Source organism: Humulus lupulus, chromosome 3 (genome assembly GCF_963169125.1).
Source record: "Humulus lupulus chromosome 3, drHumLupu1.1, whole genome shotgun sequence".
Taxonomy (NCBI): domain Eukaryota; kingdom Viridiplantae; phylum Streptophyta; class Magnoliopsida; order Rosales; family Cannabaceae; genus Humulus; species Humulus lupulus.
Window position 1 is genome coordinate 193,973,751 of NC_084795.1, and position 72,089 is coordinate 194,045,839.

The window sequence follows — 72,089 nt, forward strand, 5'->3', positions numbered from 1 at the left end:
AAGAGTGGCAGCACTGAACCGATTCATTTCCAAATCGACCGACAAGTGTTTACCCTTCTACAACCTGCTCCGGGGAAACAAGAAGTTCGAATGGATAGTAGAGTGTGAAAGCGCATTCCTCGACCTAAAAACGCACCTGGCTGAGCCACCTGTGCTGTCAAAGCCCAAGGTAGGAGAACCTCTTTTCCTCTACATGGCCGTCACTGAGGACGCAGCTAGTGCTCTTCTGGTGCGAGAAGAGGACCAAGCTCAGAAACCGGTTTATTACATCAGCAAGAGACTCCTCGGAGCTGAGTCGAGGTACCCATTGATGGAAAAACTGGCGTTCTGCCTAATCACGGCCTCGCGAAAACTCAGGCCATACTTCCAGTCCCACTCTGACGTGACCGATCAGCCTCTAAGGCAGGTTTTGCAAAAGCCTGAAGCCTCGGGACGCTTGCTTAAGTGGGCGGTCGAACTCAGTCAGTTCGAGATTTTCTATACTCCCCGAACTACCATAAAAAGTCAAGCCTTGGCCGACTTCGTGGCAGAATGCGCGGGATTCCATGAGATCCCATCAGAAGACTCACCTCAGGTCGCCTCCTCAAGTTCATCGTGGAAGATCTTCGTTGATGGCTCATCTAACGAGAACGGCTCCGGGGCCGGAATCATTCTGATATCCCCAGAGGGGCATAGATTCCACTTGGCGCTGAGGTTCGGGTTCAAGGCGTCTAACAACGAGGCAGAGTACGAGGCCTTGTTAGCTGGACTTAGGATAGCTAGCGAGCTAAAGGCAAGCTCTGTCCAATGCTTCAGCGACTCCCAGCTCGTGGTGAATCAGGTTCTAGGCGAGTATCAGGCGCGGGGTCCCAAGATGGCCTCCTATTTGGCTAAGGTAAAGTCTGAACTGTCTACGTTTGGGCAAGGCTTGATCGAACAGATACGTCGGGAGCAGAACGCCAACGCAGATGCTCTCGCCAAGCTCGCCACCTCGGGAGAGACAGAAACCCTGGGGTTGGTGCCAGTTGAGTTCTTGGAGAAACCCAGCATAGACAGAGATCGAGCAGATATTGAAATGATTGACATCAGGCCGACCTGGATGACTCCCATTGTTGAGTACCTCGTCGAGGGCAAGTTACCCGAAGGGCGCAACGACGCACGACGAGTCCTTTATCAAGCTCTGAGGTATACGCTAGTCGAGGGGGTGTTGTACCGACGTGGGCATTCCTTACCTCTCCTCCGGTGCGTTCTTCCAAGTGAAGCGAAGGCCATCCTGCAAGAAGTTCATGACGGATTCTGCGGAGATCACACTGGGGGGCAAAACCTGGCCTTGAAGATCCTTCGGCAGGGTTATTACTGGCCGACTCTGTCCAAAGACTCGATCTCATATGTAAAAAAGTGCGACAAGTGTCAGCGGTTCGCCGCGGTTGCACGAGCTCCTCCGACCGAGCTAAAAATGATTTCGTCTCCCTGGCCCTTCGCCATTTGGGGGATAGATCTAATAGGCGCCCTGCCCCCCGGAAAAGTCGGGGTCCGTTACGCCGTGGTAGCCATTGACTACTTCACCAAGTGGGCCGAAGCAGAGCCGTTGGCGACAATAACATCGAAAAAGGTGCTAGACTTCGTGGTTAAAAGCATCATATGTCGATTTGGCCTACCCAAAAAGATCGTCTCCGACAATGGCACTCAATTTGACAGCGACCTGTTCACCGAATTTTGCGAAAGGCACGAAATTGTGAAAAGCTTCTCGTCCGTGGCCTATCCCCAGGCGAACGGCTAGGTCGAGGCTGTCAATAAAACTCTGAAGGCAAGCCTCAAGAAGAGGCTAGATGAGGCAAAGGGGATATGGCCAGAACAGCTCCCCCAAGTTCTGTGGGCCTGTAAGACCTCACATCGGACTCCCACGGGTCACACTCCTTTCTCCCTAACCTTTGGAAGTGAAGCAGTCCTCCCCGTGGAGGTGAAGGTCCTGTCGCACAGGGTCCGGTCCTACGACCAAGACGGGAACCACGAGCTCCTATGCCACTCCTTAGACTTAGTGGATGAAAGGCGAGAGGATTCACAACTCCAGCTCGCCTGTTATCAACAGAAAATCACTCGCTACTTCAACACTAAGGTCATCGAAGTCATCAAAGAGGGAACTTATAAGTTAGCTCGACTTGGTGGAGGGGCGGTCCCGCGGACTTGAAATGCTATCCACCTAAAGAAATATTATCAATGAGCCATTTGTAAGGCCTAGAAGGTCACCTTCCATGTATAAATAAAAATCAAATGTTTCTCGTTATTTGCAAGTGTAATTTTAAAGTAACAACGAAAGACCCTTTCCCAGTTACTTGGGGGGCATATGGTACCTGGATATATCCAGGTCTCCTTAACGACTTAGGTGTTAATTTTTATCTACGGATAAGAGTTATCACAAACTAAGTCCTATCCTGGTCTTAACCAGGTCATAAAACTTAGAAGTTAACTAAAATTTGTTGACCGTGGTTCTTCTTTAAAGAGCCCGGGATACGGATAAAAGTTGACGCGAACTAAGTTTTTTCAAAATAAGTTCCTGGTCTTAACCAGGTCATAAAACTTAGAAGTTAACTAAAATTTGTTGACCGTGGTTCTTCTTTAAAGAGCCCGGGATACGGATAAAAGTTGACGCGAACTAAGTTTTTTCAAAATAAGTTCCTGGTCTTAACCAGGTCATAAAACTTAGAAGTTAACTAAAATTTGTTGACCGTGGTTCTTCTTTAAAGAGCCCGGGATACGGATAAAAGTTGACGCGAACTAAGTTTTTTCAAAATAAGTTCCTGGTCTTAACCAGGTCACAAAACTTAGAAGTTAACTAAAATTTGTTGACCGTGGTTCTTCTTTAAAGAGCCCGGGATACGGATAAAAGTTGACGCGAACTAAGTTTTTTCAAAATAAGTTCCTGGTCTTAACCAGGTCAGAAAACTTAGAAGTGAACTAAAATTTGTTGAACGCGGATCTTCTTTAAAGAGCCCGGGATACGGATAAAGTTAACTCGAACTAAGTTCATAAAAATAAAGAGATGAATTGTGACCAAATGCATAAAAATATATATGTAAAACTGGCTGAGCAAATTGTCTCGAGGCGGAAACGCCTCACATAAAAAAGAGAATTACAATAGAAAGAGTTCAAAATATTTAAACGAGAAGTGTCCTAAGCCCCATCAGTTGGCCCTTTGGAGGTCGCGGTCTCATCCTGCTCCGCCGCGGCAGAGGCCTCTCCAGTCTCCGATGGAGGAACCTCCTTATTCAGGCGGGCTTGAAGCTGCGGCAACAAGAATGCCCAGAGGTCCGGCGGCATGAAAGAAAAGTCCGCGTCCGGATTGTGGGACCAGCAGTGATAGAACAGGTCTTGTAAGGACTGCTCCGATACGACCCGCTCGTCTTCCAGGGTGGCCTGGGAGGCCTGGGCTTCGGCCTTCGCCGCCTCAAGATTTGTCCGCGATGCGGCCAGGGAGTTTTTAAGCTCTTGGTTCTCGGAGCGGATCTTCTCTAACTCGGATGCGGCCAGGGAGTTTTTAAGCTCTTGGTTCTCGGAGCGAATCTTCTCTAGCTCGGCTTTAGAGGCCGCTAGAGCATCTCTCGCCTCCTGAGACTCCTGGAGGGCGGTCTGGCGATCAACTTCCAAACCCTCGAGCTGGGCCTTGGTCCTAACAATGCCTCTGTAGGCGGCAGTAATGCCTTGCAAGAAAAGATTGATAAATTAACAAACTGGAAGGAAAAAGGCGGCGTGTGAGTGTTAAAGCCTTAAAAGAAGGGGGAACTTTACCGTTAAGGTCATGTCCATTGCAGACTCTATAACTCGGACCGGGCTCGTTGTTTCGATGGCCCAGAGCTCCTTCTCCCTGATATTGTAGAAATGGCTGACGGCGTAGCTAGCCGACTCATACACCGTACCCCGGAATGCTTCGGGCATCTTCTCCAGAGCCCGGGGGTCGACCGGGATACGCACGTCCGGGGCTGCCGCGGCCAGATTCCCGACCTCTATTACCCCGTCCTGGGCGGCCAGTGGAGATCGTTGGGGTGGCGGGTGCATGAGCCCTGTCCTGGCGACAGGGAGGTTCACCCCCGCGACCTGGGATGGCAGGGCTTTCTCCTTCTCCTTAGCCGGGGATTTGGTGGAGGCCCCAGCCGAGCTCTTGGACTCGCGAAGCCTCTTTAACCTCGGCCCTGCTGGGGGATTCCAACCGAACACAACGCCCCGCAGACTATTCCCGGGCTGAGACATCTCTTCTGCCAAGAACAAAAAACATGGTTATTACAAGGTAGCAATCATGCAGAAATAAAGACAAAAGGTCCAAAGGCAATAAGAAAGCAAATACTAAGGGAGCCCTACCCCCCGAGCTGGAAGAGCCTAGGACGATTATCTCGCGAACTGGCGAAGGTTCTAGGTCCGGTTCTGACTCGGGGCTGGACTCTTCTACGTACTGCCTAATCCCCGGAGCATAGATGCCCCTCTGGAGCCCAGGCCACGTGCGTAAGTTGGTCCCGTACTCCTCAAAAATGACCGACCTAAAGGCTAGGGTATTATCTACTACTACGGTACCCTTAGGCCGACTCTCTTGGTTGTCCAGCACAAGCTGGTCAACGCAATGGAGCAAGAGCGTGTCCAGGTCCGGATTCCTTGAGTGACGATGGACGAGCTGCCTAGGGTTGAACCTAACCAGCTGGGGGTCTGCAGTGGCCCTATCTACGTTCTTAAATAAGTAAGAGTTACCTTGACCGGAAAGACCCGCGGCTGCTCCGGATTGGGCCCTCTCCTCGCTCATCCCCTGGGCGACTTCCAAGGTCCTCTTCCTGTTCATCACCAGAGGAACTTCCTCACCTTCTTCCTCGCCTTCGTCGTCTGCGACCTCCTCCGCGACGATCGGTCTGTTGTCGCGAGCTGGGGGAGGCCCCCGGGGCCTTTTCAAATTCAAAGTCTGATTTGGGAAAATCAGCTTGCAGAATACCATCGTCTCGTCCGTTACGAGCGCGCGGTAGTCTTTCTCACTGGGGGGCAAGTTCGCCAGTGTATCGTATTGACCCCCGAGGGTCACAGACTTTTCGGTCCTCGCGTAGATGGCTGCAAGGTTGGTTGAAATCAGAAGTGGAATAAGGGACGAGCTAAAATAAGACAACCGTTAAAAGGCGAGCTAAATCAAGGATCACTTACGAGGACGGTTGAAATAGTGATGATCGCAGTTTCGGAGCCCAGTTGACATAAAAAACTGGTCTTTGAAGTCGTTTGGATGGCTCGACAGCTCGATCACTGCTGCTGTGTTAGGGAAGCGGGTTAAGTAATAGAACCCGTCGCCTCGCCCCCGCTGGTCCGGGCTGGCTTTGAGGCAAAAGAAATATAGAATATCAGCAGGAGTGGGGACCTCCCACTCATGCTTTTGGAACAAATACCTCAATCCCGCCAGCAGACGGTATGAGTTGGGGGGGAGCTGAAATGGGGCCAACCCCACATAGTTCAGAAAATCAACAAAATACTGGTCCAGGGGGAGGAAGGCCCCTCCCTTGAAGTGTTCACCGCTCCAGGCCGCGAACGACTCGTCGAGCGGCGTGCAGCTCCGCTCCCCATCCGCAGCAGGTCGGGTGATCACGGAGGTCATCCCCAGAGGAATGTTGTGGTTGAGGAAGATTTTGGTGATCTTTGCCTGGCTGGTTATCTTCGAGACGATTCTCTCCGCCTCGAAAAACGCGTCAGGGGCCACCTCGGCTTGCTTCTCCACCGCCGGCCCAAAGTGAGGAATTGGCGAGCTGGTCACCACCGCCTTTCCTTTATCCTGCTGGGAGGACGAACTTCCCACATTCTTCTGTGGCAGATTTCTCTTTGGAGCCATCTGGTCGCCTATCGAACAAAAGAAAACACTTTAGAAAAGGCGACCCAAGCAGGAGAGTGAAGCAAGTATTAAGTACACGAGCTGGGGTAAGCCCAGCCCGTGGAGAGTGGTGCCACGCGTTCCAAGTAACACGCGCCTATGCCCTCAACAGATCCCAGATTACTCGGAATTCGTGTGTCAGAGGACTCAGAGTAAAAAATTGCCTTGGGGGGAAAGTTTCAACAGGCAAGGCGTGGCAAAACCGCTTTTAAGGCGTATTCCCTAAGCTACCCGGTTTTTGCACCCAAAATTCCTAAGGATCCTACCCAGAAATTGTTCCTAAGAAAGAACCATGGAACCCATATTCTAAGACGATGTCCCATGGCAAGTGTGCCCTAATCTAAGAAGGGTTGTCACCCTCCATATCCGCACGACCCAGAAAACCTCTACATGTGGCTACAGTAAATTTTTTTACCTAAGCTACAGTGGCATGCTTTCAAAAATAAATAGGAACAGAAGACTTACAGTATATGGTTAGATGGTGAGCGAGGTTGCTGCGCTGGTAGGAGCTTCGTTGGCACAGTGGTCTCCAAGGTTTTGAAGGAACTCGTACGCTTAAGCTTCGTGAACGAAGAAGGTGAGAGCAATGGAAATGAGGGTTTTGTTCTTCGGAAGGTCAGAGAAAAGAAGGAAATTTGAGAGGTTTTGAATGGTAAGGTGGCCCGTGCGTGGGATGACCACCCCTTTTTATACACGGGAAGGATCACGTTTAAAAGGCCCTTGGGAGACCCTCCACTCGAAATGTGAAACGACGGCTGGACAGTAGGCTAGGCCATTTAATGCGGTTCTCGTAGAGTGTACCGTCGCCACCCACGGCGTTCCACGTATCAGACGCCTGCGAAAAGCATGGAATGCGAAGGGTTGTGGGAGAAGTCTAAAAGCCCCTACTGTGGTCTCCCATATCTGACGTCATGGACCACGAGCAGGAGCTTGGGGGGCAGATGTACGCCCTGGTTTTCCCACGGGCTGTTTAGCATGACGAGCCTCGGACTAAACATGATTTAGTCCGAGGTTCCCACAGGCCAGAGGCTCTATTTCCAGGACGGGCCCTTTCTAGCTCGAGGGGGTCCTGTTTTCAGCTCGCACTTGTTGCACCAGGAGCTGGGAATAATATCTGGCGTCCACGGACGGATAAGCTCGGGTTATGAATTGCTCCAGTAACGAGCTTCTCAGGAAGCTCTGACCCTATGGGAAGTCAACACGCAAGATAAACGTGCATATTCCTGCCATCACGTGTCCGATATCCCCCTGACTTCTCGGACACGCAGCAGGAACGTGCGTATTCAGACACCCACGGACGAGTTGGGCCGTGCGGCCCATTATCTCCTTCCATACTGATTAGACCACACTTGTGTGTCAGGTTTAGGAATTAATCATGAATATCACAGACTTGATATGACAAATGGTAAGGTCACGGGATGACCTCCCTACCAACTTCCAGGTGCCTTCTCCTATAAATATGGAGACCCTGGGAGTTGATAGGGGTTGGAAAAATAGTCTTTTAAGAACTATATACTTTGTAAACCAATTACCCAGAGAATATCAATAATATTGACTAGTGGAGTAGAAGGATTTTAACCTTCGAACCACTTAAAAACGGGTCTGGAGTCACCTAGTTCTTTCCACAAAGATTTCATATCTGTGACGGTTCTACTTTTAAGTATTAATCTCTTTCTCTTCTTATCTTAATTATCTGTTGCTGAAGAACCGCGTCAACAAGCTCGGTCTAAAAATTCTTGGGTAGTTCTCACTCCTTCCTTTCGGAGACTTTTCCAGAGGGGAGTACGACGTTTCACCCCTGCGGTACTGGCCATCATTTTGCCTTCGTCCCCCACCATTTTTGCTCCAGCCGCCGCTCGCATAAAGCGCTGGATGTAGTCCTTTACTGACTCCCCATCTTGCTGGCGAATTTCGACCAGCTGGTTTGCTTCGGTTGGATGCACACGACCTGCATAGAACTGTCCTTAAAATTCCCTTACGAACATTTCCCAGGAAACTATGCTTGCAGGAGGTAACTTAAAAAACCATTCCTGCGCAGCTTCAGAAAGTGTTGCAGGGAAGATCCTGCACTGAGCGTCTTCGGACACTTTCTGAATGTCCATTTGAATTTCAAACTTGTTGACTTGAGACACTGGGTCTCCATACCCATCAAAGTTCGGGAGTGTAGGCATTTTGAACTTGCTTGGGGTCTCGGCATTAGCTATCCTCTGTACGAAAGGAGTGCCTTTCCTCCTATTGTGGTCGATGTAAGACGTCCTTCCCCCGACCAGCTATTGCACTGCCTGGTTGAGGGCGTCTATCTGGGCCTGTACAGCGGCAGGAATCGCTGTGGCCTCTGTTGCTGGGGGGACATTCTTGCCATGCCGCTCGCGGCGATCGTTGAGTACGTCACGCAAATCCTCATCTCTTCTCCGCTGCTCGCTACCCCCGAGCCTGTTGAAGACATTATTTTCTTTGGGTTGCCCCCCGGCATCCCATCTATTAGGTTGGTCATCTTGAGGTACCTGGCTCCTGCCTTTACCTCTTTCTTCATTCCTTTGGCCAGCGTTCCCCTTGCCTGAGTCAGCCTCATTGTATCCATGGCCATCTCTGAACCTCGACTGGCTATGATGGGATCGACTGTTCCCTCGATTTCCATTCCTGGCTGAAACGTCCCGAGCGTTAGAGGGTGGCCTGCGCTGGTCGTGGTATCCCCGTGCATCATTGTGCCGTGGGGGACCTCGGACCGCAGAGCCTAACTCTGAGTCCCTCATGTTGCCAGGGGGATATTGACCTCTGTTCGGTAGGTTTTGCTCATCACCCCTACAGAGTCTAGGACTGCGAGGCTGATGCTCGGCCCTATTCTACCTTTGTTGCGGGGGATTACCGCAACCAGCCTGGGATGGTGGCTGCGCCTCAGGGTCCAGCGGGACGTCGTCATGGGGCGCTTGAGGCTGCTCGGGCCTTTGTGGACTTGAAGGCTGGATCGGTGGGCTTGGATTAGGACCCCTCTAGGGTGGCCCATTGCCAGGTTGGTCAGGTTGCGACACAGGTGCGGCTTGATTCCTTGCAAGCTCCAAGGCCGCCTCAAGGGCTGCCATGGCTTCGCTCTGGCAGTGGTCCATCTCCGCCTGCCTTTCGCTTAGTTCCGCGCGCTACCGTTCAATCTCCTGCTGCTGCCGTGCCACAACTCTGGCAGCAGTCTCCTGACTAGCTCTCAGATTAGCCAGCTCTTCCTGTAACGCGCCCAGGGTACTCTTCAGTGTTGCATCATCCATTTCTTCCTCCTCAAAGTCCAGATGTGGCTCATCCTCCGCCACGCTTGCAGGGGGAGGAGGAGGTGGATTTGATGGCGCAACAGCGGCCGTCTGTCCAGCTTTCCTTCCAATTTTCGCCATTAGTTTTCTCAGCAATGATTAATCAAGCTCTCAATGAAAGCACCAGAATGTTGACCCAAGATTTGTCCAACTGACACGGAGTCAAAATATGCTTGATATGAATATATATGTAGAGAAGAACGTAATGACAAAAAGTAGTAACAACACGATATTTTTATAGTGGTTCGGCCCCAGGATCTGGTAATAACCTACGTCCACTTAGATTGTTATTGATATGAGAATCAATGGAGTGATCAAAGAACAAGGGTTCAATGAGTTTCACTAACCTCTCAGGAACAATACAATATCACTAGGAGAATTACTATAGTCTCAAATGATTCAAAAGCCAAAAGTCCCTTCCTTGAGCTAACTCTTGCTATTTATAGGCTCAAGGGGGATTACAAAAGATTGTTACAGATATTCTTTCCTGAATTATCGGATACTCAGGAGATTGTGTGAGTTAAATTCGGGATTTACAAAGATCTTCTCATTAATGTTGCTTTGTATGCGGAACTATCGACCAGACTGGTCACAGGTAAGACCAGGCCGCTTACTGCTCCTAATGCATCTTCTGGTCGATACTCTAGCAGAACTTTTCCAGGTGTCAGCAACGTGTCCATGGACCACTTGCCACGTCATTAATGCTAATTTTTTGGATAACACTCATAAAGACATGATTAGTCCATTTTTAATACGAGACTATAAGGGACTGTGCACAGCCAGTCATTCTTGCCAAACCTTTGTAAATTTATATTTACAAGTATTTCTTCATTACGTGTGTTGTTTTGCTGTATTGTGTTATGTTTACTATCGAGCAGGCATGTTCGCACAGGTCGTGGTCAAGGCAAGTGACCAAGGACCTAAAGCTCCTCGATCACTTGGGGGGTACATAAGGTACATCGATAGCAAAGCATACCAAAGGGTATGTAAACACATGAACAAGATGAGTGAAAGCATGTTACAGTACTTAGAGTATTTTTCAAAATTTATGTTTTGCTAAATCAAACCAAAGTACTATGCTAAGTTCGGTCATGCGAACAAATATTATAATAAAAGAAATTATAATATCAATAAAGCAATCTTTTACACCGCGAGCAGTATCGCTCGGATGTAATTGTTCAATTAAAAGTAAAAAGCTTTTGCACCGCGAGCAGTATTGCTCGGATGCAATTGTTCAGTTATAAGTAAAAAAGTTGCCCTTGCAGCAATAAAAATAAATTGTTTTTACAAACAGACCCGCGGGCCATAAAAGCAAAATAAAAGAAATTTTTTACTGGGCAGGAGGGTCTTGAGGATTTGGGGGAGTGCCCTAGTCGGCAGGAGGACCAGCTTCAACATTGGCAGTAGGAGCCTTAGCCTTCTCCTCTGCCTCCAACCAGGTGCGCACTGCGCCATCAAAGTTCTCTTCAACCGCTCGAAAAGATAGTTGAAGTTGGCCTCCCGGTTGTGCTTCCAGAAGTCATAAAAGCAGAGGTGGGTGGCCTCCTTATACTTCTTCAAGTTCGCGACCCCTTCCTCCTCAATCTCCTGCACTCACCCCTCGAGCTCTCGCACCCGCTCTTCAAGCTTCTTCGCCTCATCCCTGCTGGCGGTTAGATCGAGTTTGAGCTGTTTACACTCTTGGGTGATAAGTACAGAACTTTCCCTCCATTTGTGCCGCTCCTCGTTGGCTTTCTTCAAGGTCCCTTGTGTAACGCCCTACTTCCTTAGAGCCGTTACTAAGTGAGTTTTTTTTTTTTTAAGACGAAATAGTGTGCAATGAACTCGCTAACCGAGGTTTTGAGCAAAAGTGTGACTAATTAAAAGTTAAGGCTGTAATCTTTGAAAATGCATCGTTTCATTAAAACTTCTATCATTAAACGTTTGGGATCCCAAAATAAGGTTTGAAAACTAATTACATCTTAAAGTAAGGTTACAGTTAAGAAATCATAAAAATCATAGATTATTACAGCCATTTTCGAATAAACCCCCAACCAAAGCAGTCGGGCAGACCAAACATGTACGCGTCGCTTCACGCTTTCCGTACTCATGGTTGGTTGACTCAGTCATTGCCCTTACCTGCAACACAGAGCACCCGTGAGCCGAAGCCCAGCAAGAAAACTCATGCAGAACATAACATATGCAATGTATACAGTTTATCATAACAGATAATCCACAAATAAACAAGTCAACCATTAGACTAAGCAAACACGGCCATGCCGCCCCAGAGCCTTACCGAAGCCTGGGGTAACGGTTCTCACCGCGAGGATAACTCATGTATCCCTTGGGTCCCACCCTGAATATAGCATCCCATGTGCTAGGTGTTACTTTCGGCCCACGGCCGCCCCGGCCTATGCCGTACCCGGCCTCTGCCGTTCATTTCATCATAATCACACATATAGTACATTCGAAATAATCATTCACACACATCACGATTCATTTAAGGTTAAACATTTGCACACAACACAATCTGGGGCCATGCCCTGCAATCATCTCATCATGCAACATGCAATATAGGGCCATGCCCGGCAATCACACTATGGGCCCACGCCCTATCCTACGGGTGTTATAGTTTTCTTACCTTTCCAATCAATAGCTTAGATCACCTGACTCCTTGAGCACGATCCCACTCGAGCCTTAGCGCACACCTAGGCACAAACATAGGTCAAAGTCAACACCGAACCCCAAGTCCGAATACCTAGCCTCGGGACCAATCCCGAGCCCCCGGGAAGTCCCAAATTCCCAAAACAAAGTGGCGGAAACAAGCCCCGAACCCTAGGTCAAAATCCATCATCAAAACTCAAAAATTCCCCTCTGTGAACAGTGCAGCGCTACAGCGATCTAAAGAGGGCGCTGTAGCGCTACAAGCAGAATGCACTCCCCAGAAACAGGGACTAGCGCTACAGCGCCCACTGACTAGCGCTGTAGCGCTAGTTGCAGCCCAGAAAACCCAATATCGCATTTCTGCGATTTCTTTCACCCAATCTCAAACCAAACTTCCCCAAATCTTTACCAAACTCAAAATCAAGCTTATGAACACTCTCCATTCATCCCAAGCATCCCAAATCCTCAAATCCCAAGATCATTTATCCCAAATCTCAAAATCTACCATGAACAACCCTAAACCAGAAATTCATGCAAACCACAAAGATAGAGTCTTAGAAGTCATACCATTGCTGCAAATTTCGAACTTGATTCAACCCTAGGCCTCCTTAGCTTGCTCTCCCTCAAAGCTTGCCCAGAAATCCCCTGAGATTCCCATCAATCCAGCTCAAAACACAACTCAAACCATCAAAACCCTTAAAACCGAAAATCTCTAAAACTTACCTCAAACATTGATGTGTTCTTGCCAAATCTTCAATTCTAACCCAAGATCCTTGATGCTCAGCCTATCCTTGCTCTCCACTAAGCGTTGCTCCAAGAAAAATGGAGCGGAAAGGTGCAAAAATGCACAAACCGACCCTTGTGAAAACCCCTCTGTTTTCCCTCTTTTCTTTCTTTCCTTTTTCTTTCTTTTCTTTCTTTCTCTCCACAGCCAACACTCTCTATAAATCCCACTAAGTGCATAAAGCCTCATTTAACCCATCTCAAAGCCAAATGACAAAAATGCCCTTCCCATTAATTCTAAATCCTTTTGTCCAAGTAGGGCCATTTTAGTCATTTTACCCAATTCCCGCTAATCCTCAAGCGTCTCTAATATTTTCCCACTGCTTCCCAATACCTGATAAATCACCAAATAATTATCCCCCATCATCAAAATAAATCTCAATCCATTTCTCTGAATTCCTGTTCATACCCCCAGGCTCGCCCCGAGCTGGGTATAAATTCCTGTCAACACTTTCCGCTAGCCTGCTCACTGGGATCGCCTCGAGTCACAAAGCACAGATACATCCACATACCACTGTGGCCTCAACAATCAACACATATCAATACAGTTACGCCCAATCATGGCCAAAATTACAATTATGCCCTTCTAACACGATCCGGGCCTACATGCACACTAACTTACATAGTCATGCATCTCAGATAAACAAATAGTCATATAACATGCTTTAAATCATAACCATGCATTTAAATCATTAAAATTACACATAAATCCCATCATGCCCTCCTGGCACGCTAATCAAGGCCCTTAAGCCTTATTAGCGAATTTGGGTCGTTACAACTATCCCCTCCTCATAAAAATTTCGTCCTCGAAATTTATCCAACATATCAGTCAATAAACCCGCAGCTTTTGACCATAACTTCCAAGGTCCACCGCCTTTACTTTACTTTTCAACAACAGTCTTACAGGAGTAACAATCTTGCCTCTCAAGATCTTGTCTAACGGCCATACTCTCGATAGCCTTTCGCTTACACAGCAACCCTGCTGAAGCCTCAGGGCCTGCCTAGATTACAATGACCAATTCACTATCTTATTCCTGATTCCAGAGATACTCAAAAGTCATCACCTCTACTAGGTGGGATCAGCTTGTAGGCCCCGCCGGCCTAACCCTTAGTACAACTTCCGAATTTTATGCCGAATTAAGAATCAGAACTCTCCCTTCTTTCTCTGAACACCTTACAGATCTTCATCTATTATTACGCAGAGACGCAACTCTTTCTTCCCGGAACTTTATTTCCTCATAACTTAGCAATTTACCAGCTCTTTATTCTTTCGAATATGCATACACTCCTGCCTTAAGGATTCCAACAACCTCTCTGGCTTTCCCTCTGAACCAATGCCAACTAGTAGTATTCATTATCCTTCGTCTCTTACCATGTCCTATGTCGTGTTACTTTAACAAGACGCCAACATTTGCCACCACGGCTAACTCACCAGGGATTACACTTCCCTTAATACCTCAAGTATTCGCCTACTCAGCGCTTAATTCTTTAAGATCTTTGATAACTTTCAGACTGCCATTCCACTTGCAATCAACTGATAATTCCAGGTTCCCACCCTGTTCTCTTTTCGTTCTCTAGACCCATTCCAAAATTTAAAATACCATAAGGCCTTAATTCAGTATCATCGACGTTCTATCTCGAACCCAGTTCACTTGACCCAACAACGTTAACTCCCTCAACTGAGTTAAAACTTTTCATGTCCAAACAATTTACTCAAGGTCTAAAGTGGTCTATTCCCATGATACACTACCACATCACCTAACCCCTCAGGGTCCAAAGGAAAACGCTATATTCCGGCACCCGCTCGACCCTCCCGGTACGACGTACCCTAGGAGGTGGAATAATGTCCATTCAGAATTTTCATTCATAAACCAAATCTAATTGGATCCTTCATCCATTCCTGGTATCCTAACTTGTACCACCTTAGCAGGGTTCTTCCCTGCTTCGACCCAAGCCGACACTTCGGATTCCATAGCTCAGTGACCCTCACCAGCTAATCAAACCTACTAACGTTACGCCAATCTCAGTCGTTGGCTTATATCCTCCATCACAATCTATGGCGTTATTCGCCGACTGACACACGCCTCCCAGCTAGGAGTTCCGTCTCCAATTAAATCTCCCCTCGCTCAATCGAGGATTCAAACACTGATCATCCGTCTATTACTTTTCACCACATCTGTGTCTCACGATAACCTTTCTTACTAATACCCTAGACTTAAGAACCTTATGCCATGCACAACAGTCGACTTAACCATAACACGCACGCATTACAGCATTACCAGATACTAATCAATTCTTACCTTGCCTTCTGAATTTCCTTCTGATTTGACACCACTCAGTCCATCTAACCTCAAGTTTTACTATTCTCCTCATCTCTGATGTAGTTGTCTCCGGAGGTGCTTGCAATAGATGTCGCGCTTACCAATCTTGTTATGCTTTCAATTCTTCAGACGCTCTTCATTAGCTTCTTTGCGGCTTCAGATCAATTCTTCTCTTACCTGTCCTTTCTTCTTACAGCCGTAATCTGAGAACTCCTGACGACATCCAAACTAACACTCCGTAGAACCTTACCTGTGACTTCGCCTTCTGGGTACAAACGTCTTCCGCATAGTCACTTGCTCACCATTTCTGTCTGGGAGTAATCCATATGTACTGCTCGTGAACTTGAAGGGAACTTGCCCACACCGTTCATGCATTCTCTATCTAAAGAACTTACCTGTGCTGCTGCAGCTTGAACCGTTCTAGAATCCTTGTTACCAATTCCTCACACCCTGTTCGGTGCAACCTAATCAATTCACGAAAAGTCTTTATCCTTGGTTTCCATCTGGCAATAACCAGGTCGTAGATCAACTCTTGGGGACATCGTCCCATCTTGTATCCAACATTGTACTTTTCGTCCTAACCCAACGATATTAGCAATCCTCGCAGTACAACACACTAGCTACACCAGGCTCATATTCCATCGATTGCTCCAATAGACTTTCTGTCGGCCAAACCGTCTTTTACAACATTCCTTATACCAATCCTATCTGTAGTCTGACCTTGAAGTATCCCCTAAATCTTTCTTTACATACCCACGTAATTTTCCCACTGATCAGCTCCGTCTCCTTTACGTACTCCAGATGATATCCTCAACAATCCATCTGCCAGAATTTCTAATTCCTTCTCAATAAGTATCACTGTCCTCAGCCTCTCGAATGGCACCATAGAGGCACCCTCTCTATGTCCATCACCCTCTCAGAGCATTCGCAACACCGAATCCTTCCAGTTCGCTACATGACCAAAGCATAAGCTCGTCAGATAAATACTCATCCTTGAGGACTCAGCCTCGAACCTCGAATGTATCGGTGCATTTCCAGTTCTCCGTTTCCCGCACCATGGGAAATCCATCCTAACATCTCGAGTCATTCTACGTAGAAGTCATGCCCTCACCTGACCTCCTCTCAGGTGGCATCCTCTTCCTCATGTGCATATCAATTAACCTCCTGGTTCCTGTCGCCATCTCGATAACTACCTTTTCGATCAGGCTTCTTTCCAATCTCAATCTAGGTGCCCAAGCACTGTCTGGAGTCCTTTTACCTCAAAATTGAGAATCCGACCTCGCTGCGTTCTATCAACAAAAGTACCGTCTTATCAGTCAGACTTTTCCCCTTTTTCTTGGCAATCCAAAAGCCACAACACTATCCGGGGTTCTTTCAACTTGATTATCACGAATCTATCTTTACTAATTCCATCAAAGGAAGCACCGCCCTTGCGGCTCTAGCACTCATGCTCTATACATCAACCATCAGTTCCTCAAACAATATGGCCCTCTCCGCCATCCACATGCAGACAAAAACTCTTTCCTCAAAGCAGCCCAAATGCCTTAGGTTATTCCAGATCTCATGCCCTTAAATGGGTCGCCACAAATCCCAGATACATCCATCTGTATAAATTTCCGAAATGAACTATCCAATTCACCAAACCCATTGATCTACGCTGTCGTTACCCCTAACAGTCCAAACCAGACTTAAACATTTGCCCGTCTCCACGGTTCTAATCATGTCTTTAAAATCTCTTCTAACCATTCATCATCTAGGTTCTTTCCAACCCATTAAGCCAGTACCTCATCCCGAGTACCAATTCCAGGCATCCCTCTGCCTCAACATTTAACGCAGCCCTCTAATCGGGATTTCTCATCCACTTAACCAAGGGTGGAATTAACTCTGCCCGTCAATTGATAATTTCCTTGTCAACTCGTACCTTCCTCAACTCTAGAGGATAACACCCTAAACGCCTTTCATATAGTACCCTTATCTGTCCATACTTCACAATAAACCATCACCGGTAACCTTACTGTTAAAACATCTAATTCAACCATCTCCCCAGAGAATCCGCTGTTCTTCTATCCCATCTCAACTAACAAACCCCACAGCTAACTCACACACTAGTGACCCCTTTGTTGCTGCTCTCAGGGATAACTGGAGATCTCAACTCCAACTTACATCTAGAAACCCCCTTTTCAACACAATATCAGGTCCCCAAACCCTTCTAGGAACCGACAACTCGAGTTCACCTGTCAAAGCTGACCAACTCCCGAGCTCCGTGGTTCATACTCCGAACCAAACCACAACTAGATTCCAACGACCACAGATATCATGCACCCAAAAAGCATAAATAGGCCAAAATCACAATGATCAACATTTAGCTACCAGATTCTATCATCACTAAGTATACCCAGATCTCAACATGCTTGACACAAGCAAATAAACAGATATAACTAATGAATATATTCAGAAAATTAACCACATACACTCAATATGCGAACCATTATGCCAATATTCATCCATATGCCTAATAGTATTATTCAGCATGCATCAATCTCAACATGCAATAGTCAAGGGCCAGGCCCTATCAGTATCTCACGCATATGTCACTTCATTCCTCATGCTCCATATAAATAAGCAGGCAAACAGGGCATTCAAACATATATTCAGACATGTCAATTAATCATACCAACCAACCCTGAGTCGAGCTTGTCACTGACAGCGAGCGTACATGTTCGGTCGATCTCCAGAACCAATAAACCTGGCTCTGATACCAAGTTGTAACGCCCTACTTCCTTAGAGCCGTTACTAAGTGAGTTTTTTTTTTAAGACGAAATAGTGTGCAATGAACTCGCTAACCGAGGTTTTGAGCAAAAGTGTGACTAATTAAAAGTTAAGGCTGTAATCTTTGAAAATGCGTCGTTTCATTAAAACTTCTATCATTAAACGTTTGGGATCCCAAAATAAGGTTTGAAAACTTATTACATCTTGAAGTAAGGTTACAGTTAAGAAATCATAAAAATCATAGATTATTACAGCCATTTTCGAATAAACCCCCAACCAAAGCAGTCGGGCAGGCCAAACATGTACGCGTCACTTCATGCTCTCCGTACTCATGGTTGGTTGACTCAGTCATTGCCCTTACCTGCAACACAGAGCACCCGTGAGCCGAAGCCCAGCAAGAAAACTCATGCAGAACATAACATATGCAATGTATACAGTTTATCATAACAGATAATCCACAAATAAACAAGTCAACCATTAGACTAAGCAAACACGGCCATGCCGCCCCAGAGCCTTACCGAAGCCTGGGGTAACGGTTCTCACCGCGAGGATAACTCATGTATCCCTTGGGTCCCACCCTAAATATAGCATCCCATGTGCTAGGTGTTACTTTCGGCCCACGGCCGCCCCGGCCTATGCCGTACCCGGCCTCTGCCGTTCATTTCATCATAATCACACATATAGTACATTCGAAATAATCATTCACACACATCACGATTCATTTAAGGTTAAACATTTGCACACAACACAATCTGGGGCCATGCCCTGCAATCATCTCATCATGCAACATGCAATATAGGGCCATGCCCGGCAATCACACTATGGGCCCACGCCCTATCCTACGGGTGTTATAGTTTTCTTACCTTTCCAATCAATAGCTTAGATCACCTGACTCCTTGAGCACGATCCCACTCGAGCCTTAGCGCACACCTAGGCACAAACATAGGTCAAAGTCAACACCGAACCCCAAGTCCGAATACCTAGCCTCGGGACCAATCCCGAGCCCCCGGGAAGTCCCAAATTCCCAAAACAAAGTGGCGGAAACAAGCCCCGAACCCTAGGTCAAAATCCATCATCAAAACTCAAAAATTCCCCTCTGTGAACAGTGCAGCGCTACAGCGATCTAAAGAGGGCGCTGTAGCGCTACAAGCAGAATGCACTCCCCAGAAACAGGGACTAGCGCTACAGCGCCCACTGACTAGCGCTGTAGCGCTAGTTGCAGCCCAGAAAACCCAATATCGCATTTCTGCGATTTCTTTCACCCAATCTCAAACCAAACTTCCCCAAATCTTTACCAAACTCAAAATCAAGCTTATGAACACTCTCCATTCATCCCAAGCATCCCAAATCCTCAAATCCCAAGATCATTTATCCCAAATCTCAAAATCTACCATGAACAACCCTAAACCAGAAATTCATGCAAACCACAAAGATAGAGTCTTAGAAGTCATACCATTGCTGCAAATTTCGACCTTGATTCAACCCTAGGCCTCCTTAGCTTGCTCTCCCTCAAAGCTTGCCCAGAAATCCCCTGAGATTCCCATCAATCCAGCTCAAAACACAACTCAAACCATCAAAACCCTTAAAACCGAAAATCTCTAAAACTTACCTCAAACATTGATGTGTTCTTGCCAAATCTTCAAGTCTAACCCAAGATCCTTGATGCTCAGCCTATCCTTGCTCTCCACTAAGCGTTGCTCCAAGAAAAATGGAGCGGAAAGGTGCAAAAATGCACAAACCGACCCTTGTGAAAACCCCTCTGTTTTCCCTCTTTTCTTTCTTTCCTTTTTCTTTCTTTTCTTTCTTTCTCTCCACAGCCAACACTCTCTATAAATCCCACTAAGTGCATAAAGCCTCATTTAACCCATCTCAAAGCCAAATGACAAAAATGCCCTTCCCATTAATTCTAAATCCTTTTGTCCAAGTAGGGCCATTTTAGTCATTTTACCCAATTCCCGCTAATCCTCAAGCGTCTCTAATATTTTCCCATTGCTTCCCAATACCTGATAAATCACCAAATAATTATCCCCCATCATCAAAATAAATCTCAATCCATTTCTCTGAATTCCTGTTCATACCCCCAGGCTCGCCCCGAGCTGGGTATAAATTCCTGTCAACACTTTCTGCTAGCCTGCTCACTGGGATCGCCTCGAGTCACAAAGCACAGATACATACACATACCACTGTGGCCTCAACAATCAATACATATCAATACAGTTACGCCCAATCATGGCCAAAATTACAATTATGCCCTTCTAACACGATCCGGGCCTACATGCACACTAACTTACATAGTCATGCATCTCAGATAAACAAATAGTCATATAACATGCTTTAAATCATAACCATGCATTTAAATCATTAAAATCACACATAAATCCCATCATGCCCTCCTGGCACGCTAATCAAGGCCCTTAAGCCTTATTAGCGAATTTGGGTCGTTACACCTTGGCTGTCCTGAAGCACCTAAGTGAGAGTGGCTTGGTCCTCGCACAACTGTTCATTCAGCTTGGACAGCTCCTTGTTCTCCTCGAGCCGCTTTTTGTTGTCATCCTCATGTGGTTGCTTAGCCTGAGCAAGCCGGGAGTCGAAGTTCTGCCCATGGGAAACCAACGCCCCAGCACGGCGCCAGCTAGTAGTTAAAGACAGCAGCCCTTGAAGACAAAAAATGAAAAAGTAAGGAAAAGAAGTCAGACATAAATGATGAAACAGTAGAAGAATTACGCTGACTATCTCATTCAACCCTCTGTTGATGATTTGGTCGACCTCCATTGAGGCAGTTTCGTTGATGGCGGCCTGGTTGCGTCTGTGCTTCGAGAGCATGTATATCTTCTCCCTGGCCGACCCGACCACGAGGCTGGACAGGGAGCCTTCGGACAAGTTATCCAAAGTCTCCTTGCCAGTGGCCCTAGAGGAGGGTTGTGGATTCTCAGGTGTGGGCGTCGATTGTTCGGTGGGGGGCGGAGGTGTCATGTTTTCCTTAGAAGGGACAGTGGTTGGAGTATCTTCTGTTCGAGCCTTTTTTGAGGGGGTCTTGCTGCTTTCCCCTCGAACCCTCTTGCTATCCTTCTTCGGGACAGAAGAAGTAGCGGCAGCCTCGTAATGAGCGAAGACATCTCCAGAGTCCATACCTGCACAAAAGGAAACAACTCGAGCAGTGAGATTAAGTGACCATAGGGGAAACAGAGATAAAAGTAAAAGGATTACAAGCAAAGTGCCCGAGCTACAACTACTGGTCGTAGCAATATTTACTGAACTACCTAGTTCCTGGAAGAAATCTGAGTTTAAAGAGGGAGCATTCCTATAGTTTCCGTCCCCATCAAATAGATGAGAGGGAATTGGCAAATTATTTAAAAGCAAGATTATTGTACCGTTTACATCCGACGAATCGTCAGAAAGTTCGGTAGGCTCGACGGCCTTTTGTTTTCCCTTGCCCTTGGGGACTGAAGTTCCTCTGCTCGGGGGGGCGGGGGGGGGGGGGGGGGGGGGACGGCAGGTTCCCTGATCGTAACCCTAGTTGGCCACCTCCGAGGAGGCGCCTGAGGTTGCTGCTCGGGTTCCGCGTCAGCTTGAACATCGCCCACCGAGGGTTCGTTCGTCGCAGATTGAGATCCCCAAAGGTCGACCAGTCTAAGGTTGGCCTCGTTGACTAGGTATTTTACACTCTTATCAGCATTTGGCATGCTGGCTAAGAGTGTTGCCCTTGACTCCATACCTGGAGTAGGGGTTGGACGTAGCCACGGGCCTGGAACATGATAGATGTCAAGATATTATGACAGAAAGACACTAAGTAAAGAAGCTGCTCGCATAAGAATTTTTACCTCCTCGGGTGAAATCCAGGTTGTCCGCAGCAAGGTCAGGTGTGAGGAAGTATTCGTGGTGATACTTCCCCACATTAGAAATATGGGTGGTATCGAACAAAAAAGTGTGTTCGGACTCCTGATGGCAGAAGTGAAAAAAACTCGTACCATATTGGTTGAGGTTGGATTTAAGGTCAAAGAGAAAATTGACCTCATGGGGGGAAGGTACTGGCCATTTTTTGAACTTATAAAGGATATAGAGTGTGGCCAGCATTCTATATCCGTTCAGAGTGATTTGAAAGGGGGCTACTCCGAAGTAATTAACCACCCCCTGAAAAAACGAGTGGAAAGGCAGGGTGGCACCTGTCTCAATGTGGAACCTCGACCAGGCGCGCTGGTGGATAGATGGTTTGACTAAGGTCACACCCGTCAGATTGTATCTGTTTAGATAGTTGGCAATCATCCGCAGTGTCACTGTACTTTGAGGAATGACGTGCCACGCCACGTCTGGCTGGTCGACATGGCAGGGCCGGGCATGCCTTTGGACATCGGTCTCTGGAGAAAATTCGCCTCGGCCACTAGTCGAGGGGGCATCAACAGAAGGCTGGCCTGAAGAGTTAGGGTTATTCCTTTTTCGAGCTTTTGTTTTGGTTCGAGCCATTCTTTTGTTGGGGACTGGAGGACGGTTTGAACTAGGGCGAGAAAAAGGGATTTCCTGTATCAAGGTAGATGGGTTCTCTTCGCCTTCAAGTAGTTGGGCCAAGTGTAGCGCCCTACTACCTTAGAGCCGTTACCAAGTGAGTTTTAAGACAAAATAGTGTGCAATGAACTCGCTAACCGAGGTTTTTAAAACGAAAGTGTGACTAATTAAAAGTTAAGGCTGTAATCCTTGAAAATGCGTTGTTTCATTAAAAAAACTCCTAGTATTAAACATTTGGGATCCCAAAATAAGGTTTGAAAACTGTTTACATCTTAAAATAAGTTTACAGTTGAATAGTTATAAACATCATAAATTATTACAGCCAATTTCGCAAAAACACCCAACCAAAGCAGTCGGGCAGGCCAAACATGTACGCGTCGCTTCACGCTCTCCGTACTCATGGCTGGTTGACTCAGTCTTTGCCCTTACCTGCAACACAGAGCACCCGTGAGCTGAAGCCCAGCAAGAAAACTCATGCAGTTCATAACATATGCAAAATATACAGTTAATCATATAAGATAGTCCACAGATAAATAAGTCAACCATTAGACTTAAGCAACCCGGCCATGCCGCCCCAGAAGCCTTACCAAAGCCTGGGGTCTCGGTCCTCACCGTAAGGATATCACATGTATCCACTGGGTCCTACCCTGACTACAAGCATCCCATGTGCTAAGTGATACTTCCGGCCCCACTGCCGTTCTCGGCCTTTCGCCGTTCTCGGCTCCGTTGTCGTTTCATTCCACTATAATCACATGCAGCATAGCTCAAACAATCATTCAAACAAATATCAATTCATTTAAGTCTGCACCCTAACACGTAATGCAATATAGGGCCGTGCCCCGCAATCACACTATGGGCCCATGCCCTAACCCACGGGTGCTATAGTTTTCTTGTCAATTTGATAGCTTTCAACACTTGACTCCTTGAGCACGATCCCACTCGAGCCTTAGCGCACACCTAGGCACAAACATAGGTCAAAGTCCAACACCGAACCCCAAGTCCGAATGCCTAGCCTCGGGGCCACTCCTGAGCCCCTGGGAAGTCTTAGATCCCCAAAACAAAGTGGCGGAATCGAGCCCCGAACCCTAGGTCAAAATCCCTCTCAAATAGCCCAAAAACCCCTTCTGTGAACAGTGCAGCACTACAGCGCTCTAAAGAGGGTGCTGTAGCACTACAAGTAGAACCACACCCCCCAGAACAGGGGCTAGCACTACAGCGCCCACTGACTATCGCTGTAGCGCTAGTTGCAGCCAGACCAAACCCAAAAATCGCATCAGCGATTTTCCTTCAACCATTTCAACCCCAAACTTGTCCAAACCTTTACCAAACTCAAAATCAAGCTTATAAACACTCTCCACTCATCCCAAGCATCCCAAATCCTCAAAACCCAAGCACATTCAACCCAAATCTCAAAATTCACCATGATCAACCCTAACTCAGAAATTCAGTCAAACAACAAAGTTAAAGGCTTAGAATTCATACCGTTGATGCAATTTCGACCTTGATTCATTTCCTAGACCTTCATAGCTTGCTCTTCCTCAAAGCTTGCCCAGAAATTCCCTAAAATTCCCATCATCTCAGCTCAAAACACAGCTCAAACCAGCCAAACCCTTAAAACTGAAATCTCTAAAAACTTACCTCAAAAGTTGATGTGTTCTTGCTAATCCTTGCCAAATCTTCAAGCATAACCTTAAGATCTTTGATGCTCAGCCTATCCTAGCTCTCCACTGAGCTTTGCCCCAAGAAAAATGGAGAGGAATGGTGCAAGAATGCACAAACTGCCCCTTTGGAAAACCCTCTGTTTTTCTCTCTTTTCTTTTCTTCCTTTTTCTTTCTTTTCTTTCTTTCTCTCCACAGCCAACACACTTTCTCTATAAATCCCACTAAGCATATAAAGCCTCATAAATCAATCTCTAAAAGCCAATTGACCAAAATGCCCTCCCTATTAATTCCAAACCCTTTTTGTCCAAGTAGGGCCATTTTAGTCATTTTACCCAATTCCCGCTAATCCTCAAGTGTCTCTAATATTTTCCCACTCGCTTTCCAACACCTGATAAATAACCAATTAAGTATTCCTCGATATCAAAGTAAACCCCAATATACTCACTAGCTTCCTATTTATACCCCCAGGCTCGCCCCGAGCCGGGTATAAATCTCTGCCTCGACTTTCCGCTAGTCCGCTCACTGGGATCGTCTCGAGTCACAAATCACAGATACATCCACATCATAGCGTGGTCTCAACAATCATCACATATCAATACAGTTATGCCCAACATGGCCAAAATTACAATTATGCCCTTCTAACACAATCCGGGCCTACATGCATACTAATGTACATAGTCATGCATCTCAAATAATCAAATAGTCATATAACACGCTTTAAATCATAATCATGCATTTAACTCATAAAATCACACAAAAATCCCATCATGCCCTCCTGGCACGCTAATCAAGGCCCTTAAGCCTTATTAGCGAATTTGGGTCGTTACACCAAGAGATCGTCTTCAATAGGTCTTTCTCCTCCCCAAGGGTCTTGCATAAGAACTGCAAACAGACAATGGAGGAGATAAGACACAATTTGCGAAGTAGTGTGGAAGATTGGGATAACGTTGCTCGCGTCTAAAAAACCAGCAGCATCCTACTCCTACACTAAGATTCGGCACTAATAGTTTGAAAAACAGATCAAAGAGGAAATAAACCGTTTTCTGAAAGAGAACTACTTCGACTCCTAAAGGGCGGGAAAAAACTCAGTTTTTTCACCTAGCTTAAAGGTTGAATTTTTACGTCGATCTTATGCCCTAAGCCTATGATCCTTTCTATCAAACTATGTCCTAACCTATACAAAGCACAAAGACGCCATATTACTTAGCAATGGAAGGTTTATGCAAAAGAAAAAAAAAATCCTCGTGAAACCCTATTCGAGAACACAGAAATCACAGAGCATAGAAACGGCGTGCATGGCATAAATTTAGAAAGACAGTGATTACCTGAGCAAAGATGGAGGTTCGGAAGAGGATGAAAAAGTTCGAGTCAGAAAGATCCTCAGCTAGCTGACTGTCTGGTTTCGAAACTCTGAAGGCAAAGTTCTTGAAGTTCTTGGCAAAGACGGTAAGAAAAACCTTTTTGAGAAGAAAAAGGAGGTATTTATGGAGACTGAGGTATGGCTAAAAAGTAACAATCATTATTTTTTTAATTCTCGAAACGTGGGGAAGTGCATAAGCCGTCAATTTGTTTCTTGAAAACTGAAAAGGCTTGTTTAGACATAATTATGTCACGATTTTAAAAAACGGACGGGGATGCTGACAGGCATCGTGGGGATATGAGCGGTTGCTTCCTTAAAGTTTCTTTATTGCTGGTCGCACTAAACAAACTTTGGGGGCAAATGTTATCCAAAAAAACAAGCATGGATGACATGGCAAATATTTAGTACACGTGGCTAACATCTGGCAGAATTCGTGCTCGACTATCGACCAGGAATACATCTAGTGTCACGATGTTCGTTCTCTTCATACGTTCAGCCTGGTCGTACGAACGATATACGCGGAAAAGATCTTATGCCGTTATGATGGTATCCGAAATTATCTCCCATGATTTCCTGAGTATCCGACTATTTAGGAAATCATATTTGTAACAAATTAATGTAAATCCTCCTTGAGCCTATAAATAGAGAAAGGGGGCTCAAGGGAAAAGGATCTGCTTCTTCTTTCTTGATTTCGAATCATTAGAGATTAGAGTTATCCTATTTGATATATTGTATTTATCTTCAGAGGTTGTTGAAACTCATTGAACCCTAGTTCTTTGATCACTCCTTTGAATCCTATATCAATAACAATTCAAGATGACGTAGGTTATTACCAGATTCTGGGGCCGAACCACTATAAACCCTTGTGTTCTTTATCATTTTGCCATCACATTCTTTCCAGCGTGTTTGTCCACATCAAGCAAGTTTGACTCCGTGTCAGTTGGCTAAAATCAGGGTCAACAGTTCCAAACTCAGCTTCCTTCCTTTTCTTCTCTTTTCCTCTAGGTTTCTCCCAATTTTCAACATAAACAAAACATGCCCCAAGTGAAATAACGTAAATGATCCGTTTCCTTCAGTTGAAGTGATCTAAATCCCTGCCAAATTACTATCCTATCCTCCCATAGTTATCCTCTCCTAACTAAACCTCAAGGGCACTCTTGTCCTTTCACCTATATTACAATTCTACCATTTCTTCCACCTAAACTTGTTACTCTCAGCAGTTACTAATGGTTACCCAGGTTACTCAATCACCAATAACCATTAACCACAAATCCTCAACTCAACTCACAAAATTCCCCAAAGTACCCCTAGGCTCCTCCCGAGCCGGGTATAAAATCCCGTTGTGACATTTGAGTTATCTAGCTCTCTAGGATCGTCTCGACACATGCATCACATTAATAACACCACACTCACGTGGTACAAATCACATAACACCATTAACACATTTACGCCATCAGCGGCCTAAGATTACCAATTTACCCCTAACATACAAACAGGGTCCACATGCATATTTATACCACCTAAACATGCATTCTAATCACATATTCATTCAAATTCATATATAAGCATGTTAACTCATTTATTGCCCTCCAGGCACGCTAATCAGGGTCCAAAACCTTATTAGCAAATTGGGGTGTTACAGCCTCTGTAACGACCCGAATTTGCTAATAGGGCTTGGGGCCTTGATTAACGTGCCTGGAGGGCAATAAATGTATTATTATGTTCATATATGAATTTAAATGAATATGTGATTAGAATGCATGCTTAGGTGGAATAAATATGCATGTGGGCCCCGTTTGTTTGTTAGGGGTAAATTGGTAATTTTAGCCTGCTGAGGGCATAAATGTGATAATTGTATTATATGATTAGTACCACATGTGAGTGGTGATATTGTTGTGATGCACGTGCCGAGACGGTCCTAGGGAGGTAATTAGTTTAAAAGTCACAACGGGATTAAATACCTGGCTCGGGAGGAGCCTAGGGGTATTTTGGGAATTCTATACTTTGAGTTTGTGAGTTAATGGTTAATGGTAATTGAGTAACTTGAGTGACCATTGGTGACCATTAAGAGTAACAGATTTTAGATGGGAAAATGGAATATTTGTAGGAAAGGTGAAATGGCAAAATGCCCTTGAGGTTTAGTTAGGAAAGGAATTACTTGGATGGGTAAAATGGTCTTTTGGCAGGGGCTTAGATAACTTCAGCTGGAGGAAAAGATGATTCACGTTTCTATACTTAGGCATAATCTGTTTTGGCTGAAAACTTGAGGAGAAAACTAGAAGGAAAGAAGAAAGAGGGGAGCTGAAATTGGGAAGCTTAGGAGGAGAATCAAGTGGCTTGAGGCAATTATAGTGGATCATAAATCAAGATTGTTTAGAGGTAAGAGGTTTTCCGTGTTTTATTTAAGTTTCAAGCTTGATTTCTAGAGAGTGAGAATGAAAATTGAAAGATAGTTGTGGCTGGTTTGTATGGGAATTCAGCTTGGTAATCAAGAGGGATTGACTTGAAGCTGGAATTGGAGAGAGTTCAAAGTCGAATTATTGATTGAGGTAAGAGTTCTAAGCATCTTTGAATTTTTGTTTCTGGTGTGGTTTAAGAATATTGAGGCATGGTTTAAGTTTTACAAGCTTTGGTTTAAGTTTTTGGTCTACTGGTTTAAGTTTCTGAAATCTGAAACCAAAGTGTGGATTTTGGGTGTGATTAAGTGTTTGACTGGGTTGTTGGTGTTTATAGGTTGTTAAATGGTTTATTTGGGGTTTTGAATTGATTTTTGGGTTTAGGTGTGTGTTTGGGTTGAATTGGAGGTGTTTTGGCTCGGGGAAAATGCAGGGGAAAACCCAGAATTCTGGGTTCGCGAAGGGGCGCCGCGGCCCTGTTCTTCTGCGCCTTGGCGCTAGGTTGCAGTAGGGGAGCGGACCATTCTGGGCGCCGCGGCCCTCTTTGGTGGGCGTCCTGGCGCTAGGCTATTTTCTGGGTAGGGAGATTTTGCATTTTTAGGCTTTTGCCCAGGGGGCTCGGGGGATGTTTCCGCTACATTGTTTTGGGAAATTGGAGGTCTCGAGAGTACGGGATTGGTTCCGGGAAGTGTTTTTGGATTGGTTAGAATTAAAGGGTGTTTTATGTTTGTTGTAACTAGGTTTTCGGAGAGGCTTGGGATAGAGGACCGTGCTCGTGACTCTGGTGCATTGTGAAGCTCGAGATACAGGTAAGAAAACCCTTGTTCCCATAGAGCTTGTGTGCAGGGCTGAGCCCAATGTGTTTGAATTGTAGGGTGTAGCCCTTTGATTGAATTGGTTAGTATTCAATATATGTTTGTTATGCTATGAATGCAATTATGTGAATGATCGGCAAGAGCCGGGAACGGTGTAGGCCGAGGTCGGCAAGGGCCGAGAACGGCAAAGGGCCGGGAACGGCGTTAGGCATGTTGAGTGCAAGGCCGAGTACGGTGAGGAGTCGGGAGCAGCGTTGAGCACGTGGAGTGCGAGTTACCAGGGTGAGTCCCTAAAGGATACCTGGGATATCCTCATGGTGTGGACCGCGAACCCAGGGCCTGGTAAAGCGCCTGGGACGGCTAGGCCGTATGTGTTTAGCCTATTGATGGCCAGTTTGTATACTTGGTGTATATTTTGCATATGTTATTTGTTTGTGGGTTTTCTTGCTGGGCTTCGGCTCACAGATGCTTTGTGGTGCAGGTAAGGGAAAGGAGATAGTCAACCAACCATGAGTGTAGCAGACATGAAGCGGCGTGTACATGTTTGGCCAGCCTGGCTGCCACAGCCAGTGGATTTTGGGAGATCTTTGTAAATAAACTAGATTTTGTCGTTTAGTCGACTTGGTTTAATTTATATGTTGTAAATATTTCTAAACTGTATTTTGGGATCCCAAGTGGTAAAATTTTTATGATTTTCAATAAGATGGAATTATTTCTAAGATTTCCATCTGTTTATGGCTTAATTACACTGTTTGACTGAAAACCTCGGTTAGCGAGTTGGAAGTACATTTTTAAACTCACTTAGTAACGGCTCTAAGGAAGTAGGGCGTTACAACCTCTTACTATTACGTGTAGGCCTGGAAGAAGAAGATGAGGGCTGGTGATAAAAAACAAGAGGAGTAAAACAGAAATAAGGTCAGAAGCATCAGATAAATCAGTAGAAACATCACAAAGAGGCAGCAGAGATGAAGAAAAAAAATGAGCATAATCTGAAGACAAAGAAGTGCTAGAAGCATATGGAAAAATGAGCTCATGAAATTGAACATCCCTTGAAACAAATACCCGATTAGTATCTAAATCAAGAAGTTTATACCCTTTCATGCCCATAGGATATTCAAGAAAAACACATGAAGTTGCTCTTGAGGAAAATTTAGTTCTATGACTAGGAAGAGTAGAGGCATATGCTAAACATCCAAAAGCCTTTAAAGGACTGTAAGTTGGAGTTTTGTTGTGAAGGACCTCAAAAGGAGACTTGCATTGCAAATTTGGTGTGGGAGTACAATTTATGAGGTAAGTTGCTGTAGAAATGCATTCAGCCCAAAATACTAAAGGGATATGGGATTGAAAAAGTAAAGCACGAGCTACATTGAGAAGATGTTGATGTTTACGTTCAACAACAGAATTTTGTTGGGGCCTGTCAACACATGAATGATAATGCATTATGCCTAAAGAACTAAATAATTGAGGAACTTGTAGTTCTTTAGCATTATCTGACCTGATGGTTTTGAGCTGAATGTTGTATTGAGTTTTAATGAGTGAAATAAAAGTTGGTATGACCTGTTGTGCTTCAGATTTTTGTTTAATAAAATGAACCCAAGTGTATCGAGAACAATCATCAACTAAAGTAATGAAAAATCTATGTCCTTCCACAGTAAGAGTATGAAAGGGACCCCAAATATCAACATGAACAAGATCAAAACATGCAACATAAATGTTATGATTTGAAACAAAAGGAAACCTCTTTTGTTTAGCATAATGACAAATAGAACAATGAAAATCAGAGGAGGATGAGTATTGAAAAGTCAAATCTTTTATTCAAAGAATGAGTTTTGATACAAGAAGGGTGGCCTAATCGATAGTTCTGCAATGTTTTGACAGATGGTTTAGAATTTGAAATAGAAAAAACAGAGGCATGAACATAAGAAGAATCAGCCAAGTAGTATAAATTCCCAGCTCGTTCACCCATCCCAATCTGCCGAGTCCGAGTAGTGTCCTGAATGACACAATGATTTTCAAAGAAAGAAAAAGAGCAGTGAGCAGATTTGGTCAAAGCACTAACAGATAAAAGATGGTGATTGAAAGAAGGAACATAAAGCACATTGAAAAGCGTAATATCTGAAAAAATAGAAACAGAACCAATGCAAGGAACATAAGCTGATTGACCAGTGGGCAAGATAACTGAGGTTAATGATGCATTGAAGTATGTATTGGAAAATAAAGATAAATTATGGCAGACATGATGAGTAGCACCTATATCAATGATCCATTGAGTACTAGGAACAAGGAATTCCTTACCAACAAAATTAGAAACAAGGGGTTGACCGGAAGGAGAGGGAGGTGCTGTAACGACCCAAATTCGCTATTAAGGCTTAAGGGCCTTGAGTAGGGTGCCTGGAGGGCATAATGGGATTCTGTGTGTGACTTTAATGAGTTTAATGCATGATTATGATTTAATGCACGTTATATGACTATTTGATTATTTGTGATGCATGACTATGTGAATTAGTATGCATGTAGACCTGATTGAGCATAATTGTAATTTGGTTATGTTGGGCATGACTGTGTTGATATATGTGATCTATGACTCGAGACGATCCTAGAATGAGCGGGTTAGCGGAAAAGTCAAAGCGGGAATCTATACCCGGCTTGGGTTAAGCCTGGGGAGTTTAAATGAGAATTTGGGAAATATATTGAGGTTAATCTTGATGATGAGGATTGTATAATTGGTGATTAATCAAGTATTGGGTAGCGAGCGGGAATTATTAGGAACACTTGAGGAATTAGTGGGAATTTGAGTATTATGACTAAAATGCCCCTTTATGGGCATAAAGGTTTAGAATTATTAAGGGAGGGCATTTTGGTCTTTAGGCTTGGAAGAGATGAGTTAAGGAGGGCTTTATACTTAGTGGATTTTGTAGAAAAAGGGTTATAGGCTTAAAAGAAAGAAAGAAGGAAGAGAAAGGAAAAGAGAGAAAAGCTTAAGGGTTTGTTCCAAGAACGGTTTGTGGCTCTCCCAACCAATTTCCTTCATTTTTTCTTGGAGTTAAGCTCAGTGGAGAGCTAGGGTAGGCTGAGCATCAAGGATCCTAAGCTAGACTTGAGGATTGGCAAGGGATTAGCAAGATCACATCAGAAATTTGAGGTAAGTTCTTGGGGATTTCTGTTTTAGGGCTTGACTGGTTTGAACTGTGTTTTTTTGAGCTAAATGGATGGGGTTTTTGGGGAAATCAGGTCAAGGTTGTAAAGGAGCACGCTAAGGAGGTCTAGGGTTCAATTCAAGGTCGAAATTCCACCCACGGTATGATTTCTAAGACCCTATCTTTGTTGTTTGATTGAATTTCTGGTTTTTGGATTCATTATGTTAGATTTTGAGTTTTGGGTTGCTTGAGCTTGGGGCTGAGTTCTTGGGATGCTTGGGATGAGTGTTAGGTGTGGTTAAGTTTGTTTTTGGGTTTGGAAAAGGTTTGGGCAAGTTTGGGGTTGAAATGGTTGAAGGAAATCGCAAGAAGCGATTTTTGGGTAGTGCTGGTCTGCAACTAGCGCTACAGCACTAGTCAGGGGACGCTGTAGCGCTAGCCCCTGTTTCTGGAGGGGTGGTTCTGCTTGTAGCGCTACAGCGCCCTCTTTAGAGCGCTGTAGCGCTGCACTGTTCACAGAGGGGATTTTTGGGCTTTTGTGAAGGGATTTTGACCTAGGGTTCGGGGCTCGATTCCGCCACTTTGTTTTGGGGATCTTGGACTTCCCGGGGGCTCGGGATTGGTCCCGAGGCTAGGTTTTGGACTTGAGGTTTGGTAATGACTTTGACTTATGGATTTTGCTTAGGTAAGCGCTAGGGCTCAAGTAGGATCGTGCTCAAGGAGTCAGGTTGATCAAGGCCATCGAATTTAAAGGTAAGAAAACCGTAACACCCGGGATCAGGGCATGGGCCCACAGTGTTATTGCAGAGCATGGCCCTAGATTGTTTTACTTGCAAATGTATGACCTTGAATGAATTATTATATGTTTCAATGATTGTTTCGAAATGTATTATGCGTGCAATTATAATGAAAGGAACGGCTAAGGACGAGAGTGGCAAAGGCCGGGTACGACCTTGGGGCCGGAAGTAACACTCAGCACATGGGATGTTATAGCCATGGTGGGACCCAAGGGATACATGAGATATCCTTACGGTGAGGACCGAGACCCCAGGCTTTGGTAAGGCCTCTGGGGCGGCATGGCCGTGCTTGTTTAGTCTGATGGTTTTCCTATTTATCAGTGGATTATGTCAGCTATATACTATGCATATGTTATGTACTATTTGGGTTTTCTTGCTGGGCTTCGGCTCACGGGTGCTCTGTGTGGCAGGTAAAAGCAAGGAGTCAGTCAACCGGCCATGAGTATGGAGAGCGTGGGGGCAGCGCATACATGTTCGGCCTGCCCAACTGCTTTGGTTGGGGGCATTTTGTATATGGATGTATTAACTCATTCTTTTGATAGTTAACCTGGTGTAAATCTATTTTTGAGTTGTAAATATTTTGTAAACCTTTTTTTTGGGATCCCAGATGTTGATACTTAATGCTTTCAATGAAACTAAACATTTTCAAAGAGTACAGCCTTAGATTTTGGTTTATTCACACTTTTGGTTTTAGAAACCACGTAGAGTCAGTCCAAAAGCACGATTTCTATTTTAAACTCACTATGTAACGGCTCTAAGGTAGTAGGGCGTTACAGGTGCAGTAGAGGAAGAAGTTTGGACTAGTTGAGCTAACAAGGCTATAATTTTCTGGCATTGAGAAGAAGAAAGGGATGAGACAAGATCAGTGTTGTTGTCCAAGGTATCAGGAACTTTGGCAGCAGCAGATCCATTAAAATGATTGACAACAACTTTCCCTGAATGAGAAGTGGAACCACATCCTTTCCCATGAAGTTTGTGACCAGACGGATAACCATGCAGCTTGTAACATTTGTTAATGGTGTGGCCTGTGATCCCACAATGACTGCAAACAACTTTGGGTCGAGCAGATTGTATACTTCCAATAAACTTCGTAGAAGAGGAGCTGGAATCCACAGAATCAGTAGAGGCAGAATGGAGACCTCTTTTGCGCTCTTCTTGAATAATGGTGGCATATACTTCGTTGATGGGAGGAAGAGGATCTTGCATCAAGATTTAAGAACGTGCAGCGGAATAAAAGTCGTTGAGACCCACCAAGAATTCAAGAACTTGATCCTGCTCTTGATAAGCAACAATAGTCTTCATTGCGCCACAGGTACAAACAGGTTGTGGGAGAAATTCTCGAACCAAATCCCAAAGAGCTTTAAGATGAGTGAAGTATGCTTGGACAGCGTGGCTACCTTGGGTGAGAACCTGCATAGAGCGCTTGACTTCGAACACACGTGTAACGACCCAAATTCACTAATAAGGCTTAAGGGCCTTGATTAGTGTGCCAGGAGGGCATTATTGGAATAATTGTGATTTAATGAGTAATTATATGTTTAATGATGCTTATATGATAATTGATTATACTATGCGATAATATGATATGTGATATATGCGAGAACCACATTATGATGTGGATGAATCTGCAGCCGATGTCTCGAGGCGATCCTAGGGCTAGATAGCGGGAAAAGTCACAACGGGGTATTATAATTGACTTTGGACAAGTCAGGGGTATTTTAAGTATCAGGTTTGGACTATCGGGTGATGAAAATAAATAATTGGAGATATATTTGAGGTTAGGATGTCTAGGTGGGATTATTGGGGGATTTTACTGTTTTGGCCTCGGGGACGTTTCCGGTACCCCGAGCCTTGGGATTAATTTAAAGGATAAGTTGGATTTAAGGAAGCTTTTAGAAGAAATCACAAACCGACTAAGTATATTTCTCTCAGCTCACTTACACGCTCAAAGGAAACCAAAGGAAGGAAAAACACAGAAAAACAAAGGAAAAACTACTGAGTTGAGAGGGAACTGCTGGAATTGAGCTGTGCCTTTGGGAATTGAAGGAAGTAATCTGAAGGATTAGCTCAGGAACTGATCAAGGTCTGAGATAGAGCTAAGGTAAGTTTTGAATTTTTGTTTTTGGGGGTTAGGAACTTAAAGAAATGGCTGAGTTTTAAATGGTTATGGTTTTGACATTTAAGGTGGAAACTGAGGCTTGGGACTTTGAAGATAGGTCAGGGGACTCTTGGAGAATCGATTCTACAGCTGAGGTAAGGTTTAAATTATAGTTTGATGGTTGAATTTGGGGGTTATCATGGCTGGTTTTAAGTTCTTTGGGTTTGGATTTCAGAAGTTGGAAGGAAGAGATTGAAGTGTGTTGGGCTGTGTTTTCTGGGGAATTATGTTGCTTAGATCATGTTAAAAAGGTTGGGAGTTAATTGGTTTTGGTTTGGGGGCTTTGGGATAGCTTTAGGTGAGGTTTGGAGGTTGAAAATGGTGTTTTTTTCTGGGTTCGAAGGTCGGGCCGCGGCATGGTTCTTGGAGAGCCGCGGCCCTTCAAGGGTGTTGCATGCTGAGGAAGAAGGGCGGGCCGCGGCATGGTCCAAGCAATGCCGCGGCCCTTACCTGTTTTTGTGCCTTGGATGGCTCTGTTTGGGGGCCATGCCGCGGCATGGGTGGCCTATGCCGCGGCGCTTAAGGGATTTTGGGATTTTGAGATTTTAGGCTTGGGAATTTAACCTAGGGTGCTCGGGGTTGAGTCTTTTACCATATTTGGTGAAGTTCAATGTTTCGAGTACTAGAACTTGGCTTGGAAGCTCATTTAAGGTTGTTAACGGTGTCTTTCTTCATGGTTGTGACTAGGTGTTGAGCTAGGGCTTGAGGATCGGATCGCGCTCAAGGAGTATCGCCCGTAACTAACTCATTTGAAAGCTAAAGGTATGAAAACTGCACCCGAGTGTATGGTTATAATGGGACTAAGTGCTCCCGAGAATTGCATTGTGTCAATGTTGGTATTATGCCAAGGGACACGTAAAAGCGGTCTAAGAGTACCGTACATGACTTTAGCGCACGGGGCGCGAATTGGCCACTGGGAGCCAGAAACAAAAGGATAGCAAAGGGGAGCAGCCTGTGAGCGCTAGCCCTGGTTATCGTCTGTGCATTATGTATTATAAGATGAGATGCTTGATATATGAGATACTTGACTGATGATATACTTGAATTTATGAGATGTTATATGTGTAATTGACTTGTCTGCTAGTTGTTCATGCTCTGTTATTGCTGTGTTTTCTTGCTGGGCCTTGGCTCACGGGTGCTTCGTGGTGCAGGTAAAGGCAAGAGCAAGCTGGACCAAGCCTGAGGTGGAGAGCTCCGAGGTGAAATGTACATAGCCAGCTGTTCGATCACCATGGTCGAGGAATGTGTCAGGACAGGGATTACCTAACTACTCGTTTTTGCCTTAGTATGGCTGGACAATGTATTTAAACTTTGTAACCTTTGAAGATGGCTTTTAAACTGTCATTTTTGGGATCCCGTGTAAATAAACAATGTCTAGAAGTGAAAACGTGACTTTTGAGACCAAAACGCTTTTAACCCTAGTTCCTATACTGTTTCAGTAACACGATTTTACTTTAATGGCTTGATTAGCAAGTCTAGCACTTAATGAACACACAGTGTCACGGTCTTGGCTATCCAGGGCGTTACAACACGTGGGCCATTATTTTGGTGGAACCAATCATGAAGTGTTATCCAGATTTCCGGATAGCGTTTAGATTGATATCCTCGGGGAAGCAGAATTACCAATGTCTTTCACGGTAGGTGACCGGAGCTCGTGGATGGACAGAAAGGCTTCGCCTCTCCCGTTTAGTGTCCGGATTACTCTTTCAAGCAAACGCGACACGGAAACTCGTCAACTCTCTCGGACTCCCGAAGGGGTATCCTTCGGGGAAGCTCCTTCCAGGAGAAGCTCTTCAAGTGGTCTTCGCGGAAACAGTTCCGTGCCTCGCACGGAACAAAACCAAGCGGTCGAGTCCTGGAGGAGGCATATTTGGAATGATATCCACCTGACACAGGATCCCGCCTGACACGCCCGACAGGTCAAAGCCGCACACATCCCAGCACGCCTAAGGGTACCTTTTCGCCTACTGTTCCGCTGACAACTTGGAAAAGACGGCTGACTTTGTGTATTCCCCATACTTTCACGTAAATATACCCACATAGAGTCTTGTAGCCATGCTACTACAGTAATTGTATCCCCTATTTATGGCTGGTGTAATTAAGACTCAGGTACGTAGAGAAAAACCCTAATTCAAAACCCTAGATATAAAGACCCCTTCATTTTACAATAAGAGGGACGGCCAAAAAATCACATAGCAAGAACTCTACTAAAATCTCTCTAGCTTCATCTTCTTCAAGAGAACCTGAGAGAAACACTGTGAGTGTGTGAAGTTGTTGTAGACCAGCCATCATACTGTAATCCTTTCCAAGTATAATAACATCGACTCGTGGACTAGGGCTCGTTAACGCCTGAACCACGTAAAAACACTGTTTGTTTAGTTATATTCCAGCACTTCTACAGTTCTTATCTTTTTATTATTCTGTTTGTATTCGTTTCCGAAAAGCTCAGTAAACATTTTGGTGCTTTCATTGAGAGCTGTAGGAAGTTGTTAGTCAGCTCTTTTTCTGTGTACGTTTTCTGTATTCACTTCGTGCTAAAGAGATGGTGACTACGAGAAAATCCGCGGTTGACAAAAATGCTAGGGTCAACCCCGATACTGTGATGGAAGATGCGGTGCAAAACGAACCATTGGACTACCAAGGTGAAGACCCGACATCCCGCCAGGATCGGGTCAGTACCGAAGATACGACATACTTAGAAGACGAAGAAGAGTATGTCCAAGACGGTTATTACAAGGACGGCTGCTACTATGAGAAGGACCCAGAACTGGTCCAAGTAGCCGAAGAACTGGAGGTCACCAAAGCCAAGCTTGCTGAGCAGGAGCGCCTCTCCGAAAAAATGCAGTGCATGATGGAGCGCCTCCAAAGCAAGTTCGGAGACCTAGGCGACTCGGACGAGGACGCCTCTGTTTTAGGTGGTGCTGATGCCGCTATGCCGGATCCAGCCGCTGCTGGACCATCCAAAGCCGCCCTTAACAAGGGCAAAGAAAAAGTTGGAGAGCCTGTACGCGCTGACGCCCCTGCACCTCCTAAAGGCGTGAATCACCAGGCCGACTGCCCCCCCCCCCCCCCCACGCGCAGAAGGTCTCTGGCGCTCCTAAGCCCAGACGTCCTTCAGCCCCAAGGGGGCACTCCGTGCCTAAAGGGCCCGATGCTAAGGCACCCAGGCCTAGGGGAAGGAACAACCGCCCCAGTGATTCCGTCAACCAGGACGGTTGGGCTGCGAACTCACACTCCGAAGATAGTTGGTCCACGGTGGACCTAAGAAGAAGGTTGGAGGCCAAGTATGAAAAGGCCAAAGGAGAAAAGACCCGGCCTCGCGGAGATGACCTTCGAAATCATATTAATGACAAGCTCCGGGGACGTGACCTCCCGGAGAGTGATACGAAGAGGCTCGAGGAACAAATTGCTGCCTTGACCAAGCTGGTCCGGAAGCAAAGTGGAGCCCTGTCAGAATCTAAGGAGGAAGACCCGGAACCATGTATTCGGAGGATCGCGGAAACGTCCCTCCCGGATAACTTCAAAATGCCTCATATAGAATTATATGATGGGAGGATAGACCCGCGTACCCACCTAGCTAAATACAACAAAATGATGCAAGTGGCGCGTGTCAGTGAGGACGCCAAATACATGTGCTTCTCACTCACCCTTACCAAGTCCGTGGAGGACTGGTGGAAAAGATTAGCTCCCGGATCAATCCACAGTTCGAAGGAGCTACAGTCCGCATTCAGGAGGCAGTTCATTGCTGCCCGCGACCACGACATGGAGGTTGGTCCCTAACCAACATCAAGCAGCAACCCAATGAGAACCTCAAAGCTTTCATTCAGAGAATGATGGAAGCTGCTGCAAAGACCAAGGTCAGCGATGACATGAAGCTGATCGCCCTTCAGTCGGGCCTTACTGTCGGCTCCCTGCTATGGGGGGAAATGCAAAGGAGACGGGCAGAAACGCTGTCCGAATTCATGTCAAAAGCTCAGGGAATCATCAACCTTGAGGATGCCTACCAGCAGGCCTTTGGAGTTCCCCCGGCTCCAACGCCTTCCGTGACTGCGCCGAGCTTTGCTTCGCAAGCTCCCGCACCAGCCCTCACGCTTCCAGGAGCCCAATTCACTCCAAGTGTGTATGGGCCTTCCGCGTCTGCTCAGATGCCGAGTCAAACCCATTTCTCTGGGTACGGAGCTGTAGAAACCGGATGTAGTATTGCTCCTGGCATGCCGCAGCTGCAAGGGGAAGGCCCAGAACGAAATTTGAGCCAATCGCGGAGCAAACGAAGCGGAAGAAACTCCAACCGGGGAGACCATTCAAAGAAACCCCGGAAGGACTATGAGCCCAAGTTCACGGAGTATACCAGTTTGATAGACTCGCGAGAGAATGTCTATCGGGCGACCTGTAATATGGTCAACTACAGGAAGCCCCCGAAAGTGTCTCACGGAGGAAGGCGTCCGCGAGACTCCAATAAGAGGTGTGAGTTCCACGAAGACGTGGGGCACACCACGAACGAGTGCCTTCAGCTGAAGGATGAGATCGAGTCCCTGGCAAGAGCGGGACACCTCGGTCAGTGGGTGAGGATACCCATTATCTATCCCGGACAGGGGGTAGTTCACGGAGCTGCATATTCCCCGGGACAGAGGGGGACCGCTAGCGCTCCTGGAGCCGGTCACCCCCAAGCTCCCAGGTCTCAGCTCCCAGCGCTTCCTGCTCCAACCGCACCGGCACCCATTGCCTTGTTGGCTCCAGGACCTGGCAACCCATATCCGCCCGGCCTTGCTCCGCCACCCGTTGATGGACACGTAGCCACCATTTCCGGAGGACCGCACCTTGCCGGAAGCACCCGCAACTCCCAGAAGAGGTACTTGAGGGAGTTAGAACACACTGGGGAGATGTGCGCCTTGGTTCAATCACCTGCTCAACATCCCCGAATGATGGATCTTCCAATCACCTTCACGGAGGACGATGCTCGACATGTGCACTTCCCCCACAACGATCCCCTCGTGGTGGAAGCCCAGATTGCCAATAAGAAGGTCTCACGGATCTTGGTCGATAACGGAAGCTCCGTAAACATCCTCTTCAAAGCGGCCTTCCACGCGATTGGATTAACCGAGACAGACCTGACCCCATGCCCTATCCAGCTTCAAGGGTTCGATGGGGATGCACTGATGCCATTAGGCAAAATTCAACTTCCAGTCACCCTCAGAGGAGAAAGCGACGCTTGTGCCTTCAAGCACAGCACATTCGTGGTGGTCGACTGCCCCACGGCGTATAATGCCATCCTAGGCCGACCAGTCCTAATAGATTGTGGGGCCATAACCTCGATACGCCACTTATGCTTGAAGTTTCCATGCGACGATGGGCGTATCGGCACCCTCCGAGGAGACCAACGAAGTGCACGAAGCTCTTATAACGTCTCCGTCCGATCCGTCTACACGGTCCAAGAGACGGTTGCTGCCATCCCTTTGGCGGAAGAATTACCAGAAACTGGGGGTGCTCAAGAGGCATACTTTGACGAACTCGACCCAAGAGTGGGAATCGAGAAAGCAATAGAGCCGATGGAGGAAGTCGAAGAGGTGATCCTCAACCCGGGAGATCCCACCAAAGTCATTCAGGTGGGGAAAAACCTGCCGTCTGCCATTCGAGATAAGATCGTGGCCACTGTGAAGAATAATCAGGATATCCTGGCATGGTGCCACGCTGATATGACGAGGATTAATCCTAATGTTGCGTGCCACGCACTCAACATAGACCCATCTGCAACTCCAATTCGCCAAAAGAGGAGGCCGTTAGACCCAGTGAGGGCCGAAGCCGTCAAAGCTGAAGTGGACAAGCTGATGTCCATAGGCTTTCTCCAGGAGTCACACTATCCCGTGTGATTGGCCAACCCAGTTCTGGTCCCGAAACCCGACGGGTCCTGGAGAATGTGCATTGACTTCACGGACCTAAACAAAGCCTGCCCGAAAGATTGTTTCCCTCTTCCGCGAATCGATCAGATGGTAGACGCTACTTCCGGGTACGAACTCTTATCCTTCATGGATGCGTACTCTAGATACAACCAGATCAAGATGCATGTCGCGGACCAGGAACACACCAGCTTCCTCACGGACAAGGGTGTCTACTGTTACGTGGTCATGCCTTTCGGTTTGAAGAATGCTGGGGCGACGTACCAGCGTCTGGTAAACAGGATGTTCAAGGACCAACTGGGGAGGAACATGGAGGTGTACGTGGATGACATGTTGGTAAAATCCAAGACCTCCGGGGACCATAGTGACGACCTTGAGGAAGCTTTCGCCGTGATCCGAAAGTATGGAATGAAACTGAATCCAAAGAAATGTACTTTCGGGGTCTCGTCTGGGAGGTTCCTCGGTTTCATTGTCAGCTCCCGCGGAGTGGAAGCCAACCCTAAGAAAATTAAGGCGTTTATAGATATGCCTTCCCCCCGGAAGCATAAGGATGTCCAGAGCGTTACCGGAAAGATAGCTGCTCTCAGCCGCTTCGTATCCAAGGCCACTGACAAGTGTATCCCCTTCTTCAATGTGTTGCGAGGAAACAAGAAGTTCGAGTGGACCCCCGAATGCGAAGCAGCCTTCCGACACCTCAAGGAACATTTAACCCAAGCTCCCATTCTGTCCAAACCTGTCGAAGGAGAGGCGTTGTTCTTATACTTAGCTGTGACAGAGCACGCAGTGAGTGCCGCTCTCGTCCGGGAAGATGGCCGTATCCAGCTCCCTGTGTATTACGTAAGCAAGAGGTTACTGGACGCCGAGTCCAGATATTCAATGATCGAAAAACTCTCCCTCTGCTTGCTAATCGCTTCGCGGAAGCTAAGGCCATATTTCCAGGCGCACACCATCAAAGTACTCACCAACCACCCTCTCCGACAAGTCTTGCAGAAACCCGAGTCTTCTGGCAGATTGCTTAAGTGGGCCATGGAACTGAGCCAGTTCGACATCCACTACCAACCACGTGTTTCCATAAAAGGACAAGCTCTCGCGGACTTTATTGTGGAATGCTCGGGAATGAATGACCTCCCAGAAGACCCTGTCCCGGAACTTCCCACATGGAAGGTCTATGTAGATGGAGCCTCAAATGAAAAAGGAGCTGGAGCAGGGGTCATCCTAATATCTCCCCAAGGGCATCAGCTCCAGAGCGCCATCCGTTTCGCGTTCCCAGCATCCAACAAGGAGGCAGAACACGAAGCCATGTTAGCTGGATTACGACTGGCCAGAGAAGTCGGAGCCCAAAAAATCGAAGTATACAGCGACTCCCTACTTGTGGTAAACCAAATATCCGGGGAATACCAGACGAAAGGCGAAAAAATGGCTGCCTACGTGTCTCTCTCCCGTGGCCTACTGCAGCATTTCAAAGGCTACCAAATCCGCCAGGTCCCCCGGGACCAGAACTCACTCGCGGACACGCTGGCTAAGCTTGCAACAGACCCGGAGATCGAACAAAATGGCCTGGTGCCCATCGGGCACTTAGAAGCACCCACTACCGAGACGCAGAGGGTAAATGCCGTCATCGACCATTCCCATTCCTGGATAGGACCCATCCTCAGATTTCTCACCACCGGAGAGCTCCCCACTGATAAAGCTGACGCAAGGAAGCTCCAGTATCAAGCTCCCCGATACGTGGTTATGGATGGAAAGCTTTACCGCAGGGGGTTGTCCATACCCTTCCTTAGGTGTGTTGCCGGAACCGAAGTCAGCGCCATCATCCATGAGGTTCACGGAGGCTTCTGTGGTGACCATACCTCCGGGCTGAGCCTCTCCAAAAAGATCCTTCGACAAGGATACTTCTGGCCCACCATGAAGAAGGATTGTGTGGATTATGTCAGAAAATGTGAGCAGTGCCAGAGGTACGCCAAGGTTCCGCGAGCGCCGCCTACAGAAATTACCTTAATGACCAGCCCCTGGCCGTTCGCCGTTTGGGGCATTGACCTAGTAGGTTCCCTTCCAACTGGAAAGGGTGGAGTGAAGTATGCCATAGTCACGGTAGAATACTTCACCAAATGGGCTAAAGCTGAACCTATGAACACGGTCACATCTAAAAAAGCACTGGACTTTGTCATCAGGAATATAGTGTGTCGTTTTGGGCTTCCACGAAAAATTGTGTCCGACAACGGGAAGCAATTTGACAGTGAACACTTCACGAACTTCTGTGCTTCGCATGGAATTATCAAAAGCTTTTCCGCAGTCGCCAGACCCCAGGCTAATGGGCAAGTGGAGGCTGTAAACAAAATATTAAAGACCACGTTGAAGAAAAAACTCCAAGCCTGCAAGGCTCACTGGCCGAAAGAACTTCCGCGAGTACTTTGGGCCTATCGCACAACAGAGAGAACTTCGACGGGGCACACGCCTTATTCCATGACCTTCGGTTGCGAGGCCGTCATCCCAGTAGAAACTATGATCCCCTCTCACAGGCAGGATACCTACGACCCTACCCGGAACCACGCCCTTCTCCAGGAGTCCCTGGACATGATCGAAGAGCTTCGGGAGTAGTCGCAGGTCCAACTAAAAATGTACCAAGGCAAGATAGCCCGACACTTTAACATGAGAGTCAAGAGCCGTATATTCGAAGTTGGAGATCTTGTCCTACGGAGAGTATTTCCTGCTACGCAGGATCCGGGAGTGGGAGTCCTCGGACCAAACTGGGAAGGCCCCTATGAAGTCCAAGAAAAAGTGGGCCATGGGACGTATCACTTAAAGAGACTCGACGGATCCAAAGTCCCACGCGCCTGGAACGCGGAGCACCTCCGCCGTTACTACCAGTAGGCCCCGGACGATCTAGTCGGAAGTCCTTGGTGAAATTAGCAAAAGTGAAGAATGTGGAAATAATCCTCCCTGTTGTAAAACACGTGCCTAGCAGGCTAATTTAATAAAACACAGAGAGATTCACTCCACTTTTACTGCACTTTTTATCCCTGTGTTCAAAGCTGCGTTTTAACAAGTGACCACGCGGTCCGGAGACGTCCGGACCCCACGCTCACTTGGGGGGGTATACATGGCTAAGGCATAGCCATACGCCCCTTGAACAAAACATACACAGAACACCACTTGTTTGCTAGCATTGTGTTTGAAATTTTTAAATTGTTAAGCTTAGGTTAATTTGTTGCCATGAACATGTTTGCATTACGTGAATTATGTGTTTATGTGAAAATTGCCATTGAAATGCCTGCCATTAGGCACCATGAAAATTATCTCCTGTATAGCACAGCGATGAACAGGACTGGGGGGTGGGGCACATTCAGAGAGCTACGCCGAAACACCCCCAACTCCCTGACAAGTCCTTTGCAGAATACTCCGCGATCGCTGTAGAGCTTTGCTTCGCAAGCTCCAGCTCCGGGTCCCGCAAGGCGAAAGATGGCAAGATCCGCGACCGTTGTAAGCCTTGCTTCGCAGGCTTTAGCTCCGGATCTCACAAAATAATGCATGGCGAACTCCTCGACCACTGCAAGTTTCAGCTCCAGGAGCAGACATGGTCGATCCCCCACTCACAGAAGGCCTTGCTTCGCAAAGCCCCTGCTCCGGGATCACACCTGGTGGGCGTGGCAATTTCCCCGACAGCAACGAGCCTTGCCACGCAGGGCTCCATGCCAAGTCCCTGAAGTCAGCCACCATGAGGTTCGCAACGACAGTTAGTTTTGCTTCGCAAAGATCTAACCTTAAGTCTAGCGACGCTCACCAAAAGAACTCCCGTTCCGAGCCATGGAACGGCTCACCTTAGCCATCCCAGCGAACAGTATAACTACAAGTCCCGGGATTGGCTATTTTCCTTAGGAAAGCTAAAATACGATGAAAGGAGCCTGGCCGTTGGAACCAGGAAACCTTCGTAACCTAGAAACTACGTGGGAAAAGACATCAGCCGTTAGAGCTTCAAGTGGGAAGTGCATAGGTTCTGGCCGTTGGAACCAAAACCTCATGCGCCCCTACAACAGTTTCTACCGTATAAAAGTCTACCCTAAGCGCAAAGATAAATAAAGAACTCGGCAAAAAAGAAAGGAGAATGCTATAATTATGGCAAATATGTTTGCAATGAGAAAAGAGTACAAGGAGCTTCGCCCCAAAGAAAAACTCAAATGAAAAAATTATTAAAGATAAGGCCCCTTCAAGCATTGGGGGTGGCAGTAGTGTCCGCGTCCAAGGCCTCGGGGTCGGCAGTTCCAACTGGGGCAGGCGGAGTCGGCTCATGGGGAGGTGGAACTTCATCACATGCAGGTTCAGAGGTCCCCGCCTCTCCGGGATCTCCTGCTTCAGGGGCTCCAGCGCGCTCGTCAACGTTGTAAGTTTGGACGTACACCTCTGGGCCTTGATCCCACACCTGTAACTTCTCCCTCATGGTGTCAGCATCCTCTCCCAGATAGCCTAGTACCTCCGGGTTCATTTTCCAGAGTTGATGCATGAGGGCCACGTGCGATATATTAATCGTCCTGTTTAGAACCACCTCGGCATCCTCCCTCTCCTTCAAGCGCTCCGCCTCGGATGTTGCCAGCTGTGCCTCCGCGACAGCTAATTGAGCCCTTAGTTTTTCCATCTCGGCCTTGGAGGCATCCCGCTCTACCTTAAGAGAATCAATCTCCTTGCGCTGCTCCCTATTTTGGCTCAGCACGAATTGCTTCTCGGTCACATGCCCCCTGGCAGTGAATTGCAAGGCTCCGATCTCTTTATCCTTCTCAGCGAGCCCCAACTCCAGCATAGACACGAGATCCTTGCTCCTCTTATGAAATTGCTCCTCCTCGTGCAGCTTACTCTGAAGAGTGGAATATTCCTCTTGCTGCTTAAGGAGGAGATCATTTTTTGATTGCAAGCGGGCTTCCAAGGTATCCTTCTCCACCCTGGCTTGGGACAGCTCTTCCCGGAGCTGGGAGTTTTCAGCCTTCATCTCATCCGACCGCTGTCTGAACTCATTCTCTGCGTTGGCCCGGTACTCTCGATATTTGGCAAGATATTTCTTGTCCGCCTCTTCCTCAGCCGTGCGTCGGGCCTGATCAATCTTCTCCGAAGCCTCCAAGGCCTGTTGGGTTAGTTTCTGCTTCTCCGCCTCCAAGGCCTGGCGAGCCAGCTGGCTCTCCTCCAGCTGAACCAGAACTGCACCCACTTCCCGGAACGAGCGTTCCGCGATCAGAGAGGCCTGCAAGGAAAGACAACAGAATGAGTTAAGCCGAACCAAAAGACAGATGATCCCAAAACACAACAACTGACGGCTTACCCCGGACAATTGCTGCTTCACGGCATGTGTCAGCAACAGCGGATCCTTACTGCTACTGATGGCCCATTTCTCAGAATTGAGCTCGCACAAGCTCAGGGCCATGTCCTCCATCATCTCCGCTCCGAACGGCGCCAATGCACGTCCAAGCCTAGGCACCAGCCTCTTCTCCAAGGCTGGGCCATCCAAAACCGCTCCAGCCGGGTGAAGAGACCTCACCCCCTCGGCCAACTCCGCTCTCTTCACGGCAGACAAGTTGTCTGCCCTTCCCTGAGTAACGGCCTTCTCAGCCTCCAACCGTCTCTTCAGAAAATTATCGGCCCGTCTTACACCCTCCAGGAGGGCAGCGGGGAAACGGGTTGGTTTCTGCGGGAAGTGGAACTTCAGGCCAGGCAGAGGAAGGTTTGTTTGCTGAGAAGAAGGAGATCCCGAAAGGGAAGACTCTCTTTGGGCTGGAGGAGGAGGCAGACGGGGTATTAAGGCCCCGGTCTGTTGTTTTTGCTGCTGCGGTGGCGGAGGTGACTGCCTTTGTTGTTGTTGCTTTTGCTGCTGCGGCAGCAGAAGTAATTGCCCTTGTTGTTGCTGCTGGTTTGGATGTTGTTGTTGCTGCCGCTGTGGCGTTGGTGATTGTCTCCGTTGTTCTTGTTGCTGCTGTTGTTGTAGTTGTGGCTGCTGTCGTTGCTGTCGTTGTTTCCTTTGACCGGGAGAAGAGTGTCTAAGGCGTTTCTTCTCGGCGCCCTCAGCATCCCCTCCGGGACGCTTGCTCACCCCAGTCGTCTTCACGGGGAACACAAGCCCTTCCCCGTCGAGAAGGCCCGTCGGCAGGAGACTTCTCTACCCCCGGAGACGCTTGCGCCTCGCCACTTGTCTCCTTGGGGGTGGCAGCTTTACCTTCCCTACCAGCCTTGGTCTTCCGTCCTTTCCCCTTGGACGGGTCTTGGCTGGTGGCAGCCTTCTTAATGAGCAAAGTAACTCTCCCCAACATCGTGGCTTCTGGATACTCTGCAAGAAACATACGAAGCAAGGTTAACGAACCAACAAGCAGTGAAAAAGAAGATAAGCAGAAGACAAGACAATCAACAACATAAAAGCACAAGCAAGTCCGCCAGCAGGGAACGAGAAACAAGAAAAAGAAAAGTTTGAAAGGGACGACCATGCACGAGAAACGTGGATGGCCTTCCCCGAGCAAAACAAAACACCGCTTCCTACTCCAGGAAGCTCCCGTACTCCTTGAAGTCCGGGAATGACATGCTGAGGGAAGAAGGGTCAACCATGATGACACCTTCTGGCAGACTACCGTCACTCAGACACCCGAGGAGCTCATCTACCCTATCGCAATATCTGTCAAAGGGTATCCTACGCGGATCTAGCCTAAGGAAGCGGGGATCGAACCCCATCTGAGAGGTCCGAGAAACCTCAGACAGGCTGGGGGTGTGGATCAATCGAAAACTAATCTTACCTCTCCCGGAGGTACTAGCCCCCGGAGCCCCTTCGTTAGGATAAGCCGCGGTGTGGCGGGCCTCGATCTCCTCTTCCTCCGGCTGGGGGTCGGGGAACCTCTCCGCCCAACTAAGAGATAAAGTATTCTCTTCCCGGGCTGCTTAGTTGATCACCTTGGACAGCTCCAGGGCAATCTGCTCCCGGATGTCAGCTGACACCTGACTTTGCCCCCTGCCACTCACTGGCTCAATGTTTTGGAAAGAGGCGAGTAGCCCATACTCCCTCAAAGATTCGGAGGTCACAAGTCCCTCCACTTTCAACTCTTCCTCAGAAAGCCCTTCGTAGAACTTGGACCTCCTTATCATCTCCGCACAGCGAGGTGTCCGCGGAACGACTTCTGCAAAATTCAAATACAAGCATTAGAGATCCTCCCGAAAGGCAAATCAAACGCAAAGAAACAAAGTTGAAAAGGAGAGGAAGGAGCACTTACCAGGGATTTTGAAGTCCAAAGATAGGGCTGGCACCCTCTTCAGCGGGAAGCCAGTCGTCAGGAACCAGTACTCCCGGAGGTCTGGAACCCTCGCGGTATGACAGGTGGGACACATCACGTCCGGGTGCCTTTCCAGCCTGTAAAACCCCACCGTGTCTGAATGACCCCTCATAGGCTGAGACTTCAACCCGTAGAAGTACAGCACCTCCTCCGGGGTAGGAGCTTCCAGTTTCCGGGACTTGCAAAAGATGAACCACCCCGCTAGGAGCTTGTAGCTGGGGGGAATCAACTGGAAGGGGGCAATCCCCGCCTTCACACAAAAATTGGCAAAGTAACTTCTTAGGGGCAAGTGCGCCCCCCACACTATGTGTGCCCAGCTCCAGGCACCAAAGCCCTCGTGACTCTGGCTAGCCGACTCGCCCAGCACCGACAGACGGTGCCACATCACACCTGGGATGTTCTTCAGGCCTGCCTCGGAGGAATACAGCTCCAGCATGCCATAATTCCTGAAAAGGTTCGGCTTCTGGTCCATCTCCCAGATTGAACTATTGGAAGTCGGTGGGCTAGCCGCGACCACTTTTGCCTTTCCTTTCCCCTTTGCGCCAGTGACAGGGGAACCCTTCTCCTGGGCAGAATCAGCCTCCACCACAGCGAGGAGTTGTTCCTTTGAGATGTTCGTCACTGAACAAAAGAAACAAAGAAGAAAACACTCTAAGCAGTCAGCACCCTTGTCATACCCTAGTGGTATCAAAGGCGTCGGGGAGACCCTCCCCGAAAACTGCTTGGAGAGGCTCCCACCGAGCTTGCCGAGGGGTTGGCACCATGCCACCCGAAGGGCAGCAAGGAACCAGACTCAGACTCTGAGCCTAAGCCCACCAAAAGAAGTGTTTTTCCAGAGAAAGACACCCTAAAGGCGTTCATGCTTATGCCCTAAAACAGCAAACCAGAACAACGCAAGCAAAACAAGGAACGACTTTCCAAACGCAAATCGTCAAAGCATGCAAAAGAGACTACTTATCGACTCACATCAATCACATGTCTATCAAAGCCCTATTCACGCATGCACATAGGCGATAATGGCAGAAACCTCAACTCCAACAACTACCAACAACCTAAGGTTTGGGAGGAAAGAGCAAAGTAGAAATACTTACTGGTATTCGGGTAGTTGAAGGTTGAAGGGGTAACCGGATCACTGCACAGCACGATCGCGAGAAGCAAAAGCTGCAAAGACGAACGGCGATTCAAACCCTGAACTTCGGCGAATAAACCCACTGCCAAATCAAAAGAAAAGTTTCTAGATCCCTTACCAAAAGAAGTGGCAAGTTCGAAGGAATGGAAGCTTGGAAGCCTGAGAGTTCGAAGGTTTGGAAATCTGAAAATCCGAAAGATAGAGAATTTGAAAGCGTAAAGAGGAAGAAAGGTCCGTTCCCTCGTTTTTATAGCAGGGAAGAAGTCGTTTCGAATTCCTCAAATGGACGGTCCCGATCTTCCCATTCTGTGTGCATCAGATCCAACGGCTGGAGATGAAGCGACGATCCTATTTATGACTCCTCGGATGGGAATAAAGTATTTATTTCCCATCATTATACCACCTCGGGCCCGGAGTACCATTAAAAACCGTCAAATCATTACTCAGATAACTGACGCACGCATACTCAACCAGTCGCCTCACGCACACGTCTTGGTCGCAGAACCATTCCCAGCATGACGCGTGGTCCTTGCCGCACTTGAGTACTTGAGTTCAAACAGAAGAAATTCCCTTTCTTTTTCATACTAACACTCAGGCGGGAAAAAGGAACCCTTCTGGGAACACAGAAGGTGGCCCCTCGCCTAATCTAAGAAACTGAAATACCCGGAGGGCTGTACAAGCTCCCGGATCTCTCAAAGCTCCGTGACCTTGGGGGGTAAATGTTATCCAGATTTCCAGATAGCGTTTAGATTGATATCCTCGGGGAAGCAGAATTACCAATGTCTTTCACGGTAGGTGACCGGAGCTCGCGGATGGACAGAAAGGCTTCGCCTCTCCCGTTTAGTGTCCGGATTACTCTTTCAAGCAAACACGACACGGAAACTCGTCAACTCTCTCGGACTCCCGAAGGGGTATCCTTCGGGGAAGCTCCTTCCAGGAGAAGCTCTTCAAGTGGTCTTCGCGGAAACAGTTCCGTGCCTCGCACGGAACAAAACCAAGCGGTCGAGTCCTGGAGGAGGCATATTTGGAATGATATCCACCTGACACAGGATCCCGCCTGACACGCCCGACAGGTCAAAGCCGCACACATCCCAGGACACCTAAGGGTACCTTTTCGCCTACTGTTCCGCTGACAACTTGGAAAAGACGGCTGACTTTGTGTATTCCCCATACTTTCACGTAAATATACCCACATAGAGTCTTGTAGCCATGCTACTACAGTAATTGTATCCCCTATTTATGGCTGGTGTAATTAAGACTCAGGTACGTAGAGAAAAACCCTAATTCAAAACCCTAGCTATAAAGACCCCTTCATTTTACAATAAGAGGGACGGCCAAAGAATCACATAGCAAGAACTCTACTAAAATCTCTCTAGCTTCATCTTCTTCAAGAGAACCCGAGAGAAACACTGTGAGTGTGTGAAGTTCTTGTACACCAGCCATCTTACTGTAATCCTTTCCAAGTATAATAACATCGACTCGTGGACTAGGGCTCATTAACGCCTGAACCACGTAAAAACACTGTTTGTTTAGTTATATTCCAGCACTTCTACAGTTCTTATCTTTTTATTATTCTGTTTGTATTCGTTTCCGAAAAACTCGGTAAACATGAAGTTCAGACCAAATGGCAGAGGCATCATCAAGGTACATGATGCTATCAGCAATGTCACTGGAAATAGCATGAAGAATCCAAGAAATGACCATGCTATTACACCTACTCCAGGCATCGTAGTCATCATCGTCGGGATCAGGTTGAGTGATTTTTCCATTGACAAACTTCAGTTTATTCTGAGCAAGAAGAGCAACAGTCATGGAACGTTTCCAGGAGCAGTAATTCTCACCTCTAGTGAGGATTTTGGGTACTAAATTCGCACCAGGATGATCACTGTGAGCCAGAAAATATGGATTCCGAGCATCGTCAGTAGAAGAATGACTTGGTTGATCAAGAGTGGAAAAAATATTCGTATCAGTCGACGTCGTGGCATCATTGGAGACATTCTGAGAACCACTACTAGTGCAAGGAGCACCCCCAGTGCGAGTACGAGCCATGGATTTCGAGGGAAATCCAAGAACAGAGTTGGAGAAGAAAAGAGAAGAAAAACGAACCAAGAACTTTCCTAATCTAATACCATTTTAGTAAAAGCTGAGAAGAAATGATAGAACCCTATGTTTATTCAATCTGGTAAAAAAAAGAGTCCAGTAGTTCTTATATACACTTTATCAGTGAACTAACTAACTGATTGCAACTCAATAGGCTAAACTAATTGATTAACAAAAAAACAAACTAGTCAACTACTTAACTAACTTGTCTTAAGTCTAAAACACAAAGGGTTAGAGAAAAATGATAAAAAGAGAAGAAGAGAGCCCGTTTGAGAAAGAAAGTGAGGGGAGTTTAGGAAGAAGTTGATGTGACCAAGTATTAAAGGGAGAGATTTTGATAGGTTTTTTTTTTTATTTTCCTTTTTTTTTTTGTACTTTTAGAAAGCAATATGTGCAATAAATGTCAAAAAAGTTCAAAAGTGTACGTTGCACGAAAATAGGGAACCACCTTAATTAGGAAACATTAAAAAGGCAACCTTTGATAATGAGATCAAAGAATATATGAAGAATCACAAAATCAATTGCCCAAAAAATCTGAGACCACCAAAATACGATCAGCCATTATTATAACATTAAATATATATATATATATATATTTGTTAATTTTGTTTATAAAAAGATAAAAACATGCCAAAATATCCTCATGAAGTTTCAAATTTTCGAGACTTGTCCAAGGAGAGAGAAATAAACATTAGTTAATGACATATAATTTTACTAAGAAATTAGAAAATATATTTAATTTATATAACACGTGATTTACTTCAAAATTCTTACAAAATATCTGGTCTTAACACACAATCATATTTTAATCCTATCAATAATAAGCATGTGTGAGTATTACTATTCTTTACAGCGTTCATGTCCCAAGTATTGGTGTGCATGTCAAAGCAAGGGTCTTTGCCCTAAGTGGCAGTATTTAAAGTTTTTTTTTTTAAAAAATAAAAAATAAAGTACCCAATTTAGATGCCATTACACCACACGATGGCAGTTTTGTTATATAGTAGAGTATATCTACATAATTTTAGTTACATAGTTTCAACTGACTTAAAGGATAGTTTTCACACATCAATACAAATTGCTCTATTCTAAAAAAGAGCTTGATACATTTATTTTTTAAGAAATATGCTCCACAATACAATTGCTTATTGACTTTTGAAAAAGAAATATGAAAGGGAGGAAGCATTTATCTTAGTGAGATAATTTTACTGACTAATCAAACAATATATATATTAACTATAAAATCTAACTAGTAGTAAAGCTATATGAAAAACAAATGTTTAAATTTCTCTTTTCAGACATGATCAGAAAAAAAAAATACGAGCATTGACACGACAAAGTATATAATTAATTAGCACATACTCCTAATGTTTTCTAAGGGAATCAAATATAATCGTATCAAGGACTTTTGTGAAGATATCGACAATTTATTTGTCAGTCTCAATATATTTTAAGATCAAGGTTTTGTTTTCAACAAGTTCCCTAATAAAGTGGTGGTGAATGTCTATGTGCTTCATGCGAGAGCGTTGAACATGATTTTTTTAAATATTGATGTGAAAGCCAGAATCCCGTGATCCGTAAGGGGAAAGACCGGGTAAGCTGTGCAATCCCACACTGCCTGGGGAATGTCAAGTGTGATGATTCTATGACTGTGTAGGTATGGGAATACACAGTTGAAGAGAGCTTAAATGGATTAATAGGTACTACCTATATCAACAAGATGTATCTTCTTTTCGGTAGCCCATCACTTGAGAACTCCAAAGTTAAGCGTGCTTGACCTGGGGTAATCTAGGGATGGGTGACCTCCTGGGAAGTTTTCCTAGGAAGCATGTGAGTGAGGACAAAGCACGTTGAAATAACTCGTGTTGGTTTGTAGGGCCAGTCGTCATTCCAGAAAGCAGCCATAGTGACGTGGGGCGTCACAATTGATTGCACTATGTTGACGGTGAGAACTCGTCAACCAAGTTAAGTTAGAAAAATAGAAACGTAGAGATTATCAAAAGAAAAACCTTAAAGATTAAAGATCTAATTGGAAACTCAAAGAACACTTGTAGGAGAAAAATGGTGAACTGAATTTGTATTTCTTATGGGGTAGTGCTACAGTATTTTTTCCAACCCCCCTCCATGTGGAAGTGGGGTTCATTTTATAGTGAGCTCTAATGGCCTTGGATACATTGTGGTCCAGGGGACCAGGTGGTACACAAGTACACTGTCAGGAGCGTGGTATCAGGGGTAGTGGTGTTGGTTCCAGTACATGGCCAGGTACCATGAGGATGTCTCCACTACTTGATTCGTACAAATGTTAGAGGAGTAGTGCCAGGCATAGTGGTGCAGGTGGTGGTGGTGTCGACTCTGACATCTGACCATAGACACATAGGCCATGCCCTCTCTCCTAGTACTTCCACTACTTGTCTGGCATGAGTATTTGGATCGGGCACACGGGGTCCTGCAGGTCGTACCCCGTACAATATCGTACTAGTATTATCCTTTCGACTCGTACTGGAGCCTCTAAGCATTGGGGTCTCCATAGGTCTTTGTAAGAGATACCGCATCGAGGTATAGGGAGTGAGACACTTGATGCATGTAAGGGTCGTGGCGTGAGGTGGGGCTCTCGGATCCTTGGCGCGAGATGCCTGAAGCACCTCAAGGCCACCCACGGACATAGGTGATAGGTACGTGGCCTCGCCAGATGTCTGGGTGTGCGAGGCGAGATACCTCCCTCGCGAGCCCCTTGGTGGCGCGGCTCCCCTGACGTGAGGCCTCCCTCGCGAGGCCCCTTGATGGCGCGAGGCCTCCCTCGCGAGGCCCCTTGATGGTGCGGCTCCCCTGGTGCGAGGCCTCCCTCGCGAGGCCTCCCTCGCGAGGCCCTTGGTGGTGCGGCTCCCATGACACTCGCAAGGCCCTGAAGGGTACGCGTCTCGCGAGGCCCCTTAGGATGCGGTTGTGGCGAGGCCCCTAAGGACACGCCTCTCGCTAGGCCCCTTAGGACGCGGCTATGATGAGGCTCTTAAGGGCGCGAGGCCACGGGCACGCAGGCGCAAGGCCATGGGAGCGTGGGCACAAGGCCAAAAGCGTGCGGACGCAAGGCCATGAGCGCACGGACGCGAGGCCATGGGCGAGCGGGCACGAGGCCAGGCGCGCGCGAGCGAGAGATGGAGCCCTTGAGCAGCTTGTGCGAGACACCCGAAGCACCTCAGGCTCACTCATGAGGCGTGGGTGATAGGTGCATGAGACGGGTCTCCCGAGGTGCAGGGCTAGGCGTGAGAGGTCCCACGGGGTGCCTGGGTGCTAGGCATGCCAGGAATAGCCTTACACGCCTCCTTGCGAGAAGATGGTGGCCCAAGGGCCTCGTGTCATGGGCATATATTTAAGCGTTTATGGAACCTTAGCACACGCTTTTGGCCTTTTTACAAATGTGGGATTTTGAGCATCCACACACTAGTATTATCACAAAAAATATTGAGTGTCCAAATCAAACCCATAGTTGGTCAACATTTGTTTCATCCATAACAATTGAGTACAACATTTCCAACAACTATATACTCAGCCTCGACAATAGATAGAGAGATTGAATTCTGTTTTTTTACTATGCCATGACACCAAATTTGTAATGACCCAAATTTACTAATAAGGCTTAAGGGCCTTGATTAGTGTGTCGAGAGGGCATAACTGGATTATATGTGATTTAAATGATTAAAAGCATGTTTATATGATTATTTGGATATCTGTGATGCATGACTATGTGTATTAGTATGCATGTAGGCCCTGATTAGGTTAGAAGGGCACATTCGTAATTTTGGCCCGTTGGGGGCATAAATGTAATTATCTGTGATAAATTGTTGAGATCACATTATTATGTGGATATATTTATAGCTTGTGACTTAAGGCGATCCTAGTGAGCAGTTTAGCGAAAAAGTCACGGCGGGGATTTATACCCGGCTCGGGGCGAGCCTGAGGGTATTTCTGGGAATTTAAGAAGTATATGGGAGATTATTTGATATTGAGGAATATAATTGGTGATTAGTTAGGTGTTGGGAAGTAAGCGGTAAATATTAGAGACACTCGAGGAATTAGCGGGAATTGGGAGTAATGACTAAAATGCCCTTAGGATGTTTAAAAGCTTAGTTTTAATTGGGAGGGTAGTTTGGTCTTTTGGTGTTTAAAATCAAAGATAAGTGTTGTTTTTGGCTTTATTGCCTTAGTGGAATATGTAGAAAGCTTTAGAAGTCTGAAGAAAAGAAAAGAAGAAGGAAAAGGAAAGAAGGAAAAGTAGGAGTCTCTCCTCTCTCTCGGTTTGAGGTTTCTTCCCCATTTCTTGAAGGAATTTGGAGCTGTAACTCAGGGAGAGTTTGGGCTGGATCTTGGGGCTAGAGTCCTTGTTTTGGCTTGAGGAGTTAGCAAGAATAGTTCATCCATTTGAGGTAAATTTCAAGGTTGTTTTTCAGTTCTTGGTTTTTGGTGTTGAACTGGTTTTCTAAGCTGAGTTTCTGTGGGAATTCTAGGGAATTAAGCCTAAGTATTTGAGGAGGTGAAAGCTAAGGAAGTGTTGAAGATAACCTAGGTCGAATTCATCCATCAAAGGTAAGAAGTTTCAGCTTTAAGTTCTGAGATTTCTATTGTTCTGCTGAGTTTCGAGCTTTAAGCTCAACCATGGTGATTTCTTTATTTTAGGGTGCATGTGATTGAATTTCATATGGTTAGGTCATTTGGGGTGAGTTGGAGATGTTGATAGGCTTGCTTTGGGGTATGGTTGAGGTTTGGTTGAGTTTTGGAGAGGTTTGGCTCGGGGAAATTCGAAGGAAGGAAACCTGAAGTTGGGCTGTGCTGTGACTAGCGCTGTAGCGCTAGTCATTGGGCGCTACAGCGCTAGGCCCTGATGTTTCAGAGCTTTTTGGCTCTGTTTGTAGCGCTATAGCGCCCTCCTTATGGTTCTGTAGCGCTACCCTATTTCCAGAAGGGGTTTTTTGGGATATTTCTTAGGGTTTTTGCTCGGGGGCTCAGGGTTTGATTCCACCACTCTGTTTGGTGCAAATGTTTAACCTTAAATGAACTGTGATGTGTGTGAATGATTATTTCGAATGTACTATATGTGTGATTATGATGAAATGAACGTCAAGGGCCGAGTACGGCGTAGGCCGGGGCGGCCGTGGGGCCGAGTACGGCGTAAGCCGGGGCGGCCGTGGGGCCGAAAGTAACACACAGCACATGGGATGCTATAGTCAGGGCGGGGCCCGGTGGATACATGTGTTATGCTATATTCAGGGTGGGACCCAAGGGATACATGAGTTATCCTCGCGGTGAGAACCGATACCCCAGGCTTCGGTAAGGCTCTGGGGCGGCTTGGCCGTGTTTGCTTAGTCTAATGGTTGACTTGTTTATCTGTGGATTATCTGTTATGATAAACTGTATAAACTGCATATGTTATGTTCTGCATGAGTTTTCTTGCTGGGCTTCGGCTCACGGGTGCTCTGTGTTGCAGGTAAGGGCAATGACTGAGTCAACCAACCATGAGTACGGAGAGCGTGAAGTGACGCGTACATGTTTGGCCTGCCCGACTGCTTTGGTTGGGGGTTTATTCGAAAATGGCTGTAATAATCTATGATTTCATGATTTCTCAACTGTAACCTTATTTCAAGATGTAATTAGTTTTCAAACCTTATTTTGGGATCCCAATTGTTTAATAATAGAAGTTTTAATGAAACGACGCATTTTCAAAGATTACAGCCTTAACTTTTAATTAGTCACACTTTTGTTTCAAAACCTCGGTTAGCGAGTTAATTGCACAAAGTTTACTTTTAAAACTCACTTGGTAACGGCTCTAAGGAAGTAGGGCGTTACAGTTATCATATGTGAATTGGTTATTAGTATGAAATGATGAACTTGGTATGGTGAATACTTGATTATTGGGAATACTTGTACTGTTGAGTATATGATTATATTGTATGAGTTATCTGGTTGTTTGTTTGTTGATTATGCTCTGCTATTGTGTTTTCTTGTTGGGCCTTGGCTCACGGGTGCTATGTGGTGCAGGTAAAGGCAAGGGCAAAGTGGACAAGTCCTGAGATGGAGAGCTTTGGGGCTGAATGTACATAGTCAGCTTTTCAGTCGCCACAGCCGAGGAGTGGAACAGGATGAGAAAAACCTAAATGTCTGTTTTGCCCTTAGAGTGGCTAGTAGCTGTACTTTTAACCTAAAATTTTGTAAACTGTCTTTTTGAACTTTATTACTTTTGGGATCCCATGTAAAAGTATGTTTGAATATATATGAAATGTAACTTTTATGACCAAAAACTTTTAACCCTAGTTCAACTATAGTCTCAGTAACACATTTCTAACTAAATGACTTGATTAACAAGTCTTGCACCTTTTTAAACACACAATGTAACGGTCTTGGCTATCCAGGGCATTACAAAATTATTTCCAAGCTAAAAACACCCTCCACGAGTACTTTTTTTGTCATCTGCATTTCTTGCCCAATCAACATCACAAAAACAAACGATATTAGAGTTAATGTCTTTTGCGTACAAAATTCCATAATCAAGAGTACCATTAACATAGTGAATAATCCTTTTGACAGCTGACACACGAGATTCCATAGGATTTCCTTGATACCTTACACAAAACAAACACTATAGCTTATGTTTGGTCGACTAGCAGTGAGATACAAAAGACTGCTAATCATGCTTCTGTATAGTGTTGGGTCTACCTTAGCTCCATTCTCATCCTTGGATAATTTCACAGCAGTTCCCATTAGGGTCTTGGCATGTTTGGCCATATCAAGGCCAAAAAATTTCACGACTTGTAGCATAATTACTCTGAGATATGAAAGTTCCATTGTCTGATTGCTTAATCTATAAACCTAGAAAGTAAGCCATCTCCCCAACCATGGTCATCTCAATCTCATCTTTCATTTGTTTCACAAATTCCCGCACTTCAAAGTCAGAAGTTGATCCAAACACAATATTATCAACATAGATTTTAGCAATGACAATATTATGACCTACATTTTTTATAAACAGAGTTTTGTCAACACCACCTCTTTTATACCCTTTCATCACCAAGAATTGGGTCAATCTTTCATACCAAGCCCTTGGGGCTTGTTTCACCCATACAATGCCTTTTTCAACTTATAAACATGACCATGAAAGTGAGGATCTTCAAATCCCTTAGGTTGTTCAACAAACGCCTCTTCATTTAAGATTCCATTAAAAAAGGCAGACTTAACATCTATATGATGCAATTTGAATCCTATAACACACGCAACAACCAAAAGCAACCTAATGGACTCAAGTCTAGCTACAGGAGCAAACGTTTCATCAAAATCAAACCCCATTATTTGGGTGTAATCCTAAGCCACAAGTCTAGCTTTGTTTCTAACTATTGTACCAAACTCATCTGATTTGTTCTTGAAAACCCATTTGGTGCCTATGACATTTGTATGACTAGGCCTAGGTACAAGAGTCCAAACATCATTTCAAGTAAATTGTTCTAGCTCTTCTTGCATGGTCCTAATCTATGACTCATCACTCAAGGCTTCTTTCACTCTCTTTTTTGGCTCAAAATTGGATGTAAAACAAGCAAATTGAACAAGATTAACATACCTTCTTCTAGTGACCATGCTTTCCTCAAGATTACCCATAATGAGATCTAAAGGATGATTTTTTTTCACTCTTGTGGACGACTCTCTCTTAGCTAAATCAGATATGATTTCTGGGATTTTTGTTTCAATTTGTTCCGATGCTTCTGGAACAGAATTAAAATTTGATGCAACAACTTCTAGAGTTGCGGGTACTTGTTCTGTTTGTGCCTGAGCATGTGTTTCTTCATTTTCTTCTAAGATCTTGTCAATATTCTCTTCATTGGAATATTCCGAGAAATATTTCAAGTCATCAAAAACCACATTAGCATATTCCATAACAGTTTGAATTCTCATTCTATAAACACGATAGGCTCTACTATTATTAGAATAACAAAGAAAAACTCCAATATCACTTTTAGCATCAAATTTTCCAACATTTTCACGATCTCTAAGAATGTAACATATATAGCCAAACACATGAAAATAGCTCACGTTATGTCTCTTACCTTTCCAAATTTCATAAGGTGTTTTGATGGTACCTGAACGCAAAAAGACATGATTTATCGTGTAGCAAGAAGTGTTAATTGCCTTTGCCCATAACCTCTTTGAACGTTTTTTGCTATTCAGCATCACCCTTGACATCTTCTATAGGGTGCGATTTTTTCTCTCAACAACTCCATTTTGTTCAAGAGTTTTGGGAGTTGAGAATTCACAAGGTATGCCAAGAGATTTACAAAATTCATCATAAATAGCATTTTCAAATTCCTTACCATGATCACTTCTGATTCTCATAATTTTACCTATGTTGCAATCTTTTTCAACTCTTAGTTTAATACATAGAGTTTTAAAAGCATCAAAGGCATCTAATTTTTCCTTTTAGAAAAATCATCAACATAGACAAAGATATACCTTTTTCTATTAATACTTTCTACTTGGATTGGACCCATAAGATCAATGTGTATCAACTCAAGATTTTTTGAAGTATTAATGTCTGAAATACCTTTATGAGAGACTTTCAATTGTTTTCCCAATCGACATGGTTCACACTTACCAAATGATTTGGGTAACCCAAAAACAAGACCACCATTGGCTATTTTTTAAGACTCTTGAAATTTATATGCCCAAGTCTTTCATGCCACAACTTTATTGGATTACTTGTGGCTAAGTGACAAGTGAGTGCTTGATCAAGAGTGTAACAGTTGTCAACATACCTATACCCTTTTAAAAAACATTTACCATTTTGATCAATAACTTGACAATCATCACACATAAAATTCACATGAAATCCTTGATCACAAATTTGACTTATGCTAATAAGATTAGCTTTCATTCCTTCAACAAGCAACACATTTTTCAATTTAGGTAGACCTTCACATTTAAGGGTACCCTTTCCAAGAATGTTTCTTACCATACCATCACCAAAAGTTACAGTACCACATTTCAAAAGTTTGAAATTCACAAGTAAACTTTCATTGCCTGTAATATGTCTGGAGCACCCACTATCAAAGTACCAAGAGTTTGTTGCATGATTTTTTAGACATGTTATTATAGCAAAAAAATTGATTCATTTTTCTTTACCGAAACCTACTTGGCCAAAGCCCTTTTTTCTGTGAATTGTCTTGCTTTTCCAAAATGATGATTGAACTAATTTGTTTTAAAAAAAAAATCATCATGGTAAAGCATTTTGGTCGAATGTGACCTTTCACACCACAAAAATGACAAATAGGAACGAAGGACTTGAATTTTTTTTTTCTGAGAAACAGTTTTCATACATGCCTAACTCTCAAGTGTTTGGACAGATTTGGAGGTTAAAGCCTCACGTACCTGTTTTGGTATGACAGATTCCCCGATTCGGCATACAAAGGTAATTTTTCTGGTTGTGAAGCCTAGTTCAACATTGTTTCTTTGACCTGCATTTTGAACATCTTCAAAATTAGTAGATCCTAGATTAAGCATTTTCACTCCTTTTTCAATGAGCTCAAGATCTTTTTATAATAGTTTAATTTCCATCATTTTTACAATTATCTCACTCTTATATTTTTCAACCAATTTCTTTAGCTTTTCATTTTATTTTGTGAGATCATTGCAACTACTCACCAATATTTTTTTTTCAGAGCTAACTTTCAACCATTGACCATACATATTTTTGTATGATTATTTCAAAGAATCCTCATCTAGATTGGATTCATAATAAACATCTCCTGAATCATTATCTGTCAAACCACTTTGTTTAGACAAACATGATTTTTCTTGACCTACACAGAGAAAGGTAAGCCAGAAAAAACAAAGGCTAAGGCAAGATTATTATACTCTTCATCATCACTACTTTCAGAGTCATGATCACACCAAGTAGCAGCCATTATTTTTTATTTTTCTTTAAAGTATTGGCACACTTAGATTGGATATGACCAAAACCATCACATTCTTTGCATTGCACACCTTTTTTGTTAGACTCAAATGATTTTGAGAAATTGTTACCTTTTGAGGGTTTGAACATGGTCTTCTTGTTGGATATCTTTTTCATATATTTTTTAAAAAATTTCGTTAACAAGGTCATTTCATCATCTCCTTCATCATCTGAATTTCCCTTTTTATCCTTGGAGGCTTAAAGTGCAATAGATTTCTCTTTTGGTGAACTTGGTTTCTCCTTTTGTCGGATTTTTTGATGAGTTCAAAAGTTCAAAGAGAACCCATCAATTCTTCCACCTTCATGGTGTCTAGATCTTTTGCTTTCTCAATTGTAGTGAGTTTTGCTTGAAACATGTCAGGAAGAACTCTAACCATTTTTCTAACTAGAGTAATATTATCCAGTTTTTCACCCAATGCAAAATATTTATTAGCAATATCTAACAATCTCTCATAAAATTTAGTGAGAGTTTCAGTATTAGTCATCCTAAGATTCTCAAACTTTGTGGTCAACATTACAAGTCTAGAGCGCTTGACATCAGTTGTTCCTTCAAAATGTGTTTGAAGAATTTTCCAAGCCTCCTTGGCTGATTCACATGATGATATTAATTTTATGTATCCTTCTCAACCACAATTAAAAATAGCATGTAATGCTTTGTTATTAAAACTTGATAGTTTATCTTCAGCGTCAGTTCAATCAAGTTCAGATTTTACCTTTCTTTTGTCAGATGCAGCATCTGTTTCTTCAGGTGGTGACCAACCCGTTAAGATTGATCTCCAAGCTTTTTCATCTTGCGATTTAATGAAAGCCTTCATTCTTACTTTACAGTATGGATAATTTGAGTCATTCAGGAACAGTGGTTGAGTTATAGAGCCTCCTTTTGCAAAAAAAAAAAAAGACATCTAACAAGGTACAAGCAATTGGAATATCTCAGGAAACCATAAAGAGTTTAGTGACCAGATCTGATACCAATTGAAATTCCAACTTTTATAGTTACCATGTGATTGAATTTACACAACTTAAATAATTTGCAAAAGTGACTTTAAGTTGTGTATGCATAAATTAAATCTGTTGGGTCAACTTTCAAAGTTTTCAGAACAGATTATTGAAACAGTAATAAACGTGCAAGTACGTAAAAAGAATCACCACTGGAGAATTTTTTACGTGGCTAGGATACCCTTAGTCCCTGAGGCCACCGCCAGAGATAGAACTAATTAGTAAAGAATATCAAGTACAAAAAAAATGTTGACTTAAACTAGACAAGACTCCATCTTAATCTATGTTGCAACTTTGTTGTACATTCTTTATGAATCCAATTCTGAAGAAAAGTTCGAACACCCCTGAAATCCCTTCAATGGTTAGAGTATGCACAATTCCTCCTGAAGTGAGTCTTTTGAATAGATACTTGTTGACTCGGTTTTTCGCCAACAGTGAATTATGAAAAATAACTGGGATGGATTAGTGCTTAACGATAAACTGCAATGAGAAAATGATACTTATAAACACTGCAAAGGAAATATTAAGAACACTCGTCTTTTTACGTGGTTCGGAGGTTAAAATCCACCTAGTCCACAAGTCTGTATTATTACTGTTTTTCTCTCTAAATTTTGACAGAGTTTTTGCATTATCCAGAACACCCCCTCCCCTATCCAAGGTCTTAGTATTTATAGTGAAAATCCATGGACCGGATGGGCATTGGGGTCATCACGGGAATCAAATCCCTAGTGTGACCTGTCTCACACTAATTATAATTATTACAATTTATCCTAAGGTATAGTCTAATCATTAGGTAAATCTGATCATGAACCCTCAGGGATAATTCGGACATGCGATGTCTGATCATGCACAATTATATTACGTGTCTGGGATTTCAGGGATACACAAACATGTAATGTCTGACCATGCATGTCTATATAACGTATCCAAGTTTACGAAGAATCAAGGAGGCGGTAGATCTCTAGCGTACCCCGAGCTGAGTGCAGCGCCGGCTCGTATCTCGGATGCTATGCTTTATAAACGTTTTCAATTCGTGCCTATTGTATTGTATTCACTAGCTCATGCTATAGACCTGGGGATCGTGTGGCCTTTACAGAGGAAATATGGATTTGTGGATCATCTATTATAATTCTTGGCTAGCCAGCTGTATCTGTAGAGTCCCAGAATGTTTACTTAGCTAGATAGTCAGTAGTTGTTGTAGTATTTTAGATTTTGTGGATTTTGGTTCAAACCGGGACTTAGTTGGAAACTCCTAGCAATAGTTATGTGTTATCCAAAAAATTAGCATTGATGACGTGGCAAGTGATCCCAGGACATGTGGCTGACACCTGGGAACGTTCTGCAAGAGTATCGACCAGAAGACACATTAGAAGCAGTGCAGCCCAGTCTTACCTGCGACTAGTCTGGTCGATAGTTCCGCGTACAAAGCAACATTTATGGGAAGATCTTTGTGAATCCCGAATTTATCTCACACAATCTTCTGGATACCCGATTATTCAGGGGAGAATATTTGTAACAATCTTTTGTAATCCCCCTTGAGCCTATAAATAGCGAAAGATAGCTCAAGGAAGGGACTTTTGGTTTTTGAATCATTAGAGACTATAATAATTCCCCTAGCAATATTGTATTGTTCTTCAGAGGTAAGTGAAACTCATTGAACCCTTGTTCATTGATCACTCCTTTGATTCTTAGATCAATATCAGTCTAAGTGGACGTAGGTCATTACCAGATCTTGGGACCGAACCACTATAAAATACTGTGACTTATTTAACTTTGTCATTACGTTCTTCTCTACGCATTCATTCATATCAAGAATATTCTAACTCCGTGTCAGTTGGCCAAATCGTGGGTCAACATTCTGGTGCTTTCATTGAGAGCTTGGTTTATCGTTGTTGAGAAAACTAATGGCGAAAACTGGAAATAAAACTGGACAGGCGGCCGCCGCTGCACCGTCGAACCCGCCTCCTCCTCCTCCTCCTGTAAGCATGGCAGAGGATGAGCCACAACTGGAATTTGAGGAGGAGGAAATGGATGATGCAACGTTGAAAAGTACCCTAGGCGCGTTGCAGGAAGAGCTGGCTAGTCTGAGAGCCAGTCAGGAGACTGCCGCTGAAGTTATGGCGCGGCAGCAGCAAGAGATTGAATGGCAACGCGCGGAATTGAGCGAAAGGCAGGCGGAGGTGGACCGCCGCCAGAGCGAAGCCATGGCAGCCCTCGAGGCAGCCTTGCAACTGGCTAGAAATCAGGCTGCACCTGCTTCGCAACCTGACCAACCTGTTAATGGGCCATCTCAGAGGGGTCCTAATCTTAGCCCACCGATCCAGCCTTCAAGTCCACAGAGGCCCGAGCAGCCTCAGATGCCTCGTGACGATGTCCCACTGGATCCTGAGGCACAGCCACCATCCCAAACTGCTCGGGGTAACCCCCCGCAACAGAGGCAGAATAAGGTCGAGCATCAGCCTCGCAGTCCTAGACGCCGTAGGGATGATGGGCCAAACCCACCAAACAGAGGTCAACACCCTCCTGGTAACAGGAGGGACTCAGAGTTAGGCTCTGCGGTCCGGGGTCCCCCACGGCATGATAGTGCACGGGGACACCACGACCAGCGCAGGCCGCCCTCTAACGCTCGGGACATTTCAGCCAGAGACGGGAATAGAGGGAACAGTCGATCCCACCATATCCAGTCGAGGTTCAGAGATGGCCACGGATATAATGAGGCCGACTCAGGCCAGGGAAATGCTGGTGAGAGAGGCGAAGAAAGAGGTAAAGGCAGGAGCCAGGTACCTCGAGATGAATAACCCAACAGACGGGACACTGGGGGGCAGCCCAGACAAAATAATGTCTTCAACCGGCTCGGGGGTAGCGAGCAGGGGAGAAGAGACGAGGACCTAAGAGATGTACTCAATGATCTCCGTGAGCGGCATGGCGAGAACATCCCCCCATCGACAGAGGCCACAGCGATTCCTGCCGTTGTACAGGCCCAGATAGATGCCCTCAACCAGGCAGTGCAGCAGCTGGTCGGGGGAAGAACTTCTTACATTGACCACGATAGGAGGAAAGGCACTCCTTTCGTACAAAGGATAGCTAATGCCGAAACTCCCAGCAAGTTCAAAATGCCTACACTCCCAAACTTTGACGGATATGGGGACCCAGTGTCCCATGTCAACAAGTTTGAAATTCATATGGATATTCAGAAAGAGTCCGAAGACGCTCGATGCAGGATCTTCCCTGCAACACTTTCTGAAGCAGCGCAGGAGTGGTTTTTTAAGTTCCCTCCTGCAAGCATAGTTTCCTGGGAAATGTTCGTAAGGGTGTTCTACGGACAGTTCTACGTAGGTCGTGTGCATCTGACCGAGGCAAACCAGTTGGTTGAAATTCGCCAACAGGATGGGGAGTCAGTGAAGGACTACATCCAGCATTTTATGCGAGCAGCAGCTGGAGCGAAAACGGTCGGGGACGAAGGCAAAATGATGGCCATAACTGCAGGAGTTAAATGTCATTCTCCCCTCTGAAAAAGTCTTCGAAAGGAAGGAGTGAGAACTACCCAAGAATTTTTGGACCGGGCTGATCGCTACATCAAGCTCGAAGAAGCCATTGCCGACAATGGAAAGCCCTCAGGCAAGGATAAGAAGGCTTCCGAACCCGCCAAAGCCGCCAATGGGTCCAAACCTAATGGCAACGGCAACGGTAACGGAAATGGCAAGAATGGTGGAAAATGGTCGTATAACGAGCCTTCCGCCTCCGACAACAAACGAGCCAAGGGTAATCGTTATGAACCTCGGTTCACTAACTACACTACCCTCGTTGAGTCTTGGGGAGAGGTTTATCAGGCCACAAGTTCGAGTGTGCCCTACAAAAAACCTGGCCCCATTCGAAAGGATATTTCGAAAAGAGACACCACCAAATTTTGTCGTTACCATAACGACTACGGACATGACACCAATGAATGCAACCAGTTGAAAGACGAAATCGAGTTCCTCATTAGACAAGGACACTTGAGAAGATACGTACGGGCCTCGGGAAATTCCCAACAAGAAGCTCCGGGTGGCAACGAGCAGGCGTCCACACGCCAACGCTCGCCACCTTTACAGCCTGCCCCCGTGGCTGGAACACTCTTAACCATCTGTGGAGGCCCGCACCTCGCGAGAAATAGCGGAAAGGCCAGAGAACGATATGCTCGGACTCAGCGCCACGACCAGGACATCGAGATGATGACTGTGGAGGACCGCGCACCAAAAAAGGCTCGGTCAGAAGAAGGAGAGATAACCTTCTCTGATGGCGACGCCCGGCATGTCAGGTTCCCACATTCCGATCCGCTGGTCGTGGACATCCAGATGGCAAACATGATGGTGAAGAGGGTACTGGTCGATACAGGAAGTTCAGTGAATATCCTGTACAAATCAACACTGGAACGCATGAAATTTTCCGTGAAGGACTTGGAGCCCTGCAATCAAACGATATACAGCTTCTCTGGAGAAGGACTCGCCCCAGCCGAGTTGATCAAACTCCCAGTAATGACGAGTACAGCGCCTGCAACAAGGACATTACTCGCCACTTTTGTAGTGGTCGATTGTCCTTCGGCGTACAACGCCGTTATTGGAAGTCCCATACTGGTTGATCTACGGGCCGTCATCTCTATGTGGCACCTAGCCATGAAGTTTCCAACAGATGCGGGGGTAGGACGCATTTTGGGAAACCAAAGGGAAGCCAGGGAGTGCTACAATGCCTCGATCACAAAGGCGAAGAACACTACCTCAGATAGGTTGCAGATGGCAGTTGATACACAAGCCCAATCCGGTGATGAAGTCACCAAATAGGGTGTTGCCCAAAGTGAGGATGGAGATTTGGATCCTCGCTTTGGGGATTTTGAAGAAAATGTTTGACCCATCGAGGACCTGGAAGAGGTCCAACTCGACGAGGAAGACCCAACCAAAGTCGTAAAGGTTGGGAGAAACTTAGAGCTTACCACGAAGAACGCACTGGTGGAATTTTTGCGAAAGAACCAGGAGGTTTTCGCCTGGTCGCATAAAGACATGGTTGTGATAGATCCTGTGGTAATCAGCCATGTCCTGAATATAGACAAGACCTTTCCACCTGTGCAACAGAAAAGAAGGCTGCTCGATAAAGATAGATCAAGGGCCTTAAAAGAAGAATTCGAAAGACTAAAGGAGAATGGGTTCATCAGGGTGGCATTTTATCCATCGTGGGTCTCCAATCCAGTGCTGGTTCCCAAGCCTAACGGCAAATGGCGAACCTGCGTGGATTTTACAGACCTCAATAAAGCCTGCCCAAAAGACTGCTTCCCACTCCCAAGGATCGACTAGCTGGTCGATGCAACTGCAGGACACGAGATCCTCTCGTTCATGGATGCATATTCAGGCTACAACCAGATTAGCATGCATCCCCCTGACGAGGATCACACCAGCTTTCGGATCGATACGGTCTTATATTGTTACAAAGTAATGCCCTTCGGACTGAAAAACGCAAGTGCGACTTACCAACGGCTAGTCAACCACATGTTCAAGGAGAAAATCAGTGTAAACATGGAGGTATATGTGGATGACATGCTGGTAAAGTCTAAGAAGGCAGAAGGGCATGTGAGGGGTTTACAAGAGTGCTTTAATGTGTTAAAGAAGTACCAGATGAAATTAAATCCCCTCAAGTGTTCCTTTGGAGTCGGATCAGGGAAGTTTTTGGGGTTTATCGTAAATTCAAGAGGAATCGAGGCCAACCCCGACAAGATAAAAGCCCTGATCGACATGAAGTTGCCAGAAAGGATCAAAGATGTACAAAGTTTAACCGGGAGGATCGCGGCCCTAAGTAGATTCATTTCGAAATCAACAGACAAGTGTGTTCCTTTTTTCAATCTACTTAGAGGAAACAAGAAGTTTGAATGGACAAGAGACTACGAGCAAGCATTCCAAGCCTTGAAGGCTCATATGGCACAGCCTCCCATCTTATCAAAACCAATCGAAGGAGAAACTTTGTTTATTTATCTGGCGATTACTGAAGTTGCTGCCAGCGCGGTGCTAGTGCGAGAGGAAGAAGGTGTACAAAAAGCAGTCTACTATGTCAGCAAGAGACTGATCGGGGCAGAATTGAGATATCCGACAATCGAGAGGTTAGCATATTGCTTGATCCTTGCCTCTAGAAAGCTACGCCCCTACTTTCAAGCCCATCCTATTACAATTCTAACTGACCAACCCCTTCGGCAAGTCCTCCAAAAACCGGAAGCGGCTGGACGATTATTAAAGTGGGCAGTCGAACTGGGACAGTTCGATATAACTTATTCACCGCGAGCAGCAGTCAAGGGACAAGTCTTGGCCGACCTTATTGCAGAATTCACCGAACTCCCAGACAGCGAACAGTGCGAACAGCCTGAAGCGCCCGAGCCTCAAGATAAAACTCCTTCGTGGAGGCTATTCACGGATGGCTTATCCAATGAATCCCACGCTGGAGCGGGAGTGATATTGATAACGCTGTAAGGGCATCGATTTCACTGCGCCATCAGGTTCGACATTACTGCATCAAATAATGAAGCAGAATACGAAGCACTCTTCGCTGGATTGAGAATGGCAAAGGATATGAGCATAAAGACGCTTGATATCTACAGTGATTCGCAGCTGGTGGTGAATCAAGTTTTGGGAGAATACCAAGCGCGAGGCTTGAAAATGGTGGCCTACTTAAATAAAACAAAAGACTTGTTAGCCCAGTTCACGAAGTACACCCTCCAGCAAATCCCGCGAGATCAGAATTCAAACGCAGATGCCTTAGCCAAACTCGCGAGCGCAAAGGATGTTGACACCTTGAACATCGTGCCAATAGAAAGACTGAGGAAGCCAAGCATACAAACCACGGAATCCAGTATGGAGATTCGGATGGAGGATACGTGGATGGCGCCTTTCTTGGAGTATCTGATGAATGGTACGCTACCAACAGATAGGAACAAGGCTAGAACTCTACAAAGGCGAGCTGCTAGATACATACTGGTCGATGGTGTAATGTACCAAAGAGGATATTCAATGCCACTACTCAGGTACGTTACACTAGAAAAATCTAAGGAACTCGTGAAAGAGGTGCATGAAGGCTTCTGCGGAGATCACCCTGGGGGGCAGAGTTTGGTAAAAAAGATCCTAAGGCAAGGTTACTTCTGGCCAACGATGAACAAGGATTCCATGGAGTTTGTACGAAGGTGCGATAAGTATCAAAGGTTCTCGAAGATTCCACGAGTGGCTCCAAACGAGTTGAAGCAGATGCAAAGTCCGTGGCCTTTTGTAGTATGGGGGATAGATTTGATTGGATCCCTGCCTACAGGGAAAGGCGGAGTAAAGTACGCAGTCGTAGCGGTCGATTACTTCACCAAATGGGCCGAAGCTGAACCACTCGCTACCATCACGACCAAGAAAGTCCTTGACATCGTTATCAAGAACATCGTCTATCGATATGGTCTGCCCAGAAAGATAGTTTCAGACAACGGGACCCAATTTGACAGCAATTTATTCACCGATTTCTGCGAAAGACATGGAGTCATTAAAAGCTTTTCTTCAGTTGCACACCCTCAGGCGAATGGGCAGGTCGAAGCCGTGAATAAAACTCTTAAGGACACCTTGAAGAAAAGACTCGAAGAAGCTAAGGGAGTGTGGCCAGAGCAATTGCCTGAAGTCCTCTGGTCGTATAGAACGTCTCACCGAACTGCGACAGGACATACCCCATTCTCCTTAGCCTATGGATATGAGGCAATGTTGCCTGTCGAGTTAGATCCCCCCTCACATCGACGTCTAACATACGACCCGAATCAGAACATCCAACTAATGATGGAATCCCTAGACTCGATTGACGAGATACAGGAGAAGGCCCAACTCCGAGTTGCTGCATACCAACAAAAAGTCGCCCGGTACTTTAACTCCAAAGTTAAAGAAAGAAAATTCAACGTCGGAGATTTGGTGCTACGACGAGTTTTCTTAAATACCCGCGACCCTACTGCTGGAGTGCTTGGACCTAATTGGGAAGGACCTTACCAGATTGAAGAAGTCCTTCATCCAGGCACCTACAAACTTGCACGCTTAAACGGAGATCTCGTTCCACGTTATTGGAATGGAGAACACCTGCGCAAGTATTATCAGTGAACAGTCCTTTTTAAAGGGCTGGCTTGTAATAACTTTCTCTTTTTTACAAGTTTAGCAAAGAGGGTTAGCCACGCTGTATGGCTAATCGCTCGTATATGTAAGATTCTATTTTAGAATCACTCGTAAAGACATGTTGAGTCCATTTTTAATACGAGATTATAAGGGACTGTGCGCAGCTAGTCATTCTTGCCAACCTTTGTGAATTTATATTTACAAGTATTTGTTCATTACGTGTGTTGTTTTGCTGTATTACAAATATCATCTTTTCACACGAACAGAAATGTTCGAACAGGTCATGATCAAGGCAAGTGACCAAGGACCTAAAGCTCCTCGATCACTTGGGGGGCATATAAGGCACATCGATAGCAAAGCATACCCGCAAGGTATGTAAACACATGAACAAAATGAGTGAAAGCATGCTAGAGTACTTAGAGTATTTTTCAAAATTTATATTTTGTTAAATCATGCCAAAGTACTATGCTAAGTTCGGTCATACGGACAAGTGTTATAATAAATAAAAATATTATAGCATCATGCAATCTTTTACACCGCAAGCATCACTGCTTGGATGTAATTGTTCAAGTAAAAGAAAAAATATTTACTGCCCATGCAGCAAAGTTTATTACAAAAATATTGTCTTTACATCACGACCCGTGGGTCGTGGAGTCAAAAGGAAAGAAAAAAATAAATGAAAAAGTTTAAGAGGCCTTTGGGGCCGGAGGGTCCTGGGCAGCATTCTGGGTGACAGCATCCTCAGCAACAACTTCTTCTTCAACACCAGCCAGTCTTGGGGAAGCAGGGATCCTCGCTCTTGCCTCCTCTTCGGCCAGTTGAGCAGCACAACGCGCCAGCTCGGCATTCCTAACGTCTTCAGAAAGATAGCTGAAGTCGGCACCCTGATTGTGTTTCCAGAAGTTGTAGAAACATCGGAGCATCGTCCTCTTGTACCTCTCTAGATTTTTGGAGTTGTCAAGCTTCAGCTGCTTCACTTTGCCTTCAAGAGTGGCAATGGCCTTATCCTTGGACTTGTGCATCTCTTCCAACCTTTTGATTTCGCGAAGATGGGTCACGCTGGAATCTCGATACTGCTGCCTCAACTTTATTGCAGCTTCCTTTGCAGCTTCATCCTCTGACAGCTTAGTCACCGCAGCGTCCCTCTCTCGAGCCATTGCCTCCAACTCTTTGGCGTGCCTGGCCTCTGCAGCCGAAAGCTCCTCGGCTGCCTTCACCTGATGCCTCTCAATGGCCTTTGCCTTAGCCTGCTCGATGGAAGCCTGGGCACGGGTACGAGCAGTAATAGCAGATAGCAAGGCCTGTATATAAAATAAGAAGGAGTTAGAACCTGTCGTGAAGACTAAAAGACTAAGGCTTGAGAAACAAAAAAGTACTTACACTGGAAATCTCATTCAGGGCCCTGTTCAGGATCAGGTCGACCGACATGTTTTCAGCCTCAACCATTGCATCCTTGACATGGTCGCTTTTACCGATGCGTTCAAGGCGATCCCTGGCTGATCGCAGAGTGCGGCTCAAGATTTTGGCCCCGAGAGCTTCTTCCCGAGTAATTTGCTCTCCGGTAGGCGCAGCCGGAGGTTTGGGCGTGGCAGAAGGAGTCTGTTTCTCCGTGGGATTCGGAGGATGGGCGGAAGTTTGCCCAGTTGGTGCGTCCCTTGGAGGATCTTCAGTTCGACTCTTTTTGGTGGGCCCTTAGCTGGTCTCACCAGTGTGCCTCCTTGATGGCTTTCGCCGAAGTTGGGGAACTTCCTCTTCCTCCTCGGCCTGGTACATGTCAAAGATGTTGGGAGTGGCCATGTCTGCATACAAGTAAACACAATCAACTGATAAGGCAAGAGGCAAATGGAAATTTATTATACAACAGAAAAGAGGTAACAAAGTGAATACCCGAGCTACAACTATTGGTCGCTATACTATTGACTCTATTAGTCATATACTCATTATCTGGCATGAAGAAGTCTGGCTCTAATTTTGGAGTATATGTAAAGTTGCCTTCCCCGTCGAACAAATGACAGGGAATTGGCAAACCATTTAAAAGTAAAATAGTGTTACCGTTCT

At 45.6% G+C, this 72,089-nt stretch overlaps 1 protein-coding gene across 1 annotated transcript; it reads right to left on the reverse strand.

The window, feature by feature from the left end:
• Window positions 1-33,554: 33,554 nt before the first annotated feature.
• LOC133825293 (uncharacterized) lies at window positions 33,555-50,864 on the reverse strand. Its single transcript, XM_062258256.1, has 2 exons — window positions 50,415-50,864; window positions 33,555-33,752 (listed from the first exon to the last, which is right to left on the reverse strand). The coding sequence occupies exons 1-2, from the start codon at window positions 50,862-50,864 to the stop codon at window positions 33,555-33,557; spliced, it is 648 nt and encodes a 215-aa protein (XP_062114240.1).
• Between the last annotated feature and the right edge of the window lie 21,225 nt (window positions 50,865-72,089).

What these genes read in the sequence shown, in the direction of transcription:
- LOC133825293 (XM_062258256.1), bottom strand. Translation starts at nt 50,864, where the DNA reads ATGGCTCGTACTCGCACTGGGGGTGCTCCTTGCACTAGTAGTGGTTCT. An exon ending in CTGAACTTCATGTTTACCGA is followed by an intron (nt 33,753 to 50,414) that starts GTTTTTCGGAAA and finishes CGCTCTATGCAG; the next exon opens with GTTCTCACCCAAGGTAGCCA.